The 64017-nt window shown below is 40.6% G+C and overlaps 1 protein-coding gene across 1 annotated transcript; it reads left to right on the top strand.

The window, feature by feature from the left end:
* The first annotated feature begins 4288 nt into the window (after positions 1-4288).
* On the top strand, positions 4289-59462 carry St6gal2 (ST6 beta-galactoside alpha-2,6-sialyltransferase 2). The gene is made up of 6 exons (XM_055615000.1): positions 4289-4312; positions 19829-20811; positions 32303-32400; positions 36257-36358; positions 38557-38731; positions 57674-59462. The coding sequence occupies exons 2-6, from the start codon at positions 19890-19892 to the stop codon at positions 57943-57945; spliced, it is 1569 nt and encodes a 522-aa protein (XP_055470975.1). The 5' UTR covers positions 4289-4312; positions 19829-19889; the 3' UTR covers positions 57946-59462.
* Positions 59463-64017: the final 4555 nt, after the last annotated feature.

Below are 64017 nucleotides of genomic sequence, written 5' to 3'. Positions count from 1 at the left end.
TCTTTCTTTCTTTCTTTCTTTCTTTCTTTCTTTCTTTCTTTCTTTCTAACTTTGGCCTGATAAGGGTTTACAGTCTTGTTTATCCTGTTAAAGTCTTTTTTCACATTTATTTATTACAATTTATTCACTTTGTATTGCAGCTGTAGCTCCCTCCCTCCTTACCTCCCAGTCCTGCCTACCCTCCCTCTTCTCCCCCATGCCCCTTCCCTAGTCCACTTATAGGGGAAGACCTCCTCCCCTTCTATCTGACTCTAGCCTATCAGGTCTCATCAGGGCTGGCTGCATCATTTACCTCAGTAGCCTGATAAGGCTGCACCCCTCAGGGGGAGGTGATCAACAAGCCAGCCACTGAGTTCAGACAGCCCCTGCTCCCCTTACTAGGGAACCCATTTAGAAACTGAGCAGGTGATGGGCTTCCTCTAAGCAGGGGCTCTAGTTCCTCTCCATAAATGGTCCTTGGTTGGAGCATTTGTCTCTGCAGGACCCCCTTTGCCCAGGTTTTTTGTTGTTGTTGTTGTATGTTTGTTTGTTTGTTTGTTTGCTTGCTCTGTTGTTCTCCTTGTGGAGCTCCTGGCCCCTCCAGGTCTTTCTATCTCCCTCTTCTTCCATAAGGTTTCCTGCAGTCTGCCAAAAGTTTGGCTATGAGTCTCAGTATCTCCCTTTATACCCTGATGGGTAGAGTCTTTCACAGGCCCCCTGTGGAAGGCTTCTGCCCTGTTCCTTGTCTTCTCCTACTTCTGATGTCTATCCTGTTTGCCCTTCTGAGTGAGGTTTCAGCCTCTTCCCTAGGGTCCTCCTTGTTGTTTAGCTTCTTTAGGACTATAGATTGTAGTATGATTATCCTATATATTATATGGCTAATATCTACTTAGAAGTGAGTTTATACCATGTGTGTCTTTCTGTTTCTGGGTTACCTCACTTAGGATGATCTTTTCTAGTTCCCACCATTTGCCTGCAAATTTCATGATTTTGTTCTTTTTAATTGCTGAGTAGTATTCCATTGTGTAAATATACCATACTTTCTGTATCCATTCCTCCACCGAGGGACATCTAGGTTGTTTCTAGATTCTGGCTGTTATGAATAAACCTGCTATGAACATAGTTGAGCAAATATCCTTGTCATATAGTGAAACATCTTTTGAGTGTATGCACAGTGGACTGAAATATCATTATTGCCTCATAATTATAAATAATTATAATTGGAAAATACAAAAAGAGAACAGGAAAGGAAAAGAACTGTAACCTTATAGTACTGGGATTTTTTTTTTCATTTTATATGTGAAAACGGAGCTTATGCACAGAAACTCACCCAAGTTCATGAACTTCATGTGGATTTGAGAGCTGTGGTCCTGATGCTTATTCCAGTGTAATCCCTGTGCTCTTCATTTACCTAAAAATGTACTACATTTTTTCATGTAATTTGGGGCTCTTGTGTGCATGGACATCAGAGGACAGTTTGGGGGATTCAGTTAGCTCTTTCTGCCTTGTTGGTCCAAGTGTTCAAATTCAGGTCAGAAGTCTCAGTGGCAATCACCTTTAACCACCGAGTCATCTCCCTGTCCTTTCTTTACTTTTATAAGCCAGTATATTATACAGTTTTTCTCTTCTTCACTGATAACATTGTCTCATTAAAATTTTTACTAAATCTGGAACCTAGTATAAAATAAATATTTTATATTTTGTGTTACTTTCTTACCAGGAATTGCTACCTAAAGTGCTTTGGAAATAGATATATGACTATGATTGCAATTAATGATGTCTTATTTTTACAACTTTTATGATTGTTGTTATTATTTAAAATTATCAGCTATTTCATATGTGAGGAAACAGACACTAATTATGGAGTTCATGTACCCAGATTTAATGACAGCAGTCTTTTTCTACTTCAGATCTTTAAATGTTTCTGCATGGTGCATATGCTATCCCTCCCACTTACCCATTTAAATTTTTTTTTCCTTTTATTATTATTTTTTTTATTAATTACACTTTATTCATTTTGTATCCCCCCATAAGCCCCTCCCTCCTCCCCTGCCGATCCCACCTTCCCTCCCCTTTCTGCATGCATGCCACTCCCCAAGTCCACTGATAGGGGAGGTTCTCCTCTTCTTTCTAATCTTAGTCTATCAATTCTCATCAAAAGTGGCTGCATTGTCCTCTACTGTGGCCTGGTAAGGCTGCTCCCCCCTCAGGGGGAAGTGACCAACGAGCAGGCCAATCAGATTATGTCAGAGGCAGTCCCTCTTCCCATTACTATGTAAACCACTTGGACACTGAACTGCCATGGGCTACACCTGTGCAGGGGTTCCAGGTCATCTCCACAAATAGTCCTTGGTTGGAGTATGAGTCTCTGGGAAGTTCCCTGTGTTCAAATTATCTTGTTCTGTTGCTCTGCTTGTGGAGTTCCCGTTCCCTCCAGCTCTTACTATTTCCCACTTCTTACATAAAATTCCATTCACTCTGCCCATCAGTTGGCCATCAGGCTCAGCATCTGCTTTGACAGTCTATACTGCAGAAGCTTTCAGAGGCCCTCTGTGGCAGGTTTCAAGGTTGTTTTCTGTTTTCTTCTGGCTTTCAGAGGCCCTCTGTAGCGGGTTCCGAGGTTGTTTCCTATTTTTGTTTTCTTCTGATGTCCATCCTCTTTGCCTTTCAGGATGGGGATTGAACATTTTAGTTAGGGTCCTCTCTTTTGCTTAGTTTGTTTAGATGTACAGCTTTTAGTGGGTTTATTCTATATTGTATGTTTATATGAGTGAGCAACCTCATTAGCCATTAGAGAAATGCAAATCAAAACAACCCTGAGATTTCACCTTACACCCATCAGAATGGCCAAGATGAAAATCTCAAGGGACAACACATGCTGGAGAGGTTGTGGAGAAAGGGGAACCCTTCTCCACTGCTGGTGGGAATGTAAACTGGTACAACCACTCTGGAAATCAATCTGGTGCTTTCTCAGACAACTAGGAATAGCGCTTCCTCAAGATCCAGCCATACCACTCCTAGGCAAAAGAGGCGCAAGTACACAAAAAGGACATTTGTTCAACCATGTTTGTAGCAGCTTTATTTGTAATAGCCAGAAGCTGGAAACAACCCAGATGCCCCTCAACTGAAGAATGGATGCAGAAACTGTGGTACATCTATACAATGGAGTATTACTCAGCAATGAAAAATAAGGAAATCATGAAATTTGCAGGTAAATGGTGGGACCTGGAAAGGATCATCCTGAGTGAGTTGTCCCATTTAAATTTCTTTGGTCCCTTCAGAGGCATTTAGTCTATGGAGTTCTATGATGTGTTTTACATTGTTACATTAATGCCCATTCTGTGTGTTTGCTATTCTAACTTCTGACACCTTCCCAGGTCGTATTTGATATTTGCTCATGGAGATTGCACCAAGACATTTAGTTTTTCTTCCATTTTTACTTTTCATCCAGATCTTTACAAACAAACCCTCTTTTAGAAAAAGAGAAGCAAATGTCACATGGAGCCTTTGCCTAAAACCCTTCTTTGGTTCTTGCAAGGGGCCTCATTTTCTGAGCTAGAGAGATTTGGGGCTTTGACTCTGTAGAATCCTTCCTGTTCCTGCTTTTGCTGCAAAGTCAGGTCTCCAAGGGCAAAGCGCCATGTGACTTGCATTCACCCTTACCTTCAGCTTAATAAATATTTATTGAATTATACCAGAATGAACTAAAATAAGCTATTAGGAGATACTTATCAGCCCTTCTAAGACAGGCTTACATTCATGACTGAAGCAGCAGAGACAGGATCTTATTTAGGGAGGATTTATTGGGTGTTTATATGCCGTAGTCAAGCGTTAGTGTTTGTCTAACCAGGGATGCGTCAGCTTAGGCTCACTCAAGGAGAGGGGATGCCCAAGTGAACACATGGGACCCAAACGCAATAACAGTAGAACCCAAACTCTTGTGCCACTCTTTCCATTTGTACAGATATGAAGTCTACATAAAGAAAATAGAAACCGGGGCTCAGGAGGCAGACCCTGTGCAGGACATGTCCCCTCATTCATCCACTTCATAAGGCAATGGTGAATATGTATAGTCATGGACTCAGGTTTGGTGTAGAAACTAAGAATGGAGTGTTATGTTATAAAGTAACAATCTTCTGACCACAGAGAGAGTTCTAGTCAACCCTAGGTTGTCTTTGCTCTTGTTGATTTTTTTTGTTAGTTTTTGTTTTTGTTTGGAAATAGGATATAATGTACTCCAAGATGGATTGACTTCACTAAGTAGCCAAGGAAAGACGACCTTGAACTTATACGATTCTCATGGCAATTCCTCCCAAGTACTGGAATTACAAATGTGAGTCACCATATTTGATTTTCATGTGGTGCTAACTAAACCCAAAGCTTTGCACACACCCTGATCATCAGTGTCCAACTCTAGGCTTTCTCTCCACTGAAGAATTCCAGGTTTGCTTTAGTGAACACTTCTGCACACACTCCAGCACATGCACACACACACACACACATACACGGAGAGAGAGACAGAGACGGGGGAAGATCAAGAGAGAGCAGAGCTCGCAGATGTGGAACTGTGTGGGAAAGCAGTGATCTGTGTTCTCTTGCTTCCCTGCAGGGCACTCCTTGGGATCACCAGCTTCAAGATGTATAACATGTCTGGAGATGTTATCCAGCAGCACACAATGACATAGTAAAGTCCATGTAGGGGTGGGACCCCAAGACTAAACCATCTCCCCCAAAGCTTATTCATGCAAAGGCATGGTTTTTGCAGTCTCACTGGGAAAAAGTTAACTGCAGCAAATGAAGCTGGATTTTTGGCATGGTGGGATGTTTAAAGACAAAATAGGGGTGGTACATTTACAGAGATGATCAGAAGTTAGACAGTAGTTTGTAGCAAAGACAAGAACGACAACAACAAAAAACTCGTTCAGATGTTAAAGTTGGCACCTGCATAGCACATAGCAGTTTTGTTCAGGGCTTTCAGGTAAATTGGAAAGGAGGAGTTTTGTGATAAGATATTAAAGAAGCGCTCCTTAGAGGTCAGGTTCATATGGGATGAAAGGCTGTTGTATATCATATTGAGAGGAAGATTTTGTTGTATGCATATGACCATGGGGAACTTAAATGAGACACTGTAGGTCTGTGTTCATGTGCCGTGCAGTAGCCTACACATGTCAGAGCCTAGACATTCAGCATCGTAACTGCATAGCAGCTGACATAGAGGACAGACCAACCTACTGTATACCACTACTTAGCCACTCAATCGCTTCACAGTATGGCCTTATAGGCTCAGAACAGTCTATATGATAGAAGCATGTAATAGCCTAGACATGCAAAAGGCCTAATCATCTAATAGCCTAACCTTGTGTATTCTTGGAGCTGTCCAGACCTTCTTAATTGGCTAAGAAGCATGTACTGACAGAGCCATCCTCCTAAACAACTAGGAGCCTCTGGGGGCAATTACAAAGCAGAGGACTTCCTCCGTTTGCTATATTTTACTGGTTCCAATCATGCATTTTAGAGATACAAGAAAAAACCCCAGAATTTCCAAAATGATCTTATACAACAACAGATCATCTGAAGGCATCTTCATCCCTGATCTCAAGCTGTACAACAAAGCAATAGTAATAAAAACTGCATGGTATTGGCATAGAATCAGAATAGTGTATCAATGGAACTGAATAGAAGACCCAAAAATAAACCCACACACCAATGGATGCTTTATTTTTGACAAAGAATCCAAAACCATTCCGTGGAAAAAGACAGCATCTTTAACAAATGGTGCTTGTCCAACTGGATGTCTACCAGCAGAAAAATGAAAATAGATCCATACTTATCACCCGATACAAAACTAAAGTCCAAGTGGATAAAAGATCTCAACATAAAACGAGATACTCTAAATCAGTTAGAAGAAAAAGTGGGTAAGACATTGGAACTCATTGGCACAGGAGACAACTTCCTGAAAAAAACACCAACAGCACAGGCTCTAAGAGCAACAATCAATAAATGGGACCTCATGAAACTGAAAAGCTTCTGAAAAGCAAAGGACACCGTCATCAAAACAAAACAACAGCCTACAGACTGGGAAAGGATATTCACCAACCATATATCTGACAGAAGGCTGATAACCAGAATATATAAAGAACTAAAGAAGTTAAAGAGCAGCAAATCAAGCAATCCAATTTAAAAAAATGGGGTATGGAGCTAAACAGAGAATTCTCAGTAGAGGAATACAGAATGGCAGAGAAACACTTTAAGAAATGCTCAACGTCCTTAGCCATCAGAGAGGTACAAATCAAAACGACCCTGAGATTTCACCTTACACCCATCAGAATGGCTAAAATCAAAAACTAAAGTGACAACACATGCTGGAGAGGTTGTGGTGAAAGGGAACCCTCCTCCATTGCTGGTGGGAATGCAAACTTGTACAACCACTTTGGAAATCAATCTGGTGCTTTCTCAGACAATTAGGAATAGTGCTTGCTCAGGATCCAGCTATACCACTCCTAGGCATATATCCAAATGATACTCAAGTACACAACAAGGACATTTGCTCAACCATGTTAATAGAACCTTTATTCGTAATAGCCAGAATCTGGAAACAACCCAGATGTTCCTCAGTTGAGGAATGGATACAGAAATTGTGGTACTTTTACACAATGGAATACTATTCAGCAATTAAAAACCAGGAAATCATGAAATTTGCAGGCAAATGGTGGGACCTAGAAAAGATCATCCTGAGTGAGGTATCCCAAAAGCAGAAAGACACACATGGTGTATACTCACTTATTTAGACCTATAAGATAGGATAAACATATTGAAATCTATACACCTAAAAAAGATAAACAAGGAAGATGACCTAGGGTACAATGATCAATCAATCCTCACTTAGAAAGACAAATGGGATGGACATTGGATGTAGGAGAAAACAAATAACAGGACAGCAGCCTACCACAGAGGGCCTCTTAAAATCTCTACCTAGCGGTGTATCAAAGCAGATATTAAGACTCATAACCAAACCTTTGGCAGAGGGCAGGGAATCATAACAAAAAGGGGGAGAGAGTTAATGTGACATGGAGAGGACAGGAGCTCCACAAGGACCAAATATATCTGGGCACAGGGGTCTTTTATGAGACTGTTTCTCCAAACAAGGACCATGTATGGATATAACCCAGAACCTCTGCTCAGATGTAGCCCTTGGTAGCTCAGTATCCAAGTGGATACCCTAATAAGGGGAACAGGGACTGTTTCTGACATGAACTCAATGGCTGGCTCTTTGACCTCCCCCCATCCCCAAGGGAGGAGCAGCCCTGCTAGGCCTCAGAGGAGGACTTTGCAGCCAGTCCTGAAGATACCTGATAAGCTAGGGTCAGATGAAAGGGAAGGAGGTCCTCCCCAATCAGTGGACTTGGAAAGGGGCAGGGAGGAGATGAGGGAGGGAGGGATGGAGAGTGGGGTGGGGAGAGAAAGAGGGAACGGGATATAGCAGGGATACAAAGTTAACAAACTGTAACTAATATTAAAAAAATAAAAAATGGAAAAAAAAAGGTCTCATAGGCCATCACATTTTCCTTGATATTGCTGCCACCTATAGGAGGCTCGCAGTTGTCTCCACCGTAGCTTGTCCCAAGAGCTGACTGCTAACCCTTTCCCTGGCACTCGCTATGAAAACTTACATCTTTGCCAAATGAGGTTCTTTGAGCCTCTCATCCCCTCCTGACATAGGAACCCTGTATTTCCACCTCCACCTGGACTCACCCTTACCCCCACCCTGTCACAGAGAACAGGCCTCTCTATCACGGGAAACTTCCCTTCCAAAGACAAAGATCTGATGTGTTCCTTAGAAAGGGGCCAGTTGCCCCATCACCGCAATACTCCCATGACCTGGCTGACCTTTCCCTTCTGTAATTCTGAATATGGCTTAAAAATAGGCTAGGACTCGTAGGTTTCTCTACTTAACAACCTAGTGATTTTCTTAAATTTACAAAGGTGAAGAATGGACAAGGGCCATTTGTAAAGGGGCTGTAAGGCCAGAGAAGAATTCTAGCTGGAGTATTGTATCTCTCTCCTATGTTCAGAGCACCTTCTCAGGTATAACAAGAGCTCATTTTAAGGAAAAATATCATGAAGACTATTAAGATAAGGGTATGTCTCCATCGCTCAGAAGTTAAATCTTTATTATTTCAATGTTAAGAAAAATACTTACATTTGAAATTGGTCCACATAACACTGGTACACATAAAAATATGAGTATTTCTGAGGCTCGCAAACTTGGCTATTGTGGTTACAGCAGACATTAAAAGCTTGTTAACCATCACCACCATCAACAGCAAACCTGAATCACAACAAAAACAAAAAGTCTGTAATAAAACTTGTCAACCTCAGGGCTGAGGCATGACACCATTAAAGAAGCAAGACTTATAATTAAACTCTTTGGCCTTGAACAAAATGGATGCTTAGCTGTATTAACATCATGCCACAGCCTACTGTTTGCAGAAGTGTTTACATTTCATAATTTCATCTAACAACATGTGATAAGTTGTGCCTGTGAGAAACTGTGATTTCTTCTATAACACTTTGAAGGAGAATTTAAAAACATTCCTCGGTATAGTTAAGATTATCCCTAAGACAGCTGAGCTTTTTTGCGGGATTGAATGGACCCATATCTTAGCTAAGGAAACCCACCAAGATTTCTAGATTAATAAAGCAATCAGAGTAATTTCTGGGGGTTATGGATAGTTTCTCCATGCAAAAACAGATTTTTACTGGAGGTTTATCTAGACAAGAAACCAAAGTGGAAGAAAGGGTAGGAACAGGACAGAGGTTGTGCCAATAGAAGAGAAAGTCAACTGGGAATCCAAACCTTCCTGCTGCTAGGTAATACTTGAGTGGCTATGGCAGGGAGAGAAAGCCACACTCGTCTGGTATGCTGATAATCTTGCTGCAGCTGTTCTCAGGGGGAAAGTGGCAGGAACTTGACAGTCCAGTCATTTAACCCTCATTGATAATATACACATGAAGGTCTGATTAGGCACTTTCTTTCCACTGGGGACAGATGATTTGTTTGACAGGCCTCTCTCATCACCCCTGCTGCCGTTTATATCACACGAGCTAATGATGACATACAGCAGTGAGGGTAACAGATGACTCTGTTTAAGTGATGTCATTATGATATTCCAGATGTACTCTAATAGGGAAAAGAAGCTTTCTTTTGCATAACAAAAGCTTTCCTTCCACATGGAAGAGAGATGCGTGCTTAACTTTGATGTCCCTCTCTTTTGTGACCTAAATCTATTGTAAAATGTGTCTGATGGAGACTAGGAACAAACAAGGAATTCTGTGTATTTTGCTGGTAGACAATACCCCACTGCTTTGAGATTAATCATTTGGGAGAATAGTCTCTTATTTAGCAACAGAAGGTTTGCAGCCACCAAAGTTGCAGCGAAGACTTTGGGTTATTAAAAGTTGAAACCTGATCATGAGTGGAGGCCACAAACCTCCTCCTTTGCATAATCGCTGTGTGCCAGGAGGCATGTGCATCTTACCTGATGGAGAACTGCTCTTCTTTGCCTTGGGATTCTCATTCCTTTTGCAGAGCTCTGAGGATCATGGGAACTCGTCAGTTTTCTACTGCCTAGTAAATCAAGCAGGAAAGAACAAACGGCCATAGGACCTTGGGTACCTGGCAGGACCTTTTCTTCCAAGTGTCCCCAGTCATCTCATTATTTTACCTCCCTACCATGCCATCTGTTATTTCCCTTGACAGAAAAGGCTTTCTTCCTATCTTGTTTTCAAGGGAAGAGGCATTTTTATGTAATGAAGCCAAGCTCTGATCTTGGGATCATTCTGTGTGATTCAGCAGGTTCACCACCATAGTTTTCTCTCTTTGGGTTCCTGCAGCCACTAACCTACAAGACAATGTGAATTCATGTAGCATGGGAGGCATGACCCTTGTGGCCAGAGGTGTCTGGTTACTTCCCAATATCTCAAAGCTGGTTTGGTTTGGTTTGGTTTCATTTTAATTTTATACCCCTGTCTATTTACACAACTCACCCTTCATCTGCAGGTTATAAAAAGTGTTCTCACAGGCTAAAACTAAAATGATGTTATTATCTTTCTTCTGGTACCCAACCAAAGTGCTGCTGAGAACAGTGAAACCATTACCAGTCAGAAGCAGGAAAGGCAGGCTTTCAAATTTGCCCCTTCAGCAGTGGGGTGAAGTGAACACTGAAGGCATCCTGTCAAATACTCAAATTCCCATGTTAGCACTATGCTCATTATCACAGGCTACTACAAAGATTTAGTTTGGGGACTTCAGAAAGGCTAACAATGTGAAATTCCTGGTTGGAACATGGTATTAGCCTCCAACAAGGAAAGAAGAGCTGTGGACTGAGTTTACTCTTGAGGCTGGTAATTAATTCACTCAGTCATACCTGTATAACACAACATTAGTGAAACAAAACACTGACATGAGGCTCCATGGTGCTCTCTGACGAGTGAGATTTTCATATACCAGAGGTGATATTTTATCACCTTGTGGGTAATGTGTATATGAAATTCAAATAATTCACTATACCGTTTCACTTGGTTTTGTTATTCATTCTAGCAAATTATCAAATGTAAGGGATATGGTAGGAACTTTCTGCTTGATAGCTGAACCATCAGAGGCGTGACACAGTGACCCCACTTGAAGCTGGCACCCAAAGTGAGGGAATTCTTGTGGATGTGGACCCTAATTGTACAGTCAGCATCGAGTCGAGGTAGCAGGTGATGACATTTCAATGCCCACAGTTTACCTGAAATAGAATAATCGCTACTAAGGGTAAAGTTCTGATTTCCATTGGATTCTCAAAATACTAGAAAAGGCTCCTAGGACTTTTCGTTGGACGTTATAACTAGAAGCAGTTATGGCCTGTGTCCTTAATGGACAGGTTAGCCAAGTAACGTAGAAAATGACACTCAACTCATCGCCCCAGACTGCACCGTAGGAAACTGTAAGATGTGTAGACATATGAAGAGTAAGCACTTAGAAGTCTGATAGGAATTGGTACGGCCATGGCATTCTGGTATAAAAGGAAACATAAATGTATAGCAGGGAGTGGCAATTTGAGTGCAAATGATCCTTTAGCACAGACATACAACAAACAACAAACTAAATCTTAAAATGTAACTTTTCTTGGCATGAGCAGATGGTTTCAAAGCTTGGTGAGCCCTAGAATCAAGATGGGTTTGTACATGACAGGCTTGCTATACCTGCTGTTAAGCATGTTGGTTTACCTCTCTGGACCAGTTTCTTCATTTGAAAGTTGATATAACAGTGCTTTCTGTCTTATTTAAGCTAAAAATACCTAGGACAGGTGCACAAGGCCTGGAACACAGGGAGATAACTGCTGGTATTTCTTCTAGGTTTATGCTGAGGCCCTGGCGGTTCAGTCTTAATTGCGCATGGGTAGGGCAATCCTTGAGGGCATTGAAATCAGCTGGTACCCTGCAGTGTTTGCCTGTAGCCACAGTCACCCAGCATTGCTTGATTCAGTACTAACAGTGGTAGACTTCTGGTATGTCCCAGGTAGATCATGAAGAATTTAGAAATGCCTACCATTCAAACAGGATAGATACCAGAAGTGGTGGAAGAGAGGGAACAGGATGGGAGCCCGCTATAGAGGGTCCTCTGAAAGGCTGCAACCAATAAGGGATCGAAGCAGATGCTGAGACTCACAGACAAATTTTGGGCAGAGCACAGAAAGTCCTATGGAGGAAGGGGGGATAGTAGGACATGGATGGGACAGGAGCCTCACAAGGAAACCAACAAAGCTAAAAAAATAAAATAAAATCTGAGCCCAGGTGATCCTGCAGAGACTGATGCATGAAGAGGACCTAGGCCCCCTGCTCAGATGCAGCCAATAGGCAGCTCAGTGTCCATGTGTGTTTCTGAGTTAGGGGAACAGGGGCTCTCTCTGTCATGAACTCGGTTGCCTGCTCTTTGATCACTTGCTCCTGGTGGTATGGCCTTGCCAGGCCACAGAGGAAGAGAACCCAGGCAGTCCTGATGAGACTTGATAAGCTATGGACAGATGGCAAAGGAGGAGAAACCTTTCAGTGGACTAGGGGAAGTAAATAGGAAGGAAAAGAGAGGGAAGGTGGGACTGGGAGGAGATGAGCAAGGGAGCTACAATCAGGATATACAATGAATAAATTGTAAAAATTAGGGGGCGGAGCCAAGATGGCGACTAGCACACACAGTTTCCGAGCTGTGGAAGAGATAAAGTTCTGAGCTGATGTGTGGAAGAACTTCTGAAGCCAGGGAAACAACGGAGAGACTTTCTAAACAACAGGGAACATCGCAGGAGGTGAAAACCTTGGTCTCGGGTCACCCACGGACTTGATTGGGGAAGGTGAGAAACGATCCTTTGATCTCTCGGCACTCCCCTCCCCCAGACCTCCCTCCTCCTCGGCACAGGCACAGCCGACTCGCCTTTCTCAGCGCAGACCTAACTGCCTGGGGCCTGCAGCCACTGAGGCGGAGCCCCAAGCCCTTTATCGGCAAAGGCCAGCAGTACTGTGTCTCGGAGCCCCAGATTCACTCGCGGCGGCTGCACCATCCTCCCAGGGCCCGAGTCTGCTAGACGCCATACTAGCTCCGCACGAGCGCCATCACTGACGGTACGGCCCGCCCAATCCCACAGTGACAGAGAATACGCTATATACTCACCAAAACCAGACAAAAACGCCATACAAGCTAGACACACCAGGTGCTGGGCCTCCGAAGCTTGGAGAGCACAGTAAAGAGACCCCAGGACTTCCCAGAAAGCATCTGGACTAGCAACCCAGTCTCCAGTTACAGCGGGACTTTCTAACCTGGCGGCGGAGCAGCACTGAGCTGGCGGGGCACATCAGCCCTCCAGTTTAAGACTAACCAGGGCCAAACCAGAGAACAGAAAGGCTGGTTACCCCGATTCCCACTGACGTCACCACCCTGAAATCTCCAGCTGCAGCAAGACCTCATAACCTGGCAGTGACAGCAGCACGGAACTGGCGGAGCACATCAAAGAAGCAGGGCCAAACCAGAGAACAGAGAGCCCAGATACGCCAATCTCTGCCAAGTGTCCTGCCTGTAAGTGAGTGCACCCTTGAGAATCTGCAGCTCCACTGATCCTGGGTTCTGCTTAAACAGAAGCCAGGCATCGAACCCCCTCCCACCCATATACCCACTTTGGGAAACAGAGGGGCACTTGGAACATTGAAGTTCCTGCTCTGTGGGTCTAATTGAGGAGTTAAGGCAGTTAATGCCAGAAATTGCGCTGCGATCATCACTAGCGCCTGCGACATATACATTGCAGAGCCCCTCCCACACACTCAAGGGTTCAACATTAGCCATCACTCTGTCCCTCGAGACACACGCCCACACCCACTTACACACACACACACATATACACACACACGCACGCACGCTTGCATTTGCCTCTGTTTGCGCCTGCGTACTTTCCTCCCACAGGTACAGCTAGTCCTCAGCATACGCTAAGGACACGGGACCTCTCTCAACTTCCTGAAGAATTCTCCAGACTCGAGAGAGAGACAGTACCAGTCTGATCGGCTGAATCCAAAAACAAACAGGGAAGGTCTCAGACAAGCCAATGGCCAGGGGTAGGCGAAAGAACACTTCCAACATAAATCAGGACATCATGACTTCACCAGCAAACCCCAAAACCGATGGATACTCCAATTCATCAGAAGCACAGGAAAATGACCTTAAAGCCATGCTTGCTCAATTATTTGAGGCTTATAAGGAGGAAATGAACAAATCTTTCAAAGAGTTGGCCAGTCAATTGGAGGTAAAGAAAGAAGAAATAGACAAAACCCTTAAAGAAACACAGGCAAACATAGCCAAACAAATAGAGGCACAAGTAGAGAAAAAATTAGTGGCATACAAAAAGGAAATGAACAAGGAAATAGAGTCCATCGTAGAGAGACAGGAATCCAAATTCAAACACATAAAAGAAATGGTGCAAGGCATGAAAACAGAATTAGAATCAATAAAGAAAACACAAAATGAGAAAACTCTTGAGCTGGAGAACTTGGAGAAAAGATCAGGAACCACAAAAGTAAGCATCACCAACAGAATACAAGAGATGGAAGAGAGAATCTCTGGAACTGAAGACACACTTGCAGAAATTGATACTTCTCTCAAAGAAAAAGTAAAATCAGAAAAATTCCAATCACAAAATATCCAAGAAATCAAGGATGCTATGAAAAGACAAAATCTAAGAATAATAGGAATTGATGAAAAAGAAGACTCCAGGCTCCAAGGTCCAGAAAATATTTTCAAAAAAATTATAGAAGAAAATTTTCCCAACTTAAAGAAAGAGATGTCCATAAATATACAAGAGGCCTACAGAACACCAAATAGACTAGACCAGAAAAGAAACACATCACGTCACATCATAGTCAAAACACTAAATCTACAGAACAAAGAAAAGATATTAAAAGCAGCAAGGGAAAAAGGCCAAGTAACATATGAAGGTAGACCTATCAGAATCACACCAGACTTCTCATCAGAAACTATGAAAGCCAGAAGGGCCTGGGCAAGCATCATGGAGACTCTAAGAGATCACAAATGTCAACCGAGACTACTATACCCTGCAAAGCTTTCAATCAACATAGATGGAGAAAACAAAATATTCCATGACAAAACTAAATTTACGCAATATCTATACAGCAAACCAACCCTACAGAAGATACTAGAAGGAAAACTCCAATCCAACGAAAACGAATTCACCCAAGAAAACAGGGCATACAGATAACATCCCAACAAAAATGAAAAGAAAACAAGCAATGAAACAAGGTAAGATCATCGACTCCATTACAAAAGGAACTAACATGCATTGGTCAATATTATCTATCAATATTAATGGACTCAACTCACCAATAAAAAGACACAGGCTAACAGAATGGTTACGGAAACAGGACCCAACATTCTGTTGCATCCAAGAAACACACCTATGCAACAAAGATAAACACTACCTCAGAGTAAAGGGCTGGAAAAATGTTTTTCAAGCAAATGGTTCCAGAAAACAAGCTGGAGTAGCCATCCTAATATCTAATAAAATAGACTTTCAACCCAAGTTAATCAAAAAAGATAAGGAGGGCCACTATATTCTCATCAAAGGAAAAATCCAACAAGAGGACATCACAATTTTGAATATCTATGCCCCAAATACAAGAGCACCTACATTCGTAAATGAAACAATATTAAAGCTTAAATCATACATTGATCCTAATACCTTAATAGTAGGAGACTTCAACACCCCACTCTCATCAAGGGACAGATCAACCAGACAGACACCAAATAGGGAAATAAAAGCACTCACAGAATCCCTAAATCAAATGGACCTAATAGATGTCTACAGATCTTTTCACCCAAACTCAAAAGAGTACACCTTCTTTTCAGCACCACATGGAACCTTCTCCAAAATAGACCATATAGTTGGTCACAAAGCAAGCCTCAACAGATACAAATGGATTGAAATAATCCCTTGTATACTATCTGACCACCATGGACTAAAGCTGGACATCAACAACAACAGAAACAACAAAAAGCCGACACGCACATGGAAACTGAACAACTTACTACTCAATGACAGCTGGGTCAAGGAAGAAATAAAGAAAGAAATTAAAGACTTTCTAGAATTCAATGAAAATGAAGGCACAACATACCCAAATTTATGGGACACATTGAAAGCAGTGCTCAGAGGAAAATTTATAGCACTAAGTGCCTACAAGAAGAAATCCGTAACATCACATACAAACAACTTAATGGCCCAACTGAAAAACCTAGAAAAAAAAGAAGCAGATACACCCAAGAGGAGCAGACGGCTGGAAATAATCAAACTAAGGGCAGAAATCAATCAATTAGAAACAAATAAAATTATCCAAAGAATCAATGAAACAAAAAGCTGGTTCTTTGAGAAAATCAACAAGATAGACAAACCCTTAGCCAAACTAACTAAAAAGCAGAGAGAAACCATACAAATCAGCAAAATCAGACAGGAAAATGGGGACATAACTACAGACACTGAGGAAATCCAAACGATTATTAGGTCATACTACAAAAGCCTATATGGCACAAAATTTGAAAATCTAAATGAAATGGATAACTTTCTTGACAGATTCCATCTACCAAAATTAAGTCAAGATCAGGTAGAAAGACTGAATAGTCCTATATCTCCCAAGGAAATTGAAGCAGTCATTAACAGTCTCCCCTCCAAAAAAAGCCCTGGACCAGATGGCTTCAGCGCAGAATTCTACAAGACCTTCAAAGAAGTACTAACACCAATTCTCCTCAAACTATTCCATAAAATAGAAACAGAAGGAACACTACCAAACTCATTCTATGAAGCCACAGTCACTTTGATACCTAAACCACACAAAGATCCAACCAAAAAAGAGAACTTCAGACCTATCTCTCTTATGAACATTGATGCAAAAATACTCAATAAAATACTTGCAAACCGAATCCAAGAACACATCAAAGATATCATCCACCATGACCAAGTAGGCTTCATCCCAGGAATGCAAGGGTGGTTCAACATACGGAAATCCATCAATGTAATCCACCACATAAACAAAATGAAGGAGAAAAACCACATGATCATCTCCTTAGATGCTGAAAAAGCATTTGACAAAGTCCAACACCCATTTATGTTTAAAGTCTTGGAGAGATCAGGGATACAAGGCACATACCTAAAGATAGTAAAGGCAATATACAGCAAGCCTATAGCCAACATCAAACTCAATGGAGAGAAACTTAAAGCAATCCCACTGAAATCAGGGACAAGACAAGGCTGCCCACTCTCTCCATATCTCTTTAACATTGTACTTGAAGTCCTAGCCAGAGCAATAAGACAACTAAAGGAGATCAAGGGGATACAAATCGGAAAGGAAGAGGTCAAAGTGTCACTATTTGCAGATGATATGATAGTATACATGAGCGAACCCAAAGATTCAACCAGAGAACTTCTTCAGCTGATAAACACCTTCAGCAAAGTGGCAGGATACAAAATCAACTCAAAAAAATCAGAAGCCCTCTTGTATACCAAAGACAAAAAGGCCGAGAAAGAAATTAGGGAAACAACACCCTTCACAATAGCCACTAATAACATAAAGTACCTTGGTGTGACTCTAACCAAGCAAGTGAAAGACCTGTTTGAGAAAAACTTCAAGTCTTTGAAGAAAGAAATTGAAGAAGATCTCAGAAGATGGAAAGATCTCCCGTGCTCATGGATTGGTAGGATTAACATTGTGAAAATGGCCATCCTGCCAAAAGCAATTTACAGATTCAATGCAATTCCCATCAAAATACCAACTCAATTCTTTACAGACCTTGAAAAAAAGATTCTCAGCTTCATATGGAGAAACAAAAAACCCAGAATCTCCAAAACAATCCTGTACAACAACAGATCATCTGGAGGTATCTCCATTCCCGATCTCAAGCTGTACTACAAGGCAACAGTAATAAAAACTGCATGGTATTGGCATAGAAACAGAAAGGAGGATCAATGGAATCGCATAGAAGACCCAGAAATAAACCCACACACCTATGAATACTCAATATTTGACAAAGAAGCCAAATCCATTCAATGGAAAAAAGACAGCATCTTCAACAAATGGTGCTGGACCAACTGGATGTCTACATGCAGAAAAATGAAAATAGACCCATATTTATCACCCTGCACAAAACTAAAGTCCAAGTGGATCAAGGACCTCAACATAAAACCAGATACTCTAAATCAGCTGGAAAAAAAAGTGGGAAACAGCCTAGAACTCATTGGCACAGGAGACAACTTCCTGAACAGAACACCAACAGCACAGGCTCTAAGAGCAACAATCAATAAATGGGACCTCATGAAACTGAAAAGCTTCTGTAAAGCAAAAGACACTGTCATCAAAACAAATAGACAGCCTACAGATTGGGAAAGAATCTTCACCAACCCTTTATCTGACAGAGGGCTAATATCAAGTATATATAAAGAACTAAAGAAGCAGAAAAGCAACAAACCAAGTAATCCACTTAAAAAATGGGGAACAGAGCTAAACAGAGAATTCTCGAAAGAGGAACATCGAATGGCAGAGAAACACTTAAAGAAATGCTCAACCTCATTAGCCATTAGGGAAATGCAAATCAAAACGACCCTGAGATTTCACCTTACACCCATCAGAATGGCCAAGATGAAAAACTCAAGTGATAGCACATGCTGGAGAGGTTGTGGAGAAAAGGGAACCCTCCTCCATTGCTGGTGGGAATGTAAACTGGTTCAACCACTCTGGAAGTCAATCTGGCGCTTTCTCAGACAACTAGGAGTAGTGCTACCTCAAGACCCAGCTATACCACTCCTAGGTATATACCCAAAATTTGCTCAAGTACACAACAAGGACATTTGTTCAACCATGTTCATAGCAGCTTTATTTGTAATAGCCAGAACTTGGAAACAACCCAGATGTCCATCAACGGAGGAATGGATACAGAAATTGTGGTATTTTTACACAATGGAATACTACTCAGCAATCAAAAAGGAGGAAATCATGAAATTTGCAGGCAAGTGGTGGGATCTAGAAAAGATCATTCTGAGTGAAGTATCCCAGAAGGAGAAAGACAAACTTGGTATATACTCGCTTATATAGACCTACAAGACATGATAAACATAATGAAATCTACACACCTAAAGAAGATAATCAAGAAAGTGGACACAGGCGAAGGTGATTAATCCTCATTTAGAAAGACAAATGGGATGTGCCTTGAACTTATGACAGGAGTCTACCACAAAAGGCATCTGAAAGACTCTACCTAGCAGTGTTTCAAAGCAGACACTAAGACTCATAACCAAACCCTCGGCAGAGTGCAGGGAATCATATGAAAGAAGGGAAGTTAGTATGATATGGAAAGGATAGGAGCTCTACAAGGACCAAATATATCTGGGCACAGGGTCTTTTCTGAGACTGAAACTCAACCAAGGACCATCTATGGATATAACCTAGAACTTCTGCTCGGATGTGGCCTGTGGTAGCTCAGTAATCAAGTAGTTTTCCAAAGTAAGGGGGACACGGACTATTTCTAACAGGATCTCAAGGGCAGGCTGTTTGACACCTCCCCCCAGGGGAGGAGCAGTCTGTTAGGCCACAGAGGAGGACTTTGCAGCCAGCCCTGAAGATACCTGATAAAACAGGGACAGATGAAAGGGGAGGAGGTCCTCCCCTATCAGGGGACTTGGAAAGGGGCAGGGAGGAGACCAGGGAGGGAGTGTGGGGTTGGGGAGGGAATGAGGGAGCGGGATACAGCTGGGACACAGAGTTAACAAAATGTAACTAAAAAGAAAAAATAAAAAATAAAAAAAAAATAAAAAAAAATTGTAAAAATTAATAATAAATAATAAATTAAAAATACAAAAAAAATGCCTACAATTGATGTCTATAAAATATATAAGCTGAGAATTTGATGGACTGCTAGCAAATAAGAGCAGGCAAATTGTGCTTTATTCTACAACTTTGCTTCACCTAACTAGAATTCTGCTAGATGCAGAGGTAAGGTACAAATGGTAGATCCCTACCAGAGTGCCTCAGGCTAGGATAGCAGACATGTCCACAGTCCCTTGGGAAAGATTTTTCTCTCTCAAGACTCTGCAGATATGATGTGACCCTTTTGTGTTTCAGAAGTCAATAGTGAAGGTAGGGGAGAAGAGAATTCAGTAGTGCTGACTTTTCTGTTTTTCCGATAACCATTTCAGTCGACTTATCATTAAATGCACCCCCAGCAGTATCTGCGCAGATTCTCCATGCTAACTGGGGCTCCTGTCTTTTTCAGGTTCTGCCCACCTCACAGTGCTTGAGAACCCAAGGTGCAGTGCTGTCCCCAGGGGTCTGCGATGAAACCGCCCTTGAAACAATGGCGACAACGAATGCTCTTTGGAATTTTTGTTTGGGGACTCCTCTTTTTGGCGATTTTCATCTACTTCACCAACAGCAATCCTGCTGCACCTATACCCAGCTCCTTTTCCTTCCTGGAGAGCCGTGCGCTCCTGCCTGTGCAGGGCAAGCAGCGGGCCATCATGGGTGCTTTGCAGGAGCCCTCCTTGCCCAGAACGTTGGAGGCGAGAAAACTGCTGCTGGGCGGCCACCCTGCCAGCTCCTTCCCCAGCGGGCCTGGGGATCCACAGAAATGGGACCAAGCCCAAGATGGCTTTGACAATGGAGAAGAGATTTTTTCATCCCAGGTCGGGAGGAAATCACAAAGTGCTTTCAACCCCGAGGAAGATGGCTACTTTTTTGTTGCAGGTCAACCAGGGTGGCACCAACACTCACAGGGCACACTGGGGCTGTCTCCTGGGGAGACATCGCTGCGGGCAGCAACCGCCCAGCACAAGCGGGAGAAGCCACGCCACGCAAGGCGAAGCAGAATGCTTGAGGAGGCCTATGACAGCGACATGCTGCCTGCCTCCATGTCCAGAGCTTTCCTATACCGGCTCTGGAAGGGCGCCGTGTCCTCTAAGATGCTGAACCCGCGCCTGCAGAAGGCCATGCGCTACTACATGTCCTTCAACAAACACGGTGTACGCTTCCGCAGACAGCGCGAGGTTCGGCGCTCTGGACCAGAGCTGCTGTGTGAGCTGCGAAGGCGCGTCCGTGTGCGCACGCTGGACGGCAAGGAAGCACCATTCTCGGCGCTGGGCTGGCGGCCTCTGGTACCCGGGGTGCCTCTGAGCCAGCTGCACCCACGCGGCCTGCGCACCTGCGCAGTAGTCACGTCTGCCGGTGCCATCCTGAACTCCTCCTTGGGGGAGGAAATCGGTGGGTTCAGTGGGGCTGGCATCCCTTTCTGAGTTCTTTCTATGTGTTCCAGGCTGGGTCATTGCTCCAGATGTTGGACACGCTTCATCCCTCATAGGAACCATGGTCTGCGTGAGTGAGCAGACAGCAACAGAAGGCAGAGGCATCTGCAGGGAATGTGGGGGAGGAGGTGGATGCTGGAGGTTGCTTTCAGGAGTGCCACCCATAGAGAGAACAATAAGGATGGTTTTGAATCTCCCAAGGACTAAACCAATGTTTAGGGACCCTGAGGTGAGCTCGGCTGTTACTGAAAACAGTTCCCAGGCAAACAATAGCTCTAGTCCTGGGCTGTTTTCTCAGCTCAACCTTTCTTTGCGTCACATCCTGTGTGCACAGTGGGGCCCTTTTCCGGGATAGCGAGCAACATGACTGAGATTGCTATACACCCTGCCAGGAGGTCCCCAAAACCTCATGTATTTGGAGAACATGGGTTTCTTAATGTCTCTGTGGGTCAATAGTATACAGAGAGGGAGGGAGAAATTTAACACACTTGGTTGAGCTTACAAGTCTGAAATCTGTAGGACGCTATAACAGATTGGGAACATCAGACATTTTTAATGACACATTTTTAAAATCCTCTGAAAGTTTATTGATTTAGTATGTATATACCTTATGTATATGTCTTACATGCATATATGTAAGTGTGCCGTGTATATGCCTGGCGACAGTGGGGGCCAGGAAAGGAGACCAGGTCCTCATGACCTGGATTTAGTTAAGGTCGTCAGCAGCTATGTGGGTTCTGGAAACTAAGCTTTGGTCCTCTGTTGTTCTCTCCAACCTGTCTACGCTGCATTTTTGAGGCAGGGCTCCTTGGGATACCTCCGTGTATATTCTTAGAGCCTTCGACTGATTGGATGAGGTCCAGTACAACGTGGAGAGTAATCTGCTTTCAAAAAGAAAAATATTCAAGACAAAAATCTTCGAGTAACAACCAAGCCTCATAGCATAGCGAAGTTGACACACAGTACCAATTGCCAGAGCTCTCTGCCACCTTCAAGTAGGATATCATGTCTAGAATCTCTTTGCTAAAGGGCATGGAGTCGGGCTGAAGTATATTTGCCACCTCAGAGTCTATACATATGCTATAGCAGGGCTGGCAAGGGCTCACCAACAGAATTCTCAGTTTTTGGTGGAGAGCATTTGTTTCCCAACTCTTCTTTGCCAGAGAAGATATCCTTCCCTTACCCCATCTCTTCTCTGCCTGGAACGTTTATACCCGGTTTTCTAGGACCCCTCTGATCAGGCTAATTCCATTGCTCTGCCCATAAGCAAACAGTTTGGCTCTTATGATCACTCGTTCATTTTGCAAGCATGAATTTATCCTCCAACAGGTTCTTTACTGAGCACAGACTACAAATCTGCCTCAGACATAGCCACAGCTTCAAGTCCAGATGCAAAAGAGCAGTTACTATAGTCTCTCTGCAGGTGGTGATAGGTCCCACGTCAGTAGTCTGGAAGTGACGTGACGTTCAGGGGGCATTGCTCCTTCATTGCAGAGAAGTAATCCACTGTTTCTTGTATTCTTCTAAGCAGGTCCAAAGAGTGATGCTGTCTGGCAGACAACTTGGAAAGGCACGCTCAGCAACCCAGACCTCAGTTCAGCTGTTTCTGGGGAATTAATGGAAATTTTCTTTTTTCAAGTTAAAATTCCAGGGCAACAAATCTGGGCTTGTAGTGTGAGGTCCTGGGTCTCCATGTTACCATTTTGTCAGACTCATAATAACACTATCCATGTGTCACATGAGTTGTAGCAAAACCCAGAGCAGAGCAGCTTGTAGTTTATTAAGAAAGAACACTGGTTTAGAGATCCCCAGGGTGAAAGAACACAACAGCCTTTTCTCATTTCTGAGGACCAATATTAAAATGCAGAAGGGGAACTTAAGTACTATGCTTTGAAGCAGGCAGTAACTTACTTCTGGTTTTGTTTAGTTTTAAACACCTCTCCATCATAAATGCATAATATTTGAATGGCTCTTACATACCAAAGAGAATTTTTTTTCTTGTCCCTTATTCCTTCATAAATGATAATGACTTTTTAACTTTTTAACCTTTTTAGCTTTTTAACCTCTGTTCAAAAGGTTGGAAGAAGATGTGAAAGTCATTGAGAGCCATGTTTCTGGGGAAAAAAATGAAAGGTCACTGTTACATATGTGTTAGTTTCTAGTATCCAAATTTAATTTCAACTGCCTGGTTTCATGATTAGAATTGTAAAGTCACAAATGAAGAACAGGCTTGAGGATTTGGTATTTTATTTGTTACTTTGGTTGGTTTGTTCTGTCTTAATTTATCTAGGTTCGTATTTTGTTGTATTTGGGTGTTTTGTTTTGTTGAGACGGGGTTTCTCTATGTAGCCTTAGTTGTCCTGGACCTGCTTTGTAGACCAGGCTGGCCTTGAACTGACGGAGATCCGCCTGCTTCTACCTCTCTGAGTGCAAGGATTACAGGCATGTACCACCACACCTGTCTCCAGGTTCAAATTTCATACCTAATATTTTTTTATCCCTAGTGTTTTTAAGTCTTAGAACCATAGTATTGCTTAGTCTGTGTAAAGAAATCTCTTCAGCTTTGTTGGCTGCTGCGGTAGGACCGGTGCTATACACTGGCTGGCCTCTCTGCTTCCTGCTTCCTGGAAGTTGCCATTGCAAACCACATGGTTGTTAGTGACTCTCAGAGGGGGAGAAAACTTATCTCAGGCAGTAGATTTCTTTATGTACCTTGGAGTCTTGGAGTGTTGGGGCATACTTCAGCTAACCTCAAATTGCCCCCTCTCGATTGGCCAAGTGAAGATCAAAGGAGTTTCCAAAAGTTGCCATGGTGAAAATTTTAAAGCATTCCCAAGGGCAGTCCTACGTCATAGCCCACCCTTAGCTCTGTAAGAAAGGCCCCCCAGCAAAGATCACCTGCTTCTTTTTTTTCAAGAGGGAGGCCCAGTTAAGTGGTTACTGCCTACCTTTAGGCTCCCTCCAGTGTCTGTTTTATGGCCACTAAGCCCTTTTTCTGAGGCCCTATTCTGTTAGACTAAATCCTGTAGAACAGTTGTTTGTGGTTAGAAACGTGTGGTGATTGTAAAAATGTCTTTACTTTGAATGTGTAACCTGAGCTGTTTTGGAAACATGACATCTTTCCTGGAGTTATGAGATAGTCTCTTGTCATCCATACAACAAATTACAACAATTTCCTGGTCATTCCCCACAGGGCTGTAGAAGCACACCACAGAAAATAAAAATCTCCTGTGAGGAGACATCACAGTCCTGATGTGGAAGACCAGGGTCTATGTTAATGGACAGCTGAATACTGTCACATATGTGGGAAATGGGAGGTAGGAGGTAGATGATATAGGGGGCAGAATCCAAAGTAATTTCTGGAGCAAGTCTTGGATTTGGCAAGGTCAGAATCCTTATATTTAAAAAACCGAGAAAGCAGTTCATACAGTCACTCAACTATCATTAGATATTTGCTGATCATAACTTCTTTATCAGGTCCTGTGCTAAGCACAAAGAAGAGTAATGACAGACACAAACTTCAAATTCTATGCCACCCTGGGGAGAATCCAGACCATGAACAGACAATTCTAGTGTCCTGTAAATGGGAGAGATGCAGAAAGATGTGTGGACAGACAGTGCAGAAATGATAGCAGAACCCTAACCCACACAGAGAGCTTCCTAACGGTGGACAGAAAGGAGGTCAGGATACACTGCTGTGCAGAAGCTGGTCTGAGCCAAAGGTCCAGCACAGGGCATGAGGTTAGCAGAGCTTACATGAGTACAGGGACCAGGAGGAGGAGGAGGCAGGACTGACCAGGAAGCAGGGATAGACTGGCGCTTACAAAAATCAGACTTGATTTAACAGTTGCAATAGTATTTCCAGCTAAGATTGTTTACTGTAGACCAAGTCTTACTTTAGTGTATTTTAACTGTCATAAAATCAGAATCACCAAGTACTATATATATTTCCATTTCTTAGATAGGATACAGGCACCTAGAGTCCCATCAGCACAGCATGGATTCCGTAGTCTGGGGTCTTTAGGAACTGCAAACAATGATGTCTGAGGCACGAAAACATAAGGGTGGATGTTTTATTTCAGAGACTTCACACATGAGCCTGGGTTTGGGGAGCATGAGAAGTTGAGCGGCATGGGCAAGGAAAAGGAGATACAATGGAATTGATAGAGATAATTCATGGCTTTGTCCTATTGCTACAGGCCATTGGTTGGTGTCTGGAGCCTGCATGCTGTGACTGTTTAATTTTTATTTTCTGATCAGCACAAGTCAGGAGGAAGAAGAGGGGAAGATGTAAGACGTGAGTCAGAGCTAGCTGCGGACCTGGTGTCAGGACTTGTTGCATGGCTGACTGCTCCTTTATATGCTTGGCTGTAAAGTTAGCACAGCTCTACTTTGACCCAGAAATACCTTCTCTAGAAGTGAAGCTTGACTTCATTAACCTTGTATTTACTCTCTGATCTTCTCCCTTTCCTCTGAAGTATGAATAAATGGCTTAGCTTCTGAAGTATTACTACTGCAATATGATACAGTCAGGTAGGAGTTACCAAGGCAAAGTAGATGGGACAGAGGATTTCATCGTGTTGTCCTTTGGCCCTGTTCTTTGAGTGCTTTCATAAGTTCAGCAGACTCCACCACTGCCTACTTTGCACAGGTGACCTTGTGACTCTTGAGACCAAAACTGTTTCTAATACATTCATTGTCTTCTGCCTTGTGACATTGTAAGAAGCTGAGTATTTGTCCATCTAGCTCAGTGGTTATCAACTTGTCGTAGGGGTAACTTGAGACCATTAGAAAACACAAGCGTTTACATTATGATTCATAACTGTAGCAAAATTACAGTTATGAAGTAGCAATGAAAATAATTTTATGGTTCAAGGTTACCACAACAAGAACGGTATTAAAGAGTCTCAGCATTAGAAAAGCTGAGATCTACTGATCTAGGGAAGTAGGTATTTAAATGCCTGGAGGTTTACAAAGGTGATTGGATTAATTTGAAATTACAACCAGTTTGCTTGAAATATATGCATTGCTTAGGACCCTGGTTCTTCAGACCGTGACATAGAGACTGTGTCGCAGGAGTGGGCAGCATGGCTTGCTAGGAGAACTGTGGTTAGGGAAGTGGTATCACACTTGTTCCCCAGCCTTGTTTCCAAATCATTCTGAGTCCCCAGTAGACCCTCAACTGCTTGATGCCTCCCTCTCCCCTCTTGATTTTATGAGGGTGGGTTGGCCTTTATCACCACTGTCCCCAGTAGACCCTCAACTGCTTGATGCCTCCCTCTCCCCTCTTGATTTTATGAGGGTGGGTTGGCCTTTATCACCACTTCAAGTCTGTGATTCATTTATGGTTTCTAAAACTCTTTCAGGGCTCTACAAGGTAAAATCAGTTTTTACTTATATCCTTTTCAGTTTTGCATTTGCATTGGTAAAAACAAAGCAGTGCAGAATAAAACTGCTGGCTTATAAAAAAAAATGCTGGCTTATAAGCAATCATGTGGCTAATGGTGCCCATAACATTAGTCACCACTGTATGCTGACCGCTAAGGGTAACTCTAAAACAAAAGAGTGCCACATTTGCTATGAGTACCTGTGATGCAGCGCTCAAAATGAGTTGTTTCAAGAAGTCTCAGCCTTTTGGGTGCAGGTGGACTTCAGATCCTATGCGACAAAGAAACAGGAAAAGATGCTTGTGATTATTGCTGGACCATGGGAAACATTGTGGATGGAGTTGGAGGATGAACTAACCACCCGGGCTGTGCAGAATAGTTTTTATTTGAAAAATGGAATGACTGACAGACAGACTTTAATTATTCAAACCTGGACTCTTGTCAGATTCCTTCTAAGAAAGGAATTAAATGAGATTGTCACTCTTAGGAAGATAAGTGACAGTATTTGTTGCAACAATAAAAAAGGAAGCTTCCAACCATGAAGGTGCAATCTTGCCCCACTTGAAAGCTGATAGAGCCATGGTATGTTAACCAGTATAGTTAGTGGATAATTTATAGTGGAATCTTTAGAATCATTACCCACAGTAGTTAGAATTACTGCCCAACCTGTTTCCTGGGAGGTTTCTAATTAACATCCGACAATATTGCAAAATTTTGCATGGGTAAAGACCCATTTTAGGAGCAAGGCAGAATATGAAGCGGCAAGCTAGCTACATTGTTGGATGTATGCCCATTCGTTTTAATTTCTTAAAAAAAATTGATTTTGGCCAAGTGCCCGGAATATAATAATAATAATTAATAAAAATGCAAAAAAAAAGAACATCAAATCCAAAACACACAAAAAATTGATTTTGGAAGACTTACAATTTCAACCACAAATATGTTACTTTCTACAAGGAAGATAGCCTGGATGTGGGCAGAGACAACAGACTGCCAAAATAACCCTGCTTTTCTCTTTATAATAAAAATAGGTTGTCAGCAGTGTGTTTGAACCAAAAAAAAAAAAAAAAAAGTGAAAAACAAAACAAAAAATACCCTCATTGATATGCTTTTGAGATGCCACAGCACACCCAGGTCTTAACAAACTAGCATTTCCCAAGCATAAGTAAACTATCAAAGAATATTCACAGTTTTCTGGAACAACTTACAAAGTCCTCTCTTGAAAATCTCTCTCTCCTCTATTTCTCAAAAATTTCCCTCCTCTCTCTTTACCTCTCTCTCTCTCTCTCTCTCTCTCTGTGTGTGTGTGTGTGTGTGTGTGTATGCGTGTGTGTGTGTGTGTGTATGCGTGTGTGTGTGTGTGTGTGTGTGTGTGTGTGTGTGTGTGTGTGTGTGTGTGTGTGTGTAACAACTCCTGGGAACCAGATTAATATATGAACTTAATGCTCTGTACAATACAGTTCTTATAGCTAAAAATTTTAGATTTTATTAGTCGCTATTTTATTAAAAATATAAATAGAGAAGTTCACTGCGAAAATGCAAAGCAATGCCGAGCCCATGTGGGAAAGTTGCCTGAAAGTCCTCAGGGGTGTTGCATTAACGCCACAGAGCTTAGATTCCTTGAAATCCAAAAATTTGCCAACATTATATTTATTATTATTATTATTTATAATTTATTCACTTTGTATCCCAATTGTAGCCTCCTCCCTCATCTCCACCGGATCCTTCTCTTCCTCCCTTGCCCTTCTTATCCCTCTTTCCTAGTCCACTGGTCCAGGCTCCTCTTCCGTAAGACTCCCTGAGCTCTGTCTAAAGTTTGGCTTATTCTCTGCATCTACTTTGATGCCTTGATGATTGGAGTCTTTTAGAGGACATCTGTGGTAGGCTCCAGTCCTCTTTCTTCTACCGCTTCCAGTGTCTATCCTGTGTTCCCTTCTGAATGAGAATTAAGCATCTTCCCTAAGATCCTCCTTGTTGTTTAGTTTCTTTAGGATTATAGATTTTAGTATGTTTTTCCTATATAATATGGCTAATATCCTCTTATAAGTGATTATATACCATGTGTGTCTTTCTGGTTCTGGGATACCTCACTCAGGATGATCTTTTATAGTTCCCACCATTTGCCGGCAAACTTCATGATTTCCTTTTTTTGATAGCTGTGTAAAGTACCACAATTTCTGTAGCCATTCTTTGGTGGAGTGACATCTAAGTTGTTTCCAGATTCTGAATATTATGAATAAAGCTGCTACTAACATGGTTGAACAAATGTCCTTGTTGTATGGTTGAGCATCTTTCGTTATATGCGAAGGAGTGGTATAGCTGGATCTTGAGGGAAGCACTATTCCTAATTGTCTGACAAAGTGCCAGATTGATTTCCAAAGTGGTTGTTCAGGTTTACATTCCTACCAGCAATGGAGGGAATGTAAACTCCACATCCTCTCCAGCATGTGTTGTCATTTGAGTTTTTTATCTTAGTCATTCTGATGGGTATGAGATGGAATCTCATAGTCATTTTTATTTTTATTTTCCTGATGACTAACAATGTTGAGCATTGTATTAAGTGTTTCTCTGTCATTCGATAATCCTCTGTTGAGAATTCTTGGTTTAGCTCTAGGCCCCATTTTTTTATTAATTATATTTTATTCACTTTGTATCCCCCCATAAACCCCTCCCTCCTCCTCTCCCGATCCCATCCTCCCTCCCCAAGTCCACTGATATGGGAGGTCCTCCTCTCCTTCCTTCTGATCTTAGTCTATCAGATCTCATCAGGTGTGGCTGCATTGTCATCTTCTGTGGCCTGGTAAGGCTGCTCCCCCCTCAGGGGGAGGTGATCAAAGAGCAGGCCAATCAGATTATGTCAGAGGCAGTCCCTCTTCCCATTACTATGTAATCCACTTGGACACTAAACTGCCATGGGCTACATCTGTGCAGGGGTTCTAGGTTATCTCCATGCTTGGTACTTGGTTGGAGTATGAGTCTCTGGGAAGACCCCTGTGTTCAAATTTCTGGTTCTGTTGCTCTCCTTGTGGAGTTCTTGTCCTCTCCAGATCTTACTATTTCCCACTTCTTACATAAGATTCCATGCACACTGCCCAACAGTTGGTCATAAGTCTCAGTGTCTGCTTTGATGTACAGATTTCAGTAGGTTCATCATATATTACATGTCTAAATGAGTGAGTATATGTCATGTGTGTCTTTCTGCCTCTGGGACAGCTCACTCAGGATGATCCTTTCCAGGTCCCATCATTTACCTGCAAATTTCATGATTTCCTTATTTTTCATTGCTGATTTTTCATTTCATGATTTTATTTTTCACATATTCCATTGTGTAGATGTGCCACAATTTCTGCATCCATTCTTCAGTTGAGGGGCATTTGGGCTGTTTCCAGCTTCTGACTATTACAAATAAAGCTGCTATAAACATGGTTGAGCAAATGTCCTTATTGTGTACTTGAACCTCTTTTGGATATATGCCTAGGAGTGGTATGGCTGGATCTTGAGGAAGCGTTATTCCTGGTTGTCTGAGAAAATGCCAGATTGATTTCCAGAGTGGTTGTACAAGTTTACATTCCCACCAGCAGTGGAGGAGGGTTCCCCTTTCTCCACAACCTCTCCAGCATGTGTTGTCACTTGAGTTTTTCATCTTGGCCATTCTGATGAGTAGTGGATCAATGGAACTGAACAGAAGACCCAGAAATAAACCCACAAACTTATGGACATCTGATCTTTGACAAAGATGCCAAAACCATACAATGGAAAAAAGATAGCATCTTCTACAAATGGTGCTGGTCTAACTGGATGTCTACATGCAGAAAAATGAAAAAAGATCCATATTTATCACCCTGCACAAAACTAAAGTCCAAGTGGATCAAAGACCTCAATATAAAACCCGACACATTAAATCTGTTAGAAGAAAAAGTGAGGAAGACCCTAGAACTCATTGGTACAGGAGACAACTTCCTGAACAGAACACCAACAGCACAGGCTCTAAGAGCAACAATCAATAAATGGGACCTCATGAAACTGAAAAGCTTCTGTAAAGCAAAGGACAACATCATCAAAACAAAATGTGTGCCCCATTTTTTAATTGGATTACTTAATTTGTTGGTGTTTAACTTTTTGAGTTCTTTATATATTCTGGATATTAGCCCTCTGTCAGATATACGGTTGGTGAAGATCCTTTCCCAATCTGTAGGCTGTCTTTTTGTTCTGTTGACAGTGTCCTTTGCTTTACAGAAGCTTTTCAGTTTCATGAGGTCCCATTTATTGATTGTTGATCTTAGAGCCTGTGCTGTTGGTGTTCTGTGCAGGAATTTGTCTTCTGTGCCAATATGTTCTTCTCGGCTTTTTCTTCTAACAGATTTAGTGTGTCTGGTTTTATGTTGAGATCTTTGATCTACTTGGGCTTTACATTTGTGCAGGGTGATAAGTATGGATATATTATCATTTTTTGATCTATAGATATCCAATTAGACCAGCACTATTTGTTGAAGAGACTTTCTTTTTTTCCATTGTATGGTCTTGGCTTCTTCATCAAAATTCAGGTGTGGGGGTTTTTTTCTGAGTCTTTGATTCAATTCTCTTTTTTTTCCCCAAGGGCCATATAGAAAATATTTTAGGCTTCCTGTGCCATGAGATCTGTTTCAAAGTCAGTTGTGCCAGAATAGACCATATACAAATAATTATGTCTGTTATACAGCTTTATTCATTAAAAGTGAGGCAAGCCACCTTTAGCCTACTGTTCATAACTTGTCAACTCTTCCAAACTGTACCTGAAAAGAACAGGTTTGGTTTAGGGTTTTTTTTGTTTTGTTCTGTTTTGTTTGTTTGTTTGTTTTGGGGTTTTTTGTTTCATTTGGTTTGGGGGAGGAGGAGGTTTTGGGTTTTGGTGGTATGGCCAACTACCTCTTACACATTCATTGGGCTTGTAACTTGTCAATTAAGGTACCTTTTAAAAAGATCACTTTAATGGAGCATGCACAGTATCTTTTCCTCTTTAGTGAGTAGGGTGAAGACTCAGAAAGGAACAACAGATCCCTGTTTTTAGAAAGGAGGCTGTCACAAGGTCTTCTGTAGAACATGGTCACAGTAAATATAGCATCCATGTGTCCTTGTGACTACCAGTCATGTCAGAAATCTATGAGTTTGCCTCTAACTCCTACAGCCAGTCACTATACTTGCTGCAAATTAAGCTTGTAATGTGCATGGGATTCTTAAAGCTAAAGATAACCTTAGAAATTCCCTTACTGTTTGTACAAAAACTTTAGTCACTAGTGACTCAGGTAGTTTCTTCAAATGCAGGGACTCCCTGCCATCTACAATGGGAAATGAGGGTTCATGGAAACCAAGCCCTTTTCCTTTAAATCTAAACCTTCACTTAAAGGTGATAAGGCAGAATCAAAGGCTGAGGTTTTCAGTCTGTGGGAGTTAGCAGCAAGACAAGATGCAGTTCTTACCAGCTCTCCAGGCTAGGAGATTACCACACGAGCTGCTTCTGAGCTCCCAACATCTTTACCTGGCACTGTAGATACAGCTTCTAAATATTTTGAAACTTTAAGGGGAGTGATTGCTGAAAGCATGACACTCCTACACAGCATAATAAAATAACAAGCATCTAGATGTAACTTAGGCAAAACAGGATGACATATGATCAGTTGGTTTTGTGTATGTGTGTGGTTAAGTATACAGACATAGTTTATCAAGAAACAAGGGGTACATCCCAAGAAATGTATCATTAGGTGACTTTGCCAGCAGTGAACATTACAGAGTGAACTTATAAAAAGATTTCACAGCTACTAGGCAGTATAACTTGGAGCTACATATATCTGTGAGCTGGTATTGACTGGTGTGTCCCAGTGCTATGTGACTCAAGTTTCCATGTTAGTCTCTCTAGCCGATCTGTCAGCTTAAATCAAAATCAAATTATCTAAAAATCTGAGGATATTATATTAGCTTTAACAGTCATTTCTAACTTTAAGATATTGCAAGGTTTGTTTTAATGCGTCTTCTTGCTAGAGTATATGATTTCACAGAGAAAAAAAAATGTCACTTATGTGCCCTTAGATTCTCATGATGCAGTTTTGAGATTTAACTCTGCCCCTACACGTGGCTATGAGAAAGATGTTGGAAATAAAACCACAGTACGCATCATCAACTCTCAGGTAAGATGGATGGAGTGTATTCACTGCTACAGTTAGTAGGCAAATCATTTAACTGGATGAGCGAACAGAAATATGGTACAATCACCACAACACCCTGTTATTTCTATGGATCCTGTTAATTTTGAATAATCAATGAAGAAAAATGTAAAAAGGGGAACTTAAAAGTGATTTGAATAGGAAAAGATAAGGTCAAAAGGGAACTCAGATTAAGCATAAAGAAATGATTTTTATTTGTGTGTATGTTTTCATTGTCATAGATCAGTGGTTTTCAACTTTCCTAATGCGGTATGATCCTTTAATACAGCCCCTAGTGTTGGGGTGACCCCCAACCATAACTTCATTTTCATTGCTACTTCATAAATGTAATTTTCCTACTATTAGGAATCATAATGCAAATTTTTTTTAGAGACAGAGGTTTGCTGAAGAGATTGCTAGACACAGGTTGAGAGCTGCTGTCACAAATTATCATGCTCCAGTTTATGAACTGCAAAATGCTATTTATTACAGAAGAAATCATGGCAATAAGGAATGCACTGCTAAAGAGGAAAGAAACACATGAAATATGAGAGAGTGTAGGGATACCTTTGAAACTTTAGTTCGTGATTTAGAAATTTGAAAAATGATAATAAGTTGCTTACTGAGGAATGGAAATACCTTTTTTCCATGTTCTTAATAAGAATGATTTTCATATTTATGAAAAATTATTCTCAGAACAAACCACAATTTATAACTTCCAAACTATATAGAAAAATGAGATTAGACATGATTTATGGTGAACGGCTTGCAGACCAAGCTATTAGCACTCACTCTGCCCTATTCACTGCCCCAGGCAGCTGCAGCAAAGTAAAAACAATTACCATATTTTCTTAACTCAGAGATGTCACTGCTGGGAAGATCTATATTTCATTTAGTAATTTCTCAGAAAGTGATAAACCCCATCAAATTACAACACATGTGTCCTTTAAGGTTCATCTTTATTTCAGAAACATGTGATGAAAAAAAATCAATGTATCTTTATAATGGTAAAAAATTTTAATTGAGAATTTTATAAATGCATGAAATGTATTTAGGTCATATCCACCCTCTAATTCCCATCCCTCCAACTCTTTTTTATGGTTTCATCTAGTTACACACACACTTCATTTTGTACCCCTGCCTTCCTCTCCTCCGCCCAACTTAAATCCATTTCATGTCACCTATGTTCTCTTCCCTATTTCCCATGGTTCCTTACTGGGTTCCTGTCTTCTTTAGGCATTCCAATTTAGACATCCACATTTAAAGAGAGAACCTTCAGTGTTTGTCTTTCTAGGTCTCAGTTACCTCTTTCTAGAATGATTATTCCTGGCTGTAGCCATTTACTTAAAATTTTCATTTATTTTAACCGCTGAAAAATAAACCATAATGTCTGTACGCATTTACATTATTCATTTATCATTTGCGGGGCATCTAGGTTGTTGCCTCTTTCTGGATTTTGTGAGTAAAGCAGCAGTGAACATGGATGGCCATGTGTCTCCGTCGTAGTACGTAGACAAAGTGTTTTATATAGATCTGTATCTAGCCTCTTGTGGAACCTCCACAGTGATTTTCATAGTGGCTGTACCTGTTTGTAATCCCATCAACACCTGTGAGACTCCCATCCACCCACACCCATGCCCACATTTGTTGTCTTTGCAAAATTCTATTTTAGCCATTCTGACTAGGATGAGATGAAATCTCAAAATAATTTTAACTTGCATTTCTCTTATAGCTAAGGATGTTCAACATTTTTTAAAATGCTCTCAGCCATCTGTATTTCTTCTTTTGGGAACTCTGTTCAGTTTCATGCCTGGGAGGGGGTTCTCTTTCTTTTTCTTTTTTTAACTTTTATCATATTTTTTCTTTTTTAATTTTTAAATTTTATTACTTTTTTATTCATTATATAGCACGATTGAAGCCCCTTCCCTCAGCCCCTCTCAGTCCTACCCTCCCTTCCTCTTTCTCCCTATCCTCTTCCCCTAGTCCACTGAAAGGGGGAGTTTTCCACTATTGCCATCTGCCCATACCTTGTTAAGTCTCATAAGGACTGCCTGGATCCTCTTCCTCTGTGGCCTGGCAAGGCTGCATCACTGAGGACAAGCAATCAAAGAGCAGGCAAGGGAATTCATGACAAAGGTAGCTCCTGCACCCCTTACTATGGTACCCATGTGGAGACTGGGCTGCCAATTGGCTACATCTGAGCAGGGGGTCTAAGCCCTTGGTTGGTTCATCAGTCTCTGTAGGACCCCCTCACCTCAGAATCTTTAGCTCTGGTCTCCTTGTGGAGCTCCTGCCATTCTAAAATCTACAGACCTAAAGAAGCTGAACAACAAGGAGGACCCAAAGGAGGTTGCTTAAATCTCATTCAGAATGGTAAACAGGATAGACACCAGAAATGGTGGAAGAGAGGAAACAGGATGGGAGCCTTCTAGTGAGGGTCCTCTGAAAGTCTCCACCCAACAGAGAATCGAAGCAGATGCTGAGACTCACAGCCAAACTTTGGGCAGAGAGCAGGGAGGAGAGCAGGGACTTCCATAAGGGAGTCTTATGGAAGAAGGGGAGAGGATAGAAGGACATGGAGGGGACAGGAGCCACACAAGAAGATTATGCCCCCACTTTTAATTGGATTGTTTGTTTTCATGGTGTTGAGTTTGTTGAGTTCTTTGTATGTTCTAGACATGTCTGTCAGATGTATAACTGGTAAAGATTTTTTCCATTCTTTTGGCTGCTGCTTCGCCAAGCAATGGTGTCATTTGCTGCACAGAAGCTTTACAGCTTCATGAGGTCCCATTTGTCAATAGTTGGTCTTAATGCCTGTGCTTGATAGTTTTTTTATACTTTTATTTTTTATTATTAGTTACATTTTATTAACTCTGTATCCCAGCTGTATCCCGCTCCCTCATTCCCTCCCAAACCCTTCCTCCCTTCCTCATCTCCTCCCTGCCCCTTTCCAAGTCAACTGATTGAGGAGGACCTCCTCCCCTTTCATCTGACCCTGTTTTATCAGCTATCTTCAGAACTGGCTGCAAAGTCCTCCTCTGTGGTCTAGCAGGACTGCTCCTCCCTTGGGGAATGGGGAGGTCAAAGAGCCTACCACTGAGTTCCTGTCAGAAATAGTCCCTGTTCCCCTTACTTTGGGAAACCAATTGGTTACTGAGCTACCACGGGCTTCATCCGAGCAAAGGTTCTAAGTTATATCCATACATGGTCCTTGGTGGAGTGTCAGTCTCAGAAAAGACCCCTGTGCCCAGATATAGTTGGTCTTTGTGGAGCTCCTATCCTTTCCACGTCATACTAACTCCTCAGCAGATAGTTTTTTGTTTGTTTGTTTGTTTGTTTGTTGTTTGTTTGATTGTTTGTTTGTTTGTTTGTTTGTTTTTAAGATAGATGGCAGGTGAAATTGATGGATCCACCCAAAATCAGATAGGACCTGGGCAAAAGGACTGTATTTGACACCTCCTAACTCAATTCTAGCTGTCCCTTACCTGTAGCTCTCTCATGTCACTTATCAAAAGTAATGAGGAGGCCAGGAGTCTGAATTACTTGGGGAGTATCATCTTGCAAGGGATGGTATCCAGAAGACTAAATTCGGTGCAGTCCTGATTAAAATGGAAGACTTTGTGGGTTTGCTTGTGTTTTATTTAAAAAACAAATTTCTTTAGATATACTGTAAGTGCTTTGTCATGTGATACCAGCCTTTCTCACTCTCGCAAAGGAAAATGTAAAACCCAAGCCTTGCTCTCATTGTTCATTTTTAATTGTAATTTGTTTAAACACATACTTTGAAGAAGCAAATACTAGTCATAAAGAACTTCCCATTTTTTTCCCCATGTGCTTACAGATTCTGGCCAACCCCAGTCATCACTTCCTTGACAGTTCTTTATATAAAGATGTTATCCTGGTGGCCTGGGACCCAGCTCCGTATTCTGCTAATCTTAACCTGGTAAGTGTTTTGTTGGTTCCCTTTAATTACCCACAAGAGCAGATCAGTGACAGGCACTAACTCACATGTGAATCATGCACCTTCTTGATATTACTTAGAGTAATATAGCCACCTTCTGCTAAGGTGCTTTGTCTCTGAGGAAGGAAGAAAGCACTAAATATATAAAGGCTCAGGAAGCTGCAGTTACACACACAAAAAAAAAATTAGACTGATCAAACTGGCAGCTGTTCCAATGTGATAGGATGACATAAGGGCTCTAGAAATAAACTAGGTTGTAGTTGGCAAAAAATATATAAAGTGTTCATTGTGGTTGAAATAAAGTGTCTCTGATTTTCTTAAGGGTGATTCTAATTGGCTAATTCTCAATGTGTTAAATTTTATGGAATAATCATCATATACAAGCAATTTGCATTTTTGCATTTCCTCATGGAAAATTGTTACCGTCATAAGCAAGAAACTAGCCACGTTGGATGGAACTTCGTATGAAAAAACAGTGAGCTAATTTTTATGGAGCTTGGGAAAATGGATTATGTTCACCCTAGTGTGAGATGCTGTTGTCTGAACAAGTGAGTGTTCTTGACTTTGTTTACCAAAACCAGGGAGCATACAAGCTTCTTAAGATGAATGTGAGTAACCGATCTTTGTTCCTCTAGGGGGTCAACCATTTTTAGAACTCTTCAAGATAGACTTGTCCCCCAAGAGGAGCATATGTATTGCTGTCAATCTTCAGGCTGGACATTTGCTTGGTTTGTTTTTGTTGATGATGATGGTGTAGGTAGTATTGTTTTTTTTTACCATTGGTACAAATCAGAATCACTTGGCTGTTATTTTTTTTTAAGTCTGCCTGTCAAATCTCCATTTCCAGAAGGGCAAACCCAATTCTTTTATGACCCCTAGACTAAATATCAAACATCAATGAAGGCTGGATACTTCTAGCTTTCTTCTCAACTGGAAGCATCTAGATTTCAGTTCTGCCATCTTCCTTGAAGGTTTTTAATTGACTGAGCATTGAGGCTGTTGACCTTGTTTTATCATCTGTTGGGCACATCCAAGCCTAGGTTAGAGTTTACCCACCTTATAGATATACGTAGGGTTAAAGTCCAAGCATCCTGGCCCTTATGGTAGGGCCTGGGACACAAATGGTGGTAGGGAACAGGCTAAAAGGTATTTGATTATTTCTTAGATTCCATTTTTCTTGCTTCTTTGCCACCTAGCTCTGAGACTTAGCTGATTAAGAAGAAATCAATCCAGACATTCTCTGTGTTTTCAAAGCAACAGATTGCTTTCATCAGCCAATGGTTCTTGGTATCTTAATATGTACATGTGTATTCCCATGCTGTCTATTTGAAGACACAGAGCCCAGCAAGCTAAGTTTCTTTCTATATCCTCCCCAAATCTCACATCATCGTGGACTCTTGTTTCAAACCAATGTTATGAGCTTTTTTATTACATATATAATATATATTATACAATACATGTATATATTGTATACAATACATGTATCTCCACATTCTGGTATGTATTAATAAATTCATACCTTTCATTTATCCAACATTAAATGAAGAAAGAGAAGTTTTCACAACCCCATGTCAATCTACCCTGTGAGTTATGTATCCCCCCTCATGGATTCCATGAGTAAGTACATGAGTGTACTTACTTTCTGCCTCTGTTGTAAAATTTGAAAAATCTATTTTCAAAATGCTATTTGAGTACCAAGAGACCTACATACTACAATGTGAGCCAAATCTGGCCACAGTTCTCTTCATAAAGTTGTAGGAGAACACAGTGTGTCCATTGGCATTCTCTGCTGTCACCATTCATGCTGCCATGTCGGACTCACAGCAGACCTCTGTCCCAGAACTCTCAGGTTTACTCTCTGACCTTTTGCAGAAAATGCCCACCACCTCTTACCTAAGCCCAGGTCTTATTTTACCATGAATAAAACGTCACTGGGAGAGATTGGAGAGAGGAAAGGAAAGGGGAAAATTACATAATTCTAGTATCAAAATTAAATGAAATAATTAAAAGAAAGCAGCATTCCTCCTAGGGCCAGAACTATGCTCTCTCTTTGTACTTCCCCAGGTGGCCAGATTCTAGGCTGGCCCAGTCCTCTCGGTTCCCCAGACACATGCAGCACTGTCTCCTTTCCACAGCATGGTCTTCTATACTCAATCTGAATTGTTTTTGTTCTGTTTTAGTGGTATAAGAAGCCAGATTACAACCTTTTCACTCCATACATCCAGCATCGCCGGAGATACCCAACTCAACCATTTTACATTCTTCACCCCAAATTCATATGGCAGCTTTGGGATATAATCCAGGAGAACACGAAGGAAAAGATACAGCCCAACCCACCGTCTTCTGGTTTCATTGGTAGGTGTATCTAATAGTTGGAGTGGTGGGATGGGAAGACAGAGTGAGCTCTCATTCTACACAGGAAGAACCACGTTTCAGATATTAACCAATAAAAGGACAGTGCCAGTTATGCATAACCCTGTCACAAAGCACTTGAAATTTCCAACTGTTACACAGAATTCTCTTATTTATATATGTGACTTGTCGGTCAGAACTGGCAATTATTCTGCCCCGCAAGGCACTGAAGGCATATCTGCACTTTCATATCCCGTCCTTTGGCTAAGATGGCCAAGGGCAGATTTAGATGGGATTGAAAACCATGTACCCACATATGCTCTGCCTTTCACAGTGGCCCCGTGATAGATTCCTCAAGTAGCAGCCCAAGATGGCTAGTGAAAGTGTCTCAAAAGACAGGAAGCTTCAGGTCTAGACATGAGGACCTGGACATGTGCTGTTCAATCCTTGACGTGAGGCACATTAAAGAATTTGTGGATTTTACTCACTAACAAATCCATTCATTGCTAGCAGGGCGCCAGACTGAAGGGATAGGTGATGCTGCATGTTTGCTGTGCACGGGCAATGGTGAGGCCAGCCGCAGCATTCCATTGCACCGTCTCTGTGAGAGTTCACTTGCAGCAGCCCAGCAGTGGGTTTTCACAGTTAATAATCATTCATAAGTGGCTTGTGTTGTTTTTCTGCCGTTTCAAACTCAAAATTTATGTTTCCCCCCTTTCTTAATATATGTTGAAGCTTTTTACCCATTTCTTTGATATTACCTCAATATGATATAGGAAGGCAGATCGTGAATTCCCCCGGAGGAATATGAAAGGCTGCAACTGAACCAAAGATACTGAGTTTGTTGCTACCCTAAGTTCAGTACATTTACAGTATTCTTTGCTGCACTAAGGGTCTCTATCATTAGAGGGGAGATATGTAGCGACAACTCTGGCTTCCTTTAAATTAAGGATACGATATCCTCAAGTGAGGCTTGCAACTTTTGGAGTGGGTTTACAACATCAAAATGTTATGAAATATTTTGCATAATATCCAAAGAAAAACCTTAGTGTGACTACTTTTAAAGCCATACCTTTAAAAGTTTCATTTGAAATCCCCAATTCTTTATCTTTTATAGTTTCCTAAAGACCAATGTAATCCAGTTCTCAGCAAAGAGTAAATGTTTATAATAATGATTAGACAACATAAGGGGACATGGCCCAAACTTAATAGTCTGTTTTTATACCATCACCAATTTGAACAAGGCAAGAAGTTTAAAGCAAAATTAGAGGGGGTCACACATGTAAAGGTTCAGACAGATGGTCATAGCCAATGAAGGTAATTCCCAGAATGTTGAAGAGGAGCTCAGGTACATGAGGCAGCTCTTTTCAGGGTTGTTCATTGTAGATGTGGAATTCTCCGACTCAGTGTTATCTTTGTATCATTTTTGTGCAAGAAATGAACTACAATCCATTGTCATTGCAACAAAGTAGGCTGGAAATGCCTTTGTGTTTCTTCTCTGCTACTTGCAAAAAAGTTGCAAGTAGCAACTTTAACCAAAAGTTGCTTAATTCCTTGGTCCTCAATATGCCCAAGTGAGACAGTCTTTTAAGGGTAAAGTAGCTGGCCTGCCTGCAACTGTTATTTCCTAGCACTGTCTCATCCAGTGGATCATCTATTAGCCACATGATGATTTAAACTTCAATCAATCATAATTAAATAGCAAATAACATCTGTTTCTGAGTCTTACTATTTCACATCCTCAGTTGTGGAATCTTCCTGGTGTCTGCCATTTAAGACAACACTAATAAGGAGTGTTTTTATTGTCATGGAGCACTGCTAAGTTTTGCCAATGAGAGAAAATAGAAATACAGCAAATTAATAAGAAAACATTAGGTTCCCTGCAGGAGCTGTGCTCTGTGGGTGCAGATCAAGCTGCAACAGAGGACATCTGCTTGATTAGACTCACTTGCTGCCTCTGAGCCTCAACATAGTGAAGGATTTGAAACTCTGACCACTATGGGCAGTGGCAGCAACATAGGTAACCTCTGTGGGCATCCCCATGCTGTTGTAGTCTTTGTACTTCCTCTTTGATCTGTGTGAGATGGGAGTTGATCTGTTCATTTATTCAGTGTTCTCAATTAGCTATACAATGATGTCAACCACATCTATTTACATTTATTCAGTGTTCTAAACACATCTAAACACATTTATTCAGTGTTCTCAAATTGCTATACAATGATGTCAACGACATCTCAGTCTCTCTCCCATGAGAACTTTCTGTGAAATCAATGGAGTATGTTTCATTTGTTGCTTAAAATGCCCTTTTCCTGCTCTGAAGTGTCAACTTGGTTAATCAGCATCTGTTACCTTTAAGTGTTCTAAGCCCTAACTTTAGCTCCCAAAGATAACTCATTTCAAAGGGGCAAAGTGGGTTAGACTGTTTCAGTATGCACTCTTCACTGTGCCTGGGAACTGGTTACCAATGAAGTCCTCATCCAAAGCTAGCCCAAAGCAGGGCCTTCCTTACCTTGCACTATACTTTTGTCCAGTACTCTGCTGGGTGAAATAGTGTGCTCAGGTTTTTGTACATATGAAGTGGAGGGACCTCCAAAGTTCACTATTTTCACCAGGAAACATTTATTTCTTTGTGCATAAATGAATCCAGTAGGGGTTAGCTTCCCAAGGAGTTTCCCTTGAACTCCAAAATACAGTACTGGTCCCTTTGACAGGCTTGTTCTGGGCTCTGAATCCATCACATAAGAGAAAGCCATGTTCACAGGCAGTAGCATCCGATCCTGAGCACTTCTGTGCTCAGAGCACAAGTCTGAGATCTATAGTGGTGAGAAACCAAGCCGACTATCTTCCTTATGCTTTCAGTACAGTGAGACAGGGAGCAATATCGCTTAGGTCAGTGTGCAGAGATGACGTAACCACAACCTGAGAAGAAAATGAAGGGAAGGAACAAGGACTGTGGAGTATCTCTTTTGTGTATGATCATGTTCTTATCCATGGCTGATACATATTATATTATAAAATAGGGGTATCTTCCATACACCTCGGTTCTACATCCACAGATTCAAATAACTACTAACTGAAATAATTTTTAAAATTAAATTTTATTCTGACTATGTACAGTCCTTTTCTCATGTCATTATTCCCCAAACAATAACAGCTATTTTTATAACATGGACATTGTTTTGGGTGCTATAAGCCATCTAGAGATACATAAAGTACACTGAAACATTTACAAAGGAACACGGGTGTTATATAACATCTCACAAGTGGCTTGAACACCTTCAGATTTGGGTGTTTTCACAGTTCCCCACCCGAATACTGCAGAATGACAGTATTTGGTGAATGAACAAGTTTTCACTCACAGGCTCTCAAAGTTTAGCATGTCCCACATCACTTACCTATATTCGTAATACATTTCTGCAAAGCAAAGCTCAGCAACTGAAAAGAATAATCAGTATGTGTGACCTTACAGAACTTGTGCAAGTCAGTACTATGGAGACAGATTGGCTGAATGATTTCCCAGAGCTTGTAATCACCTATCTCTACTAGGCTACGAGACTGGCTGTGTTCTTTCTGCTACAGAAGTCAGTATCCTTGCTGTGAGAGGGAGGCAGAGGCATGACTGACAGGCAAGAACAACTGAGAGGCAGTTTGGAGGCCAGCTGTTGCAGCCTTTCAATAAAAAGATTCTGAGTAAGTGGAGGAGGTTGAAATTTCTATTTCTTATAGTCTCAAAGGCACTGATTCTGCTTCTGGGGTATTCAAATCCCCACTCTCAACCTCCTAGAAAGAACTGAAGTTTCAGGGAACTGTAAAAGGGTAGTCTGTAGGTTTTATACTGATAGATGCATCAACAAAGTGATAGGCTTGGGTACCATGAGAGAAACCAGGATTCACACTTACCCTCCTACTTATCATTTAATTATGGCTATGTTTAAACAAAAGAGGAAAAATTGCTTTTATTTATGTTTACTTAAATAAGACAAGATTTTACAAAATATAACATGTATTTTTATCTTTTGAAACGGCGTAGAATTAAATCTTACACTCTGGCCCTAATAGATATTAACTGCATTCTAGTCTTATGTTCTTGGAAGAAAAGAAAGTTTAAATATAACCATATTTTACTAAATTTGTATTGGTATATATTCCTTGTTCAGAGGATTTTAATGAAGTCTGTTGTGTTTTGATCACACTCCTACATCTCCCCCCCCCATTAATCCCCCTGTTCTTGTCTATGGCTTGTCTCTGTCTTTCCCCTGATCTCTCTTTTGCTTTCATATATGCTGTTTTATGTGTTTATAAACCATATAGGATCCACAAATGATAGAAAATGTTCAGGATCCCGGAAAGAACAGGGAAGCAGTAGAATGTATGTACAGTACAAGAGAGAATCTATTGGGTGGGTCGACACAGCAGGAGTCATGTAGTTCAACAACTGCAAAGTGTTGAGGGAAGAGCTGCCCGGAAGAGCTGCTCAGGCGCCGGCAGCCAAGTGTGCCCAGAGCTGGGTCAGCTTTGAGATTTTCCTCCATGCTTTACAACCTACATATTATCATAATCCACTTTTCCGATAGAATCAATCACATTTGAACAAAAGTGCTTCATTTACAACTGAGCACATTACTGTATTGTTGGGAACAATGGAGCTTCTTTAGTTACTTGAGAAAGCACTCTACAGCCTCGTCTCCGCATCTCAGGGTTGAGAAATTATCATTTTTGGGATTTTGCACTTCATGCCAGTAGAGTGTGTTAAAGCTAATGATTTATTATTCTTTAAAAATAATGATGAGGAGCTGGACAGATAGCTCAGCAGTTAAGAGTATCTGTGTCCCCGAGGAGCCGGGCTTCATTCTCAGAACCCTCATGTAACTCTGTAACTCCACTTCCAGGATATCTGATGCCCGTTTCTGGCCTCCACAGGCTCCTGCATTCATGCAATGCACATAAATTCACACAGCAAACACACGTACATATAAATAAATTAATAAATTTTAATATTTAAATTTATTTAAATAATAAGTTAACTAGAGGACATGTGTAAAGAATAATGATTAATGTAAATACATATTCATATTAAATGAATTAAACTATACTTTCATTGTATTTATTAATATAGAAAGATACTTATTAAACTCTTATAACTATAATGTTGTTAGTCCTCTAAAATTTTATATATGTAACTTAAAATTGGGTTTTCTGCATTTTAAACATCAGATCCATGCTACAAATTAGAAAGCCTGCCTATCAAAATATTTTTAAATATCATTATTTAAAATATGCACATTTATTGCATTATAACATTAAAATTAACTCAAATTTTATATTAATAGCTGAAAAATACCTCTCAAAACATTTCTAAATGATTCTGGCTCTATTCTGAAGTGGTGACATGGTCATTACTTAAAATCATAAAACCTGACTTTTAAAATTTTTGTGTGTGATTTCACCTATCAAAGTTAAATCAAGAGCAGATAAGCAGTTTAAACAGCCCTATAATCCCTAAGGAAATAGAAGCATCCATCAAAAGTCTCCCAACCAAAAGAGGCCCAGGGACAGATGGTTTTAGCATGGCATTCTACCAGACTTTCAAATAAGAGCTAACACAAATACTCCTCAAACTATTCCAGAAAATAGAAAGAGAAGGAGCACTGACAAACTCATTCTATGAAGCCACAGTTACCCTGATACCTAAACCACACAAACACTCAACAAAGAAAGAAAACTTCAGACCAATCTCCCTTTTGACCATTGATGCAAAAATACTCAATAAGATGCTTGCAAACTGAATTCAAGAACACATCAAACACATCATCCACCATGACAAAGTAGGCTTCATCACAGGGATGCAAGGATGGTTCAACATAAGAAAATTCATCAATGTAATCCACCATATAAACAAATTGAAAAAAAAAATCACAAGATTATTAGATCATTAGATGCAGAAAAAGCCTTTGACAAAATCCTACAGTCCTTCATTATAAAAAAGTCTTGGAGAGATCCAGGATGAAAGGCCTATACATAAACATAATAAAGGCTATATACAGCAAGCTGCTAGCCAACATCAAGTTAAATTGAGAGAAACTTAGAGCATTCCTGCTAAAATCAGGAACAAGACAAGGCTGCCCACTCTCACTATATCTCTTCAATATAGTACTAGAAGTTCTAACTGTAGCAATAAGAGAGGTAAAGGAGACCAAAAGGATACAAATTGGAAAGGAAAAAGTTAAAGTATTACTATTTGTAAATGGTATGATAGTATACATAAGGGACCCCAAAAATTCCACCAGAGAACTACTGTAGCTGATAAACTCCTTCAGCAAAGTGGATGGATACAAGATTAAATAAAATGGAAAATCAGTAGCTCTCCTGTATACAAGTGAAAAATGGTCGGAAGAAGAAATTAGGGAAACCACATCCTTCACAATACCCACAAATAATATAAAGTATCTAAGAGTAACTCTAACCAAGGAAGTCAAGAACTTCAAGTCTATGAAGAAAGAAATTGAAGAGGATACCAGAAGAGGTAAAGATACCTCATGCTCATGGATCAGTAGGATTAACATAGTAAAGATGCCCATCTTACCAAAGGTAATCCACAGATTCAAATTCAATGCAGTCCCCATCAAAATACCAACACAATTTTTCACAGACCTTGAAAGAACAAGCCTAAACTCCTTATGGAAAAACAAAACCCCAGAATAGCTAAAACAATCCCATACAATAATAGAACTTCTGGAGGTATCTCCATATCTGAACTCAAGCATTACTACAGAGAAATAGGAATAAAAACTGCATGGTGCTGGCATAGAAACAGGCTGATTCATCAATGGAATGGAATCAAAGACCTAGAAATAAGCCCACGCACCTATGCATACCTGATTTTTTACAAAGGAGCCGAAACCATACAATGGGAAAAAGGTAGCATCTTCAACAAATGGAGCTGGTCTAACTGAATGTCTACATGTAGAAAAATGCAAATAGATCCATATTTATCACCCTGCACAAAACTCAAGTCCAAGTGTATCAAAGACCTCAACATAAAACCAGATATACTGTATCTGCTATATGAGAAAGTGGGTAAGAGCTTTGACCTCATTGGCACAGGCGAACTTCCTGAACAGAACAGTAATAGCTCAAGCTCTAAGATCTACAATTAATACATGGGACCTCTTGAAACTGAAAAGCTTCTGTAAAGCAAAAGACACTATCAATAGAACAAAAGAGCAACCTACAGATTGGGAAAAGATCTTCATCAATCCTACACCCAACAAAGGTCTAATATCCAGAATATATAAAGAACTCAAGAAATTAAATACCAACAAACAAAATAATCCAATTAAACATGGGATACAGAGCTAAACAGAGAATTCTCAGTAATCTTGAATGGTGGAGAAGCACTTAAAGAAATACTCTACATCTTTAGTCATCAGGAAAATGCAAATCAAAATGACTCTGAGATCCCATCTTACACCTGTCAGAATGGCCAAGATCAAAAATTCAAGTGACAGCACATGCTAGCAAGAATGTAGAGAAAGGGGAACATTCCTCCATTGCTGGTGGGCATACAAACTGCTACAACCACTTTGAAAATCAACCTGGTGCTTTCTCAGAAAACTGGGAATAGCCGCTCTTAAGACCCAGCTATACTACTCCTGGGCACACACCTAAAAGATGCTCCACCATACAACAAGGACGTTTGCTCAACCATGTTCATAGTGGCTCTATTTGTAATAGCCAGAAACTGGAATCAACCTAGATGTCCCTCAACTGAAGAATGGATACAAAATTGTGATACATTTACACATTGGAAGACTGCTCATCCATTAAAAACAAGGATATCATGAAATTTGCAAATAAATGGATGGAACTAGAAAAGGTCATTCTGAATGAGGTAACCTAGAGCCAGAAAGAAACACTTGGTATATACTCACTTAAAAGCGGATTTTAGTCATATAATACAGGATAGAGATGCTACAATGCACAGACCTCAAGAAGATAAGCCTGATGGACATCTTAGGCTTCATGTGGGCCCTTTAGTTAGGAGAGGTATGGGATATCTCTGACATGGACTATATTGCCCGCTTTTTGATCAGTTCCCCCTGATGGGACTTCCGTACAGGCCCACTGGAGAGGAAGACAAACTCTGTCCTCATGTGAATAGATGAGCTGGGGTGTCTGTGTAGGGAGGCGCCCCTGTTTTGAAGAATATGAGAGAGGGGATATGGGAGGAAGGGAGGGACCGGGAGGAGAGTAGGGAGGGGCCTATGGACTGTGATATAAATTGAATTTTAAAAAAAGAAAAATGTATGTGTCTGTATATATGCATATCCTACACCACATATGAAGGTCAAAGGACAATTTCCCTGTGTTGGTTCTGTCCTTACAGCATGTGTGTCCTGGGAATCAAGCCTATCAGCCTTCATGCCAGGTGCTTTTATCTATTAAATCGTCTCACTGATGCCAAACCATTTTTACTTTTCAAAAATCCATTTCATGAGTATGCAAGTCAAAAGAAGCCTGGAGATACTGTTTTTACACAGATATTAGCCCAATACTTTTGCCACGCCAAAAGAGAACAGTACTTGCTGGCTTCATTAGCTTTGCTTGGCAACAGTTTGGGGTCAAGGTCTTGATATGTGGTCCAGGATGACCTCAAACATGGAGATTCTCTTGATTCAGAATCTTCTATAATGTTTCAGATTTCATAAAAGGAGGTAAATAATATTATTAACTAAATGTTTAAACTTTTAAAAATATCAAATAATTCTTTTCACCCTTCCTAGCACTACTTTTCTGATTTTATTTTCCTAGTTTATGTCTCTACAATATCCACATCTTAGAGTAACAGTTGTTCCCCCAAGTGGGCTCCCACAGACCCAGCACATGCTCAACACTTGCTGGAAAACTGAGCAGGTGGGACATAGGTCTCTCAACTTCTGGGCCATCCATCAGTGTATTGTGTATCTCTTGCAGGATCCTCTCCTCCTCCTGTGTCACTTTGTGGTTAATATCTTGAATTCTACAGAGGCCAGGGATATAACTTACTAGCTCTAAACCCCATTTTTTATTCATAAAACAAAGTCTTTATAGTGAAGTTTTTATAGGACTAAGAACAGTAACTACTTAATAGTAACAGTTCTTAGGTGTAATTCTGCAGTGCCTCCTCTAAAGATTTGTTTGAGGTGAAATAATGCCATATTACCAAACAAAAACAGATGTTCCCTCATTAAAGGTCTAGTCAAGGTAGAAGTAGCCTTTCCTTTCCTTTGATGTTCCAAAGGCCATAAACTTAGTTACATGCCAAAATTCTTGTCTATTTTTATTTTATTTATTTATTATTATTATATGCCCTGACTGCAGCCACTCTTCCCTCCACTCTTCCAAACCCCATCCCCATCCACTGATCCTCTGTTTTTGGAGCTTCAGAAAAGAGCAGGCCTCCCAGTGATATCAGCCAAACTCATGCGATAAGACTAGGCATGATGAAGGAAGGATCATAGGATCCAGAGGTGTTGAAGACACCAGAAAACCTTGCCTTACAGTACCAACTAGGCAAGCCTTATAAGGGCTCACGGAGACTGAAACAGCAAGCACAGAGCCTGCATGGGTCCGCTCCAGGCTCTCTGCATGCATGCTGTGTTCTTTAGCTTAGGATTTTTTTTGGACTCCTAACAGTGGGAATGAGGATGTCTCTGACTCATTTGGCTGCTCATGAGACCTTTTTCTTCTACTGGGTTGTTTTGTTCAGCCTTAATACGAGTGTATAATCCCTAATCTTTATGTCTGTTTTTTTTTTCTTTTTATTATTGAGTATATTTTTTCTCCCAGAGTACTTGATTTCATGGACTAATTATGTCAATGAGCCATTGCTCTAACCATGTACTAATAGATATTACAAATTTATCCAATGTGTGACATAATTTTTATTTCCATTAAGATATTTTCTTAAGTCAAAGACTTATGGTTAGATGACCACTGTAAGCATACATACTCATTTCCAACAGTCACCTAGTTGGATTTTTAATCAAAGTTTGCATCTGTCCACAGGGTACACTAGAAGACACTCTGGAGATATGAGTACAAACTCCCCATACAAGCAATAAGGGGACTTGAACACCTGCTTAGCTACACAGTGTTATTAAGCAGATACAGTAGGACCACTTAGATGGCCAAAAATAGTGATTGCATCTTAGAACCTGATGCAGTGAAGTCATAATTCTGCTACAGCCTGTCTGAATAGACAATGCTTTCCTTGGATTCCTACAGCGTTATCTTGCCCATAACTACTTCTACGGAGAATGAATGAACTCGGTGAGAGTCATAAAGCCTGGCTCATTCACTGCTAGTGCATAAGCAATCTAGAAAAAGCCAGCCTCCCAGATCTTAGCAGGTAATTATGGCTAGCAGTTTAACACACCAGACATTGAGCTGGCTTGTCATGTTCTACTGCCAATTTTTAAATATATAAACCACCAACATTCCATCCATTTCTTCAAAGGCAACATCTGATGATCATACTGTAATACTTCTAAAATTCACACATGCAAACACTAAAATTTCAGACTATTTAATACGTAAACAAGAATCGTATGCTTAACAACTTCCTTTTTCAGTTTATATCACACTTTAGGATCCAATATACTATTAAACTGAGAACAATTCAAAATAACAAGCCAATTAAGTCCTTATTTATGATGGTATAAAATATATCATAACTTTTTGCATTTTTCTATAAACAATGAATCAAGTGCCATAATATAAATGAACTAAAAATTAGGCTTTCAAATATTATTGCTTGTTATATTTTTTGATGTGGTAGATGTATCTTAAATTATTGTCTTATTACATACGTTCATTTCCAGCAACTTTCAATTGCAGATATATTCTGTCATTCACTTTAAAAGCCTCTAATTCTTTTGCTGAAATCAGAAGTATACCGTAAGTGTTTCCTTTCATGATCAAATGTATGAAAAGACTCAAAAAAACAGCTGCAAGATTTCCATTAGTCTGGCGTGTTTCAGTGCAGTACCCAAGCCTTTTCACCCTCCACCATTTAGACTGTCTGACTTATTCTGTTGGACATACTCCAAAATTCCTAATGAACAAGTGTTAATTAAAAGTGACTTAAACTGATTTTTTTTTGCTGTTAATTATCAATTTGTGATTTTATACCAGTAGCCTCATTTTTCTATTTGAAAAGATATTTTATACCAAGAATATGCTAATAGTAAATGTTCTTCCAGGTGAAAGCAGCATAATTTTTGTTGAGTCAGATTCTACTCCTTACTAAGTGGTATACCACTCATGGATGCATGCCCACAAGGCTGCCTGACTTTTCTACATTGTATAATGCATATATGTTGAAGGTCAGCTTCAATATCCAAGGGTAAAATGAGGAGGGGCATTATAGAGTCGGTGACTGATCACCCGGAAAATTTCTGAGGGTACAAATCTTGGTTCTCTAGGCCGGAACTGATTGTAACTTGATGGATGAAGCTGGAAAAGCTCCAACAAGCAAGTTCCAATAATTTCCCACAACTACATATAAATATAGATACATTTGGTGGATGGAGCCAACTCCAAAGATTGAGCTCCAACAATTTTTTTCTCCCAGTGCTTATACACCCAACTAAAATCTTCTAAGCAGTACAAAAAGCATGTAGTTATATTCTATTTTTCTACATACAATAAGCATACATAGAAAAAAATCATGTTTCCCAATACCCTCCCATGATCAAATGTTTCACGTATTATGGGTGAAATACAAATGTGAAAAACAAATTATTCCCAAGAACCCACATACATTTGTTACTAAGCAACTTGTCATAGACTAACAAAGTGTAAGCAAGCAAGGTAATTTTTCAGTCAGTTTCTCTTTACTAGCAGGCTGAAATTTGTGCTTACAAAGAACCAATCATTTTACTGCTTATCTTAAAAACTGATTGTATAAAAATTAAAAGAAGCCAGGCACAGTGGCACATGTCTGTAATCCCAGCACTCAGGGAGGCAGAGAAAGGTGGATCTCTGTGAGTTTGAGGCCAGCGTGGTCTACAGAGCAAATCCAGGACAGCCAAGGCTACACAGAGAAACCCTGTCTTGTGAAAAATAATCTTAAATAAATCACAAATCTAAACTTTTACATAAAAAAAAACAATCAGACATATCTACTTTAAATCTTCAAGGTGCCCAACTACTTATTAACAATTTTTATTAAATCATATCAGGAAGTAGAGGACAAAAATGGGAGTAAGAAATTAATCATCATCTTGATCACCAGCCCATGTTCTGGGAGAGTGACGTCATCCAGTGCCAACTAGGGCTATTCTTGCTCCCTAACCTTAAAAGTGCCCTAACTCACCTATTAATAGAGTGCCTTTCTGAACTTTAAATTGTTCCCCAAGATTTCTACATCAGAACCATAGACAAAAACATCTTACCTAACTTTCTAAAACTATTTAAGTCAAATCAAGTATTCTGTAAAAATCATTGATTGATCTAAACAGAACTATTTTATGAAAGTTCATCTTCATGTTAATCTGCGGAAAAATTGCCCAAATGAGTGGGCTGTCTCCCAAGCAGTCACACCAGACTATAGGCAGTGAGGGTCTCCCACACCCACTCACATCATACCACATAGATGAGGACATGAGGACGCAGCACCAAAAGCAATCTGGATACGAAGCCTCTCTGATGGAGATGTTCCTCCCATAAATGCACATCCATGGCAGCTGTGCAAAACGGTGATCATCTCCGGGAAGCTCACTTGCCCACTGCATTCTGTCCTGCATGCAGTCCACCACATATAGGCATGCCCATGACACTTCTGACTCCCACACTCGGTCACGTGAATATGTGCATGGCCCTGAGGCTGCCTGACTCCCACAGTGTGCCACGCATGTGTACATGTCCATGAGCTCCTCATCCAGTCTCAGCTTGGTAGAACATGAACCTGGGTTCAACTTTGACTTTGGTTCAGCTTTCAAAGCAAATCAGTATCCATCTGCATATCATGCTGAGACATATATTTAATTAAGACGAAATGATTTTTAATTGTTTTGATAATTTCATTGCTGCAGACAATATTAAAAATCACGCATTTGGCAAATTGAAGCATCTTGAGCCCTTACTTCCTAAAGTATACTAATTTTTTTGTTCAAATGAATCACTCATAAAGAGTTATATAAAAAAACTTGGCTGTATAAAAAAATTATGACTTGAATTTTATGTAATGATTTTAAGTAGCTAGTCACATGCCCATTTGATTAGCTTGGGAAAATCTATCAAAAACATTTACATGCTTGTCAGTCTTTCAAAGTTCAGTTTCAAGTTGAAAGCAATAAGATTTCTGTGAGTGATAAAAGCAGCTGGACTTTCATAGTTGGTAAATAAGATTATTTAACAGAAACAGTCTTTAATAAATTTTTAAAAGTTAGTAGCTACGGAATTTTGTTGTACTTAGCCAACCTAGGGAACTTGGGTTTTGTTTTTTTTGTTTGTTTGTTTGTTTTGTTTTGATTTTTTTTAACTTTTTTTTTTTTTACATTCGGGTAATCATCAGAAGAAATAGAAGAAATCAAAAATGAAATCTAAACATTTTTAGCAAAACCAGTTATGAATTTCCTGTGGCAGTCTGGTGGAAGGAAATGGTTATGAAATGATACTTGAATTTAATATCTGTGTTACCTGTACACAAAAACTGAGCAGGGAAATGCGGGTGCCCATTCCCAGACCTGCTTGTGCGGCCGGCCCTTGGCTGCAGCTTGGGTTTAGAGTAGGTTTCTACCCTCCCCTCCTAGAATGTGGATCACTGAACCTGTGCGTCTGTGTTGGTCATGGGTAACACTTGCTTTCCCTTTAGAGAATTGAAATTTTGGAACATCTGAAGCAGAGCCCTGTGATGACCCACTCCCGATGAATCCCTGAATGCCAAACATCATTGTTTGTGTCCCTGGTTAGGATTCCAGGGGCGGTACTACCTTAGTCACTTCAGCTTGTAACAAAAATAACATAGTCTCTGTGCCCTAAGCATCAGAAAGTATCTCTGCCATAGTTCTGAAAGGCAGGGTTCTGGCTAGTTCATTTCCTGGAGAGGGCTCCCTTCTTTCTTTGTTTAGTATGCACATGACATATGGATAGATCCTCTTGTATATTGCATGTTAAAAGTCACTCATTAAAGACCAAACCTTTGTAATATGCTAACCAAATTACTCCATCACCACCAAAATGAGAGCAAAGATCTCAACAGGAATTTCAGGGGAATGCCTCCAGTCCTCAGCAGATGTCACACTCACTGCTGGGGAGTGGAGAGTATCCTATGTGACTTCCTAGAAAAAGGAAACCGGAGTTTGTGTCCGGCATTCCCTGAGTTTCTCTTTTGCTGATTTTACTTGTATTCTTTGCTGTGATGCAGTGAAACTGTGTGCAATACCCTGTGGGTTCCCGTTTGAGTCATCAGTTATAGAGTTGTGTGAGATGCTCTGTCCCTGTAGCTTACTACAGTAAGTCAGAGGAAAAGAGATCCCAGTGCTGTTGCTCTGACACCGTTTGTAGATGTTTAAGTTTTCACAGCATTGTCCAAGAGGTTCTCCAGTGAAAAACCAAATATTTTTCTCAGCATAATATTGGGACACTTTCCCAACTCATCCTAAAAATGGGTTTAGTCCCATCTGTTCATGTAAGGATGTATTCCTTAGCTTGTTTCAAAGCATTTCTCTAAGGCTCTAATGATTTGCATGGTACCTACCCTTATAAATTTGGATATTAATTGAAGTTATCTCTAACAGCATTCAAAAGACTTTGTCCTTCAGTTCTTCCTGCCTCTCTACAGTCCCTAATCCCACATGCCCTGTCCCCATGCATATTCTCTGAGCTATGCAGAGCTGTCTTCCATCACTGATGTCTCGCTAGTTTCATCTGCAAACTATAACAAAGAATATTCTTCAGGTTTTGTTTATTGCTGTGTACTACTAATACTGTGTACTAGGGAGCTTATGTATAAATTTAAATACATTATAATGGTTTTTAGTATTTGTCTTAAGCAGAGTCTGGAATCTAAACTTATGAATTCACAATGGCTTTAAGAAAGTTAAAACACAAATTGTATATCTGCCAAATAGTTACCTGCGGTGATTTATAATTAAATTATTAAGGAATAATCTCTTTCTTTGGGACATTATGTCTCCCAGGCTTCCTTTCATGTGTAGGTGAACTATTAGTTATTTCTTTCTCTTTGAAGGTACTTCCACACCAGTTATGACATCCATACAGCTGACAGCCACACACACTATGGGCATACTGATTATTATTTGAATTTTAGCACACTCTGAGCTAGTTTCATAGTTCCAGGAAGCTACAAGTTCACATGAGAATGCAAAATGAGGTGGGAAATCTCTCTCTGATAGACAGACTTCAAAAGGAATTGTGCAAGTAACTCAGGGCAGATCCCACACTGGCATAAGCTCCATCAAGCTTTAGTTTGGCCAGTTTTGAACAACTGACCAGCTTTTATGTCTCTGGGGTCTTGAACTTTTTAAGATACAAAGAATTTACATACGAAAATACTAAAACTGTAAAGCTTACTATATTGAAAGCATAACTTTTTGCTTATGCTTAGAACAAAATATTTACTCCATGTTTAATAGAGATAGGAATTAAAATGTAGCAGCCAACTCACAAGAATGAAGTTTTCTCCAGAATACTCACTAGCAAAAGTAGGCTGTTTAATCTCTTCCTGACCAAAACAACAGCAGGACTGTCTACAGAGAGTATCTATAGTCATTCCTACTTGGGTGAAATAATTCAATTCTAGTCTAAATGCCAAAAAAAAAGTGCCCCCCCCTTTTTTTTAACCGGGAGAGCTCAGGGACCCTTCATGGCAATTTTTTTTTCGAGGATTTGTATCTTAGACCAGCTTAAGCCTTAAAGCATGATTCGCAGATCACTGTGACAGAAGTACCCAGCTGGGTCCGTGTACATGTTTGACCATCACATGCGTGCTGCTCTTCCAAAGGACCCACCTCTGATTCCTAGCTCTCACATCTGAAAGCTCACAACCTCCCGTAACTCCGGCTCCAGGGATTTCAATGTCTCTAGCCTCTGCAAGCACCTGGAATCACTTGTATAAACCTACACACACACACACACACACACACACACACACACACACACAATTTTAAAAGGTCCGTAGAGTGTTGACTAGCTGATGGGCTATAAGGTGCTCTTATATGAAGCCACAACAAAATGTCCCTAATATCTGTAGAAGAGTTTACAGGATACCATTGCCACCAAAGCACAGGAACTCAAGTCCTGGATATAAAACTGTATGTTATTTGCATGAAATCTGTACTTCTCCACATATTTTTACCATGTCTAGATTTCTTATAACTGTTAATGTAATGGAAATGCTATATAAATGATCCTTATACTGTATCCTGTAGGGAATAACAAAGTAGGCCTGTATATGTTCAACACACACTTGATTTTTTTCTGAATATTTCTAGTTAAATCCATAAATAAATTAACTAGAAATATTCAGAAAAATATTCTAAATATTCCATAAATATAGAACCCTAGAATATGGTGTGGTTTGGGTGTTAATCACTGATGAACAAACATGCCAGCACGACATGTGCATGCTTGGTAACAGGCAGAAAGTAACTGATGCACAGGTAAAATCATAGCTATACTAGAAAATTCCACCATTCCAGCTCCATAGACTTGGAAGCTGGGAAGGATTCATTTGCAGTGAATTCATCTGCACCCATATGATTAAAAAAAACCAAGAATTTAGTTCTCTGTGGGTGGATAGCTTTCCTACCCCCATACCAATGTTTGCAGTAGTTCCTACTATACCACTGTAGCACCTGACAGAAACAAGGGAGGAAGAATTTCCTCAGCCTCTCCATTCCATCATAGTGGGAAAGGCATCATGAAGTAAGTCATGATGTTCATGGTGACAGATAGATGTGATGCTTAGTCTTCATGTGGCCACAGACTATGAAGCAGAGCAGGCACCCAACCAGGGACTGATTATAAAAAAAAGACCTGTCCCTACTGACCTCCATCTACCAGGAAAACCCCACATCTTACAGATTCCATGGCCTCCCCAAAAAGCAACACATGCAGTGGAACAGGCATTCACAGCATGATCCCAGAGGACACACTTCAGCCTCAAAGGAGATAATCCCTTATTGGTGACTTTACCCAAGGAGAGCAAATGTTCCCAGAATCATTACTGCCACCAAAATGGAGAGACTAGTGTTGTATTTGTTGCATACTCTGATGGATAGGTGCCCTAAGGTCATGTAGCAGGTGCCAACGCCTCATTCTTCATTGACCTTACTGACATCAGTTACTTGAGGATTGCCTAGGGCAGGGATGCCACCTAGTTGGTGTGTGTGCTATGATTGAAGAGAGAACTCAAATAAACGTGGGCGGTTAAGGAAATGACTGACCAGTGTGCAGTTTTGACATAGCTCTTAACAGACTCTCTGAGTGAGGCACCACAATACCTTCCTGTGGTATAGCATTCTCAGCATAGAGTTTCAGGACAGTCCCTGGAGCAGCACCCCTTCTGTTCCCCTCTACGCCTTGCATACCAGGAAACCATTTCAGCCTCAACTTCCAGATCCCTCTTGGCAAAAGGAGTTCCTTGACGCCTCACCTCAGCAGCACTCACACAGAATTTCTTTGATTTGGGATTAGTTTTATTTTCTGGTCCTGGGGTCAAACTCAGGCTTTCCCTATGCTAGGCAAACGCTCCATCCTTCTAGCCTTGGTTTTAGATTGCTGTGATTAATTTCTTTAAAATTTGATTAATTTCTTGGAAACTATGACAGTCCTCTGCAGAACAAGTTAGATGGAACAGAAGCAGCATGAGTTTATACTTTGTTCATACTACATAAGAATATCACTTTCAGATAATGTATTAGGTATACTTTTCAAGTTACCAAGACTTAGATTCACACTCTTAATTCCAGAATTTCATCAGCTGATGCAGGAAGATCTCAGGTTAAAGGTCAACGTGGGCTACATATTGAGGTCCTGTTTCAAAACTTCATGATGGTGGTACAGAAATTAAAACAAAAAAAAAAAAAAAAGGTAAAAGAAAAAAGACAGAAAGAAAAGAAAAATGAACTTGAGTGGAGAGCAGTATCACTTAATGATTTTGTAGCTGTCCCCTGGAAACATTTAAAATTGAAAACAGCTTCAATAATGAGAGCCTTCATGAGAATTATAACTTACTCATCATTATAACCCAAACTGGATTTCACTCACTACACTCCTGTACTGTATGAGTTTGTTTCAAAATCCTGGGCCCAAGGAATCCTTCTGCTCCAAAGTATTCACTGGCTATTGGTGAGTTCCATCACATATGACTACAAAACACAATTCTGTTAACATAAATCTTAAAATTTATACCTTGATGCCATTGTATAGGGCTGTTTCACTGTCAGGTTAACCATCTGAAGTATGGTTTCTATTCAATTTGTAATAAACTTTCATAATCAGATTTTTATAACATTCATTTCTTCAGAACATAGCAGTCCATGGGAGATACATTTGTTGACTGTAGCATAAGAGAGTAAACTGGCCATTGTCAGTCACACTGGAGCAAGGTGCCCTTCCATCCAGTTTTGTCTTTGTATGTGGTTTAGGTCTGCAGTAAAAACTGAACAAGTGAGTGGATGCTTGCAGTGTTCTACATTTATATACTCACTTCCCCAACAGCCACTCTCCATAATGGAAACTGTAACACTACAAACACATGTATCTCACTGCATGAGAGTGACTCATCTATGTCACTCTCCACAGCTCCAGGAACTCTCCCCCTACCCAAAAAAAAAAAAACAAAAAACACCCTCTCCCCCTTTCCCCCTTCCCCCCTCTCCCCCTTTCTCCCTTTCTTGGAGTTTCTCACTGTATTTTCATTTCCTTCTTTGTCAGGAATCCTCCTCATGATGTCCATGTGCAGAGAAGTGCACGTGTATGAGTACATCCCTTCTGTCCGGCAAACAGAGCTGTGCCACTACCACGAGCTGTACTACGATGCAGCCTGCACCCTGGGGGCATACCACCCACTGCTCTACGAAAAGCTCCTGGTGCAACGCCTGAACACGGGCTCCCAAGAAGATTTGCATCATAAGGGCAAGGTGGTCCTGCCAGGCTTCCGGGCCTTGCGGTGCCCAGTAATCAACCCCAACAATACACACTCATAAAATCGAACTCTTGGGAACTGATGTGCAATAAGGGACTGCTGTTGTCCTCAAAGTCACAAAAGAATACTTGAAGATAGATTTAGACAATGTGTCGTCTTTAACTGCAACTTAGTGGAAGGGAGAATTCTTTCTAGTGCAAGCCATTTGGGTAACTACTACTGCCATGAATATAGAAATGGAACTCTAAAACCACACAAGAAATAAGCAAAAACAGGATACACAGAAAGAAACAGATGTGTAGCCATGGACACGATACCTCTAAACATGTTAACCTCTACAACAGGGACACTCTGTGGCACAGTTGGGTCCAACCACAGGTTTGAGTGATACTACTGATGGTACTGTTTCCATCTAGAAATATCCAAGTTGAGGCCCTACAGCTAGCATATTACTTGTACTCGCATTCTTCATTAAGAAGCCTGGGTTTTGTGGTGAATGTCTGAATTCTCACTCAGATGTGTTTAACATCAACATGATTTTCAACCACAGCTTTGCAGCTTTGCTTCCCAGCACTCTCTGGATATTACAACTGAGAACCAGGGTACGCTACAGCTACAACTCATCCAAACCAAGTAATGCAAGAAGCCAAAACCAAACTTCTGCTGGCAGCAAGGAACAGCTCCTTTGTCTCCCTGAAGCATCTTTCACCCAGCCAGCAGCTGGCACACACAGGTGGCAGTACAGGTGGTCCTGCAGGGTTGTGGCTGTCAGGTTTCCCTGCCTTTTTCTTTCACTTCATGCTTCTGGCCTTCAAGGACACCCTGTAGCTCTCACATAGCCAGTGACATGTAGAACAGTTACAGTATCCCTGCATTTCTGCATCCTTATTCCTCCTAAACTACAAAGGATGGTTTTGAAGTACCCGTTCTGAGCTGTACAGGATGCACCCCTTTCTGTCAATTCTATATGAAATTGCTGTAGGCTTTTCTCAAGGATTAGAAACAACCCTCTTGTGCTCTGAGTGTTCCCCAGTTCTATTCATGAACATCTAGGAATCCACTCCTATTTTATGTTAAGAATGTGATGGACACAGATTGGTTTTAACATGTCTGACTGATGCGCAGGCAGGAGAAAGGGTTTTTCCCAGTGGATAGCTGTGTTCAGATTCTAAAACCAGGCTTCTATCACTAACACAGCCTTTTGTCTGGGGGTTTTGTTTGCTTGTTTTTTTTTTATGAAAATAGTGGAAAAGAATCATGTTAGAATTCTGTAATTAAACAGGCGAGGCTGTTATTTCAATACCAATCCAAAGAAACTCTCAGTGGTATAGTTAAAAATCTTTTCAAATTGACAATAACAGTTTAATTAAAGGCAAGCTCCACCCCTTGCAAAATGTGTGAGTATCAAGGTTTTGTGGGAGAAGAAATGTTTCATGTTGAGTTTGTTCCAGAACGTTCTAAGGATTACTTCCTAAGGAAGACTGGTTTTCTGAGGCTACTAGCTTCTGTTTGGTTATTATCCCCTGCAGAGTTGAAGCAGGACTGCAGATGCCCCCAGTGGCTTGGAACAGCAGTGAAGAGAGAGGGGTCAGGCTTTCAGTTTTTAAACATTTAAACGTTTTTTTTTTTTTTAATTTAAAAGTAAATAAATGACAGCATCTGCTGACAGCCCATTCTCAGCTCCACAACTATCATCTTCTGTTCAGCCTGGTCCAACCATGTAATCTCATGAAAGTTTGGCCTTGTCACCATATTGACACTTCTAATCATCTCTGTAACTAGAGGGTGCAGCACTGATGGGCTACGCATATTTTCAATCTGTAGTCCTTGAAGCTTTCTAGATCTTCCAGGGTTGCCATTTTAAATGCTCACAACCATTAAGTTTCCTTTTATGGGCTTGAAGGGAATTCAGTTACAGGCATACTTATTATCCTAGACAGTCCTCTTTGAGGGCATGAGAATTTAGTTAGAGAATAACTTATTAAGGTCAGTGTAAATATTCAAGTTCAAAAGCCCCACAAAACACTTCAAAGGTTGTTAAATAGTACTGTTGCCACATATGTACTTTTAAAGGGCTGCTCTCAGATTTACAGGGGTTACAAGGAGACTGCAGAGCATAAAGGAAATTTAATTAACTTCAAATTCATTATGATTCTTGGGAATCAGAGTCTGTTAAACATTCAGAAAATGTGGTGATCATATTAATATACTGTTGGCTAGTCACTCTTGTATTTAAAAGTTTAAATAGCTTAGCCTCTTGCAAATGTCACAAAGCAATGGCTAATGCAATGGTCACCTCTTGTGCTAGTTAAATGAATCCCAAGTGGCCAGATTTTGCCAGACATTGGTTAAATACTTCCACACCACATTTGGTAACTGTAAATAAACCTATGGAATAGCAACACTAACCACCCTCCCACCTCATTTATCACTGGCTCTGGCTCTTGCAGAACTATGTGACTTCTTCTGTGAAGGGACTCTGGTTAAAGCCTCATGGTGCCGCCAGATGCCACCAGGTGCTGCTCATCCCACCCTCAGGACTAACAGATGTCACATTTCTTCGTGTTGCAAGAAAATACCACTGTTTCCTCCTCCTCCTCTTCCTCTTCCTCCTCTTCCTCCTCCTCCTTCTCCTCTTCTTCTTGTTCCTATAACAAAGACTGTAGAGTGGCCCAAGAATGACAATTTAGCCATTTACAGATTCTCTCTAACTGTGTCTCCAACTGCTCACAAGACACAGGAGATAATGTGTAATGAAGATGCCCCCACCACAGATGCACAGAGTAACAGGGTTTGGCCCATGTGGCTGACCATGACCACCACATCCTCACAGAGCTATTTCTTTGTCAGACTCTGGAAGGATAAGTGGGGATTAAATAAAAGTTGCATGCAAGCGTATAAGATATGCTTTAGTGGGCAAGTTAGGGCCTAGAGTCCATCTGAGTTCCCTTGTCTCTGTTGTCTACCTGGTCTCGGAGTTCAAGGTGCTCTGCTTCAGAAGTGGCACTTCCCTTGTGTCTTAACCTCCTGGACGCTCAGCCAATCAACCTGGACTTTCTGAACAAAAGCAGTGCTGCAGTGGTTTCAGAAGTGTTTTCAGAAGTGGATGTCAAAGGGCCCGGTTTACTCTGCCATGCTTACCTAGTACATCTGCTGGAACAGAGTGCAGCCTGCGTTGCCAGCTGACCATACTCCTGTCTTTTGGATTAATTGGGCACTGTTTGATTGCATCATATGAAATCAGTCTTCCATGAATTATGATAGGATAAAAGGCTTTGGTGTGCATTCGTGACTTGATTAAGTTTTACAAGATTTTTCTTAGGACAGTACGGTAGTCTCCATACATGTTCCATCATGCTGTTCATTTCAGTTTGACTTTCCAATAGTCGAATGCCACCCATGGCTACATGACTGTTCAAGGCAGCTTATTAAACATGAATAGGAAGGTAAAACATGCCTGTATTTCAGCTCACTCATTATATCTGGACAATTCCATTGTGAGATTTTTTTTTTCTGCACTTCTGTCATTTGAGCTTTGTTTAGATTTTTGGTGAGTGAGCACCATTTCTCTAGCAGCTGAAGAAAATGAAATACAAAGTTCTAGTTCTTGTTTTGTTAAATGAATGAAGCATTCAACAAGAAAAAAAACTCAGCATATTCTCTACAAGATTAGGGTAGTGACTTTAACAAATTAAAGCTGCTGATAGAGTTCCTATCCTTAGCATAAAAGTATACGTGTAGATGGTTATATAATTGTATATATGTGTATATATACTTATCTACATACATGGTTGATTTTGTATTATCTTTTTCTTTCATCTTTATGATAAAAGCTTTACAATAAATTTTATTTTAGTTATTAAAACACTAATAATATTTTAAGAGGAGGAAACAAATATTTTATTTGTCCTTCTGCTAAAAATGAAACCAGTGTTCTGCCCTCAGCATGCACGCTCATACTCTACATATCTTGGCCACGTTAAAAAAACAATGACCCAAACATTGAAAGCCACCATTGTCAGAACCATTACCCTAGTGTAGTATTCAGTCAGAAGCCTGGTAGAGCTCTGAGTTTTGAAGAGTTTGTTGATTGCCCATGGCTTTTACAAGATTAAGGAAAGAAACATTTGTTGATTCTCTGGAAAATAGATTTCAATAAAATAAGTGCAACAGTAGCATTAAAACCTAAGTTTACAGCACACATCATGTTTTGCTCTAGATAAATACTTGTGGAATCTTTGTACCGAAGACCAGTGAACTTTTTTAAAGGCTTTGGGAATTTTTTGGTATAATTTTTAAAGCAAAATGTGTTCTCTCTAAACTAATTAATGGCTTGAGGTTTTCCAAGAAGCGCATTTTAAAAGTATTTATACACATTTTAACATGTGGGTATTTTCTATCTTGGTTTTGTATATTTTTATGTGTACACAGTGTACAGAATTGTAAATAAAATGTGTTTTCATTTATCTAAAAGTGTCTCTGTTTTAATCCGAAATGTTGCACATACAAATGACTGAGCAGCCTTGCAGTCCTTCCAGAGACAATAAGGTACTGAGGCACACTAGGCCTGGAAGGAGAGGAACAACATCAGCTACCACAGGCCTCCAGAGAGTGCCCAAGGATCTAGGTTGACCAGAAATCAGCTCACGTTTTGATCATATTTCCTTTCCGGTTGATTGTCACATGCAGAAAAATGGCAGGGGTGAAAAACAAGTAGAAACCAAGTGTTTTAGGCTAATATATCTTGACATTGCCTTTAGAACCAAATGTTTGTTATTCTTTTATTATTAGTCTTACTTACCAGGTTTAAAGTCACACCTACAGTAATGTATCACACAAGCTCTGGTCTTCACACCTACTATGGAAAGGGAAAAGGTCCACTTACTAGGTCCTGAAAAGTCATTCTGGGTCATTTGTAATTTTCTGACTATAATGTGAAGGAATCCCCAAATCAGAGCAGGTGTCAAGGTTTTTTGAAAGCAAATGTGGACAGTTGGGAAGCAAACTTGAGAAGCAAAGTTCACTTGGGACAGTTGTGATGTCTTGGAGAAGACCCCTCTTTTTGCACCATTGGTCATGTCTTCCTTCAAAACATGGTTTCTTTCCAGATAGTTAAAAGTGGCCTTCTATACTGGGACGCGTAGGACTGGGAAAGGTTGCTGCTACATGCCCAGGCTCCTGCTCTAATCCTTGATAATTTCACTGCCTCTACTAACTCTACATAATGACATGTCAGTCAACTGAAAGAGCAGGTATTCAACTCTATATACCCTACAGCCACTGTGTTAGTGGGCTGTACTTTCTAGGTTTGTTTAAGTACATACTGGTGTTCAGATAATGAGGAAACTGCCCAATGATATGTTTCTAAGAACATATCCCTATCATTAAGCAAATACACTTTGTATATTGGGATAAGTTGTCCTTTAAATTTTATGGATAATCAGACTTTCCAGCCTCCTGAATCCCCCAGAGCTCTGTCACAGAACTCAATTACATGTACCCAACAAGTACACATCTTACTCTGTTGTAAGAAGCTGGCCTGTCATTGTCCATAGCCCAGTGAAAAATAACTCCATGGGTAGATGACAGAAGGCAACCACTGAATGACATGCTATAGCTCTTTTCCTGTATTCAAACTGAATGTTCTCTTCCGTACTCAGGAAATAAGTCAAACTAACTTGAAGGTTGAGGTTCCAGCTTAGACACTTTTTCAAATCAGAAATGTCGATATATGGCAGGAATCAATGATACTGGAAAAGGCAATGCCTTCTGTCCTCACCGACTTTATTATTATCCCGAGGGTATAGGAAAACATAATAACCAAGGAGTTAAAATAACCCATTCTACAGTTTCATGTTAAAAAGACGATTATGAAGAGATTAAATCCTGAAAGGGAGAACCATGGGCCTCTGGAAGAACCTGAAGATAAAGATTTCCCTGATGGAGTCCACAGCACACCTAAGCTCAGTCCAGGGAGAGCCAGAGCTAACTGAAGAGGCAGTCGATTAGGTAGTTGAGAACTACTACCGAGCAGAACTGTCACTGATAAAGATCCTGCAGCTAGCTTACATGCTTTGCTCTCAACAACAAATCCAAACATAGACCCATGTATATGTATCCTTGGTGATAAAAC

The sequence above is a fragment of the Psammomys obesus genome, unplaced genomic scaffold (assembly GCF_907164565.1).
Source record: "Psammomys obesus unplaced genomic scaffold, mPsaObe1.curated_primary_1811, whole genome shotgun sequence".
Taxonomy (NCBI): domain Eukaryota; kingdom Metazoa; phylum Chordata; class Mammalia; order Rodentia; family Muridae; genus Psammomys; species Psammomys obesus.
This window is presented reverse-complemented; position numbering and strand designations above follow the sequence as displayed.

Bases quoted from the DNA above. Each gene is read 5' to 3' on its own strand.
- St6gal2 (XM_055615000.1), top strand. From the start codon at position 19,890: ATGAAACCGCCCTTGAAACAATGGCGACAACGAATGCTCTTTGGAATT. The intron at 20,812-32,302 runs GTGGGTTCAGTG...ATGTGCCCTTAG, and splicing joins CTCCTTGGGGGAGGAAATCG to ATTCTCATGATGCAGTTTTG. The intron at 36,359-38,556 runs GTAAGTGTTTTG...GTTCTGTTTTAG, and splicing joins ATTCTGCTAATCTTAACCTG to TGGTATAAGAAGCCAGATTA.